This window comes from Sprattus sprattus (genome assembly GCF_963457725.1).
Source record: "Sprattus sprattus genome assembly, chromosome: 11".
Classification (NCBI taxonomy): Eukaryota; Metazoa; Chordata; class Actinopteri; order Clupeiformes; family Clupeidae; genus Sprattus; species Sprattus sprattus.
The window spans coordinates 26621115-26693203 of record NC_137909.1 but is presented as its reverse complement, the minus strand read 5'-3'; the positions used below and the strand labels follow the sequence as shown (position 1 = coordinate 26693203).

Sequence of the window (72089 nt, the reverse complement as noted above, 5' to 3'; positions counted from 1 at the left end):
TGAGCACCTTTGGGCAACTCTTCAGCGCATGCCAGGTATGCCAGGGTCCATCTCTCCCAACATCAAATACGACATGTCGGACATGAACTCCATACCCCGTCTGGTGAAGTGGATTGAAAATGAAGGAAATGTAAGGAGGGGGGCATCGTATCCCCCATGCACTGGAATATACCAAAGAGATGTGTGTGTGTTTGGTGCCGGTGATCTCAACTGGATTCTCAGGCATCAGCATCTTTTTGCCAACAAATTTGACACGGAAGTCGATGAAATTGCAATTAAGTGCCTGGAACATTACTTACGCTATAAAACTTTAACTGGTCAATCGCTTCAGTTTGCTGAAAAATCACACAATGAAAAGGCCTGATTCCTTTGCGAAGTTTTGATTTACCTGATTTATCAGGAACCATGTTATGGTACTGTTTCTCAGTTTGTGACAGCCAGCCTTCTCAAGAAAAGGGCACAAAGGTATGAATAATGTTCCATAAGAGGCTTAACCCTCCTATTATGTTTGGGTTCAATTTGACCCCATTCAATGTTTGACCTCTCTAAATAAATGATTGACAATTGACAATTTGTTTTGCTTCATATTTATTGACTTTTTCTAATTTAATGGGGACAACTGGGTAAATAAAAAAATTAACATGATGATATGTTTTCAAAGTCCTGTATGTACGCATAGGTGTTGTTTGGGGTCAATTTGACCCCAGGCTGTTTTAATTGTGTAAAATATATCAGGCTCTAGGCTCTGTAAAGTTCCTTGAGACAATTGTATTGTTATGGTGCTATATACTGTAAATAAAATTGAATTGAATTGAATAAGAAATATCAACTTTTTATCACATTGTAATTATTCCTGATAACAGAAATAGTTGTTTTATTCCAAATGTTACAGATATCAATAATATGTACTTAGAAATCATATAAAGCCATAAAACACCAGAAGGATACAGTATCTCTTTCCAATTTTAGGTCAATCTGTGAGATTTTGTGGTGATCTGCATATTTCTCCATAGTCGTGTAACATGTATTCTGGATGTATAAGGGGGGTGAGTGGGGGTATTGTTTTATTTAAAGGGCTATTTAGGTAGTCAACAAACAAACCTAAAGTACTTGCCACATAAACTTGGGTAAAAAAAAAAATCATAATAATGTCAATTCATTTCAATTGCTGCGGTCAAATTGACCCCAAGGATAAAAGATGTTAGTAAATTTGAAGGTAATAGGAGGGTTAAGGCAGCAACACGAGAGAAGGGCAGCTAGAAGCGTGGAGTCGAGCCCATGATACCATGCAATGGAGAAGCACTATTTCTGTTGCTAGGCATCCTAAACTAATTCTACCTGTCTGTTGAAACGTGAAACATGACCTGTTGTACTTCATTTGAAATCTCACTGATTCTTGAGATAGGGGACAAAACATGTCCTCAACTGAAATGCAAAGCTTGGCTTAAAAATCCAGATATCAATTGATTGAAAGAGACTTTAAAAGTTCAATATGCAAGACTTAACTGCACTAATGTACTTAGTTTTGCTATATTTATATATGTTCATAGCAATTTGACCAAGTGCAAGCATTGCCCTAGAAAGTACATGCAAATTAACATGTCCTCTGCAAGAGGTCACAGGTTCTAACTGCAAACAAAAGTCATTTAAAATGTAATAAATACATGAATATGATTATGAAATGAATTGCATGCATGGCTTTATAAAATGTAATGGACAGTGTTGTGCAAGTTCACACCTCTCATTAACTATTTCAAAGTTCAGTTCATACAAGTAAACATGAATAGTTCACATTCATAGTTCACCATTTAAATTCTGAACTAGTTCATAGTTTAGTTCATTTCATAGTTTTAAGGTGGGAAATGAGAATGAGAGACTGAACTCTTCATATGTATCATTTCCTAAAAGATTTATTTTTAAATATTTTTTTTTAATTATTGAAAATTTTTCAGGAGGACATCTATTGCACAGAAAGGTGAGATTTCTACTGTCGGAAACTTTACAGACAGGTTGTAAAAATCCTGCATATCATAAGGTTAATTGGATGTACTCACTGAGTCTGCGTCTCTGTTTTCGCTTTCACTTGCCATTTTTATGTGAGACCGAGAGCTGTTGCTTGGAATATGTTGCTTATTTTTTTTTAAATTAACATAAAGTAAAAGAATGTATCAGAGAATAATTTAAAAGAACAGCATTGAGGCACATCCTAAGCATCTGAAAGGCTCTTGGCTGACAGACAAATACTTGGTTAGTTTCAAATCCACTTGAACAGTGTTCCATTTATGGGAAGCAAAGAACTTAAAAGCTATTTTACCTATATTAGTTTTTGTAAGGGGGATTTCAAGGGAAATTAGGCTTTGTGACCGTGTGTTATGACAGATGGATGGATAATTAGGCAGATTTCCCACTTAGGCTTATAAACAAATAAAAGACAGTGTTTTCCCTCCTGTCTGCTAGAGGGGACCAACCAACATTCTTGTATAAGTTACAGTGATGGGTCCTGAAAGCGGCTCCTGTAACAAAGCGAATAGCACTATGGTTAACAGAGTCCAGGAGTTTTAAGGTAGACAGTGCAGCATACATGTAAACAACGTCACCATAGTCAAGATAATTTGAACGTGTTCACCGTTTAAATTCATTATTTGACATAAAGTTGCGTTCAGTATCGTTCTTATAAAAATGAACGTGTTCAATGAACAACACTGGTAACAAATAACATAGAGCTAAATACCCATCGAATTATTCATTAAAAATTGCCGCTCAAAGTAGTGTCCTCAGTTCATGTCAACCCTGGAATTTTTCGAAATAAGGAAAATCAGGCATATTAAAGTCCAGCTAATAACCCTGAGGACCCCTTTTTCATCCTTCTTCTCTTGATGGATGCAGCAGCACAGCACACGCAAACTGTCAGTGGAGGAGCAAAGAAAAATAAATAGGGAGTATCAAAGAAAAAGAAGACAGAGAATGGACAGTGATCCAGACAACAGAAGGGACAATCTAGAGAAGGAGAGACAAAGTTGGAAGAGCAGGGTCCAAAACAAAAAAGACAGAAAAATAGGGGAATTAGGACCAAGCAAACAGAAGCATCGCAGGAAGTATTGGAGGAAATCTCAGAAAAGGTAAAGAAGGTCCAGAGCAGTGCCGAATGCAATGCAGGAAGTAGAAACCACTCCAGATAGTCCACTAGAGCAGAGTTTGGAGGAGCCAACTACCAGTAGACGTGCTATTGCTAAAGAGAGGCAGAGAAGAAGAGCTAGGAAATATCATTCTAGGGAAATAAAAGTTATGAAGGAAAAAATTGAGAAATTACAAAAAGAGAGAAACAGGCTAAGAAAGTACAATTGGCAACAAAACAAGGCTCAAATGACTTCCAAATCAAGTGACAACTACAAAGGAGTAAAACAACAGTACACTCTCCAAGAACAGAAACAGAGAAGATGGTATATCAGGAAGTCTGAGAATGAACTGCCTAAGAATGAACAATGAAACTCCTGTATCACAGAGACGAGCCAATGACAAATCATGCCACTATGATTGGCATTGCCTGGCAAGGTTCTAGGGAAAGTATCGGCTTCTTCAAGGCATGGTTTCAATGAGTGAAAGACAGACAACAGAGAAAAAGAAAACATATCTTTAGCGTATCAGCCAGACTATTCAAGAATTCTTTGTGAACTCAATTGCATGACAACTGATAAAACTGACACCATCTTCAGAAAGAAGATAAAGCATCGAAGAATCATTCTGACTGACTCCATGCTGAACCTCCACATTAAGTTCCTTCACAAAAATCAAAATCTGAAGCTTAGCTATTCTTCCCTCTGTACTCTGCGGCCTTTCTATGTAACAGCACCAAAGGCATATGACAGAAGTACATGTCTCTGTCATTATCAGGCTAATGCAAACTTAATGCGTCAAGCTCCAGTGTTGCGTCTTGCATTTGAGTGAACGTGAGTTGAATGTACTGTTCATTTGGGAGACCCAGAGGTGAACTGTCCCCCGCGCCCCCCTTCTCACACAGGGGATCTGTGACACCTTCTTAGCGAGCAGGGGCGCCGCCAATTTGCCAATTCCCCAATTCCCCAATTCCCCACACAGTGATATGATAGATATTATAAAATCGCTTCGCGGCCCAGATGATTTTTTTTTTTTTTTTTTTAAAGTTCTCGTGCCCATGACAAGGGTGCAGTAAAGAGAACAGCAGACTCAATGTGATTCTGCAGGGAAATCATATTGTGAATGGAAATGTCTTCTTTGAAAAGACAATTATTCTGCTTTGCAGTGAGCCACTGAATTGTCTGTGCTTTGCCCCAGCTACCTCCTGTTTGCAAGGATGCTTGGAAGAGCAGCACACTGAAGCAAGGACCAGGAAGAAACCGGTGTCGATGGAGGAGATTGAAAATGAGGTAGGCGAAGAAGAAGATACACAAACATGTTCACCGCTTATTGTCCAATGTCTTAGTCAAACAGGTTAGATACAGTTTTGAATTATTGAGATACAGTTATTTAAGAAATGTAGACACATACAAATCAGAGAGGTTCAAAGCAAATCCCAGAACTTACCAGTCTAAGGCCATTGATATAGAGCTATATCAATGTTCAGAGAGGGTATGAGGTGGTCAAAAATAATAGAAATACTTGGCAGCATCACAATGCATAACAATTCAACAGCACTACAAACTGAAACCACCATAATGAACACACAGTTTAACCAAATCTCTAATAAGTTTAAACTAATAGTACTAAACCAGAATATAAGAACCTAAATAAAGCAAAGATTTGGTCATGTTATATCCTGCCATTTCTTCCATTTTATTTTCATGGTTTTTGAAACAAAGACTTTTGAAACAAGTCCTTGGTTTGTTTTTGTCTGTTTTCACAGGTCTACAGAATTTAACAGATCAGGCCTCAATGAATGACTTCAGCATACATAAATCATCCACGTGAAGACTGGCACCTTTCTTCCTGAAATCGACACAGTAAAAATAAACGTATACACTGTCATAATTCCCAATGTTCTCTATGGAATATAAATGTTTTATAAATTCATATGTTGTTTGTCAGGTATATTACTCAGTGTTACTCAGGTGATGTCAGCCAAGTTAGATGTAAATAGAGGTGGTAACATCAGTTTGATTACCAAAGAAAACATGAATTTATACTTTAGAAAGTTTTTATGGCATACGTGTTGGAAATAAACCAAGTGTTTCGACGTTCAAAACTAATTGTTGGCCAAGCGATGTGTATTCAGACTGTCGTAAAAACATGTCAGTAACATTTTCTTAATCTACCGACCAATGTATTTATCAGGTGAATATCCGCAGCAGTGGGAAAACACAGGGAGAAAACTAGAGACAGGTGGTAGAGATAAGACACCAGCAGGGCTGTGGCAATGTGGCTTTATCACTTTTGCAATGAAGTGCAAGTTCTCCACAACAAAGTTGTTGTCGAGGAAACATTTATATTACTATGTATTATAACACACAACAAACACAAGGAAAATATAACCTTTTTAAAAGCTTTTATTTAATTGGCTTTTAAAGCATTTGAGTCATATACTTGTACATTTTGTGGATGACTATATCTTCATATTAAATATTCCAAGAAAACTATTGAAAGGCTTGTGTATGAATGACACACACAGTGAGACTGTTATGAAAACAATATATTACTGGCACAGAGACCAACTCTAACTGACATTGTGATGGCAAACCCTTGCAATTTCCTCCTTCCTCATTCTTCGCAAGGGAGGCAGGTGACATCTTTCCTCCAGTTTGACTCAACACAATGGCTCTGGTCAGAAAACATTTTAGACAAGAGACACTGAAAACTATGTGTATGATATTGATGTGCATGTGTCTGACTTGGATTTTTCATATTGAAAACCTCAAAACAGAGAAACAGAGAAAAATAAAATAAAGAAAGTACAATTCAGGGGCTCCATTGGGGCTATTGAAACCACTTGTTTCAGCACTATTCCCCTCTTTGTTAACATCTCCTTTATGGCCAGTTAGGTGTACTCTCCTCTTGTACTGGTCTGAAGGTATGTAACACCTAACAAGTCTTCACAGAACTCTTTATTCTCCTTGTTGAAAAACCTTACATAAACTAACAGCTGAGCATTGTCAAACACATTTAATTAAGTAATTGAAAGACATGTAGACCAAACCAAACACAAATGCTTTTAGGACACAATATCAACAAAATAAGAAACAATATTATTGATCAAACGTTGTGGTTGTGATATTTGCTACACTGCTGCCACCTACTGGAACTTGGATCTCATTTAAAGCATTACTACGGGTAACTATTTAATTAAAATCAAATTAAAGAAAGATAGAAATAGGCTCACACTGTGCTAGGATCGATCATCATAGAGAATATGCAAAGCAACATTATGCAGGCTTTTACCATAGTGAAGTTGTGATTTTGTTGGTGAGAAGTTTTTCTGACATCCTCAAATTGATTTTGATGGTATTGTCATGTGATGGAGAGATGCATCTTAGTTCTCCCACTAATCACCCAAGCCAGTCACCATGTAGATTTGTGCTCCAAAGTTCCATAAAACGGCTTTCATTAACATTTTCAGTTTGTTATAAGATGAGGAAAACTCTTCAGTTTTACATTCCAGAGAGAGAGGTAATTCAAACTTCGGATCATTTACAGCTGTGCAGTTCTGTGCAACTAAGCCTGAACACTGATGTGAGCTTTACAGTAACACAGAATCATAAAGAGGATCATTCACCTATCACCTGAAGGCAGCTGTGTGATGCACTGAGAACAACATTGTCAGTGCTGGCATCTGGGAGAGGGCGTGGCTCCTGTTGATTGACAGGTGTGCTAATGAATCAGAGGTGGTTCTGTGTGGCTCTAAACAGGGCTTCATTTCATGTCACTGAGCATTTATCCTCAAACACCTGGTTCAGCTGAGGATGTCACAGTCCATCATGCCAAATGTTTCTGTGAACTGAGACAACAGCACAGTATAGTGCAATATTGATATTACTTACCAGAAAGTATTCAATTCACACTTTGCTCTTAAGTATCAAAAAGTTTAGTCAATGAACTTGAAAACACTTTTTGACACTTTATTATTATCGTTCAAAACATATGTTCTGACAGAAAGAAGAGTTTCCTAAATAACTTGAGAGTGGAACTTAAATGCACAAGCTGTTGTTGTATCCCTCACAGTCAGTAGGAGTTACAATAAAAAGCTTGTGCAATTTAGGGACACATTTAAGTCTTTTTCTCATGAATTATGGCCAGATACGCATAAGGACCAGTGAAAGGCTCTGGATGTGAATCGTCTGATGTACTTCTTGATGATGTCGCTCCTCTTCAGCTTAGCTTGACCCAACAACTGGCTATAGGTGGTCGGACTTATATATGTTTGATGAGGGACACCTGGAAAGCGGCTTGGGGCTAGAAACTGCCAGTATTTTTCCCCTGTGTATGCGTTCCCATGGAACTCTGGGACTACCCGATTGGGTGACCTCTTTCTGGTCCCCAAGTCTCGTGAGTGGCCTGCACAACAAGGTGCCCGGCTCGATGCCGCTGGTAGAGGCAGCCTTTTGAACAATATCCTCTTTTTTTTTTGGTTCCCCAAACTTTCCTTTCATCGTTTTTTAGAAGTAGTGAGACCCGTCTTAAGCTTTGTGGATCCTTAAGGCTTTTTTATGGTACACCGTACGACACGTTTTTGGGCACATAGGAACGCCTTCAGGTAGCTGGAACGCCTTCTCAGGTAGCTGAAACGCCCTCTCCGTGCTCTCCAGAGCCGTCGGACAGCTCTCCGTGTCCCCGCAAAAATTTCTGTCGGCCCGCTCATGGCGACGGATACTCCTTGGCCGTGATTGGCCCACTAGCGGGGATACTGTAGTGTCATGCTTTGCATGGGTGATTGATGGGTGTTTCTAGACTTGTCAGTGAGAGGTCACATCTGAGACTAAAGTTACTCATTGCAAACTGTTTTTTTTTTTTTTAATTCAAAGAAAACTGTGTGCCTTACATTTCTGTAGCTGTTTGCCTTTTGTGCATGAAGATGGTGCTGGTTAGGGATGAGAATCGAGAACAGGTTCTTGTTGAGAGCCAGTTCCCAGTGGATCGATTCCTTGGATTCAACGTCACAGGCACGCAGCCTTGTTTTGTTTAGACCGCAGCCAACATGGTGTCTAGACTCTAGAGGCAGACGTGTTTATAAGTGTGGTTATATTCCACGCAAAAATATGACCACAGGGCCACTTGAATTGCTTGCAAAACGTCTATTTCATCAACGGGAGGGAATAGTACCAATATGCAGAAACATTTGTCCACACAGCATGCAATAACTTTTCAGGAATGTAACCTTTTTGATGCGATACGGAGTGACGATTACGTTAATGAATGTCATGTGCTATAGGCTATAGTATTTTATTAGGCTAATAAAACTCTCCCTCCTGACTATAATGTAATTAAATGATAAAGAAGCAAACACAGCACCATCATTTGGTCTTAGCAGTTGTCTAGTCCTGGTATCACATCATGTCATTGGGCTTGCATTCAAACGTCAGACGTGGGGAGAAAAAACAAGGCACTTGACAGGTATGAGGCCGTGTGAAGTATGTTCATTTAAAAGGGAAGATATACAACATGACAATTGTTTGAAAAGGTCTTAAGTAGCCTAGAGTAAAATAACATCCCAGAGGATGTTAGGCCTGTTGCATATTGCTCACTTGCGCAGACAAAGTTTGTATCAGGCTACGAATTTAGCCTTATAAAATTAGCCAAATTAGGCCAATCTGATTTGTCATGAGGGATCCAGTTAAAAACAAGTTATGGGTGGTTGCCATTTTGAAAGTCAAACATGGCCACAACAGAGACTTTGAAAAAAAAAATGAACGAAGATTGCAATCTGAACATACTCTATGGTATGCAATCTGAACATACTCTATGGTATGCAATCTGAACATACTCTATGGTATGCAATCTGAACATACTCTATGGTATGCAATCTGAACATACTCTACGGTATGCAATTAGTTTGTATTAGGCTACGAATTTGTGGTCTCAGTTATCAGTCTTATTTTTCTTTCATAAGGCCTACTATAGTGGTTCAGAATTGCATTATTTATTAGCTCAGAGTGCCATCTATTGGTTCAAACATGCAACAGCATAGTTATTAATAAAATGAAGGCCACAAAACAGGACAACAGAAAAATCAGGGGGGCATACTAAATTTACAACAGTTCTCTCTATGAATGTCTCTATTCATAATGGTTACCTCCATTCTCAGTTAGACACATTTCTGTTCTGAAAATAAATGTATTGTCTTTTCAAAATATATAATGTGTATTGTGTTATGTGGGCACTTTCATGATCTGACACACTGAACAACAACCACGCTGCATTTTGAGTTAAGATGACTTATTACAAAAAATGTATGTAATTATGGTCAACACTAATTATGTTTTTCTTTCTGGGGACCCCATGGCACCCCATCAAGGAAAAGGATCCCTAGGCGATGGGTCTCTGGAACCCACTTTGAGAGTTTGTTGACCTATTAGGTTGGGTTTTGATTATTTAAAATATGTACATTTACATACATATTGTATGCTGTTCATCATCTATTCACAGAATATTATTGTAAGGCTTTCTGACAGTAAGGACCCAATCGCAGACCAGGTTGCAAAAAAAACACATCTATTTCCTTCAAAACAGAACACGCAAAAATTCCAGACAGGAAAAAACACAATTCCAAATGGGAAAAACACAGTAGAGCAAAAATCAGAAATTCTTATACGATACCAGGTACTTATACGATACCAGGTATTACAATCCGACAGGGGAATACAGAAAGACAGAACTATATATAGAGGGGGGAACAGAGACAGGATTATACCATTATACCACTCTAGCGCCACCAACGGGTCAAAGTTGGACTTGTGTTAACACACACAAAACTTTTGAACCGTAAGCTGATTTTCAAAAATGAGGTACCATTGGATTCCATGGATCAAGACGAATTACATACACCCTATGGCGTCAATTTCAGTTTATATAGATTATCTGCAATTTCCGGTTTTATCAAAAACCTTTGGAAGCCTACTCCTCCTACAATTCTTTTCAAATCTTCTTCAAAATCACCAGAGATGATCTTCACACCTAGCCTCAAAAAAGTTATGGAAAATAATTTTGATCCTCACAACCGTTTGTCCAGTACAGCCACTCAAATTCAGCAGAAAAGGCGCCAAACAGGAAGTGAAGTCATATGTCAGCAAATATTTGAGTGAAATTGACGTCAGAGTGTGTTTAATTCGTCTTGATCCAGGGAATCCAATGGTACCTCATTTTTGAAAATCGGTCATACGGTTCAAAAGTTGCGTGTGTTAACACAAGTCCAACTTTGACCCATTGGTGGCGCTAGAGTGGTCTAATGAGAGACATGAAACTTGGTGTGATGAGTAATGAGTGTGCCAAATTTCACAGCCTTCTAGCACAGTATTGCATTTGAAATGTAAAGCAGCAATACGGAGTTCTGTTCCAAAACTAGTAGGCTAACTACCTAAAAGACATGCAAAAACCTTGCAAACACCACCAACACCCGTTGACACTGATAGAAGCTTGCCAACACACTAACTGGCGTCTTTTGGCTGTATAGCTGCGAATTTCATGCGTGTGAAAGCTTTTCTTCCATTTTTGCAGGGGGTTCCAGCTCGTTACACAGAACTACATAAGGCATATTATAAAATAGGGGATGTAGTTGAATCCCCGGAAAGGACTGTATAGCTGATTGAATGAATTGGTTACAATCGCCACAGGTCTGTCCGGTCAGAACAAGAATGGATGATGCCAAATGTTAACTGATTTATTGCACACACACATGAAGTGAAGATATGAAGTGATAGAATCCGTGACTATGATGATGAACAGTGAATATAATTGCCGTTGTAAATGACTTATATCCACCCTTGAATCCGTGAACTGAACTGTGGTTTCTATGAAAAGATAAATAATAAGACATACAGATATTTACCATTATGCACAACAAGAATGAATATGATGAAGGTTACCATGAATGAAATGAGGATCTGTCCCTTAACCGTGCCGTGTAACGGTGAACATTCCATAGCAACAGTTACTGGATACAAATGATACAGATCAACTGATACATGTAAATAACAGATACTATATACAATGACATGAACGGACATGAATGACACATATAGCAAACACTCACTATCTCAATGACGCACGGCAAGTGAATGTCTCTGAATGATGAAATGAATAGTCCAACAAGCTCCTTGATGCTCCTCTCTCCAGCTCTGCTCCCACACACTGGCCAGAGAGAAGGTCGGGCTTATATAGGGGGTGAGGGGCTGAGAGACATGTCAGGACATGCCTCAGGGGGAGTCTTGAAACTGTCCACTGAGTTGGGTTTGATGTGGGGTTTCCTTTGAAACTGTCTTGGTGGTGGCCAAATAGACAGTGGCACTCTACTGTTTACGACCCCCACAGAACCTAGGGATCAGCTGATAGGCTGACCTCTGCCTGGACCCCAGGTCCTGTGACTGGCCCAAACAGCGGGGTGCCTCAGCTAGATACAGCTGGGGGAGAAGCCTTTTTTACACATATCTTGGGTGGCTAGTGGGGAAGTCAGAGGTGTTTATCTGTCCTTCACATAACCATATGCTATCAAAGTGAATTTGAGGATGGTATCAAAACCAGTTGCCTATAAAACCATACCTTAAAAAGTGTCAAATTGTTGCATAGTGTTACTTTAATATCCCATTGGTAAGACTGCAACATGAATTTTTCTATACAGTGACAAATTGTCACAGAAATACATTTTTCCCTGGTTCGCAATGTTTGGAGGAAACCGCCATCGCTGCTTGCAGCTATATTTAGGGTTCATGCAGCGAAGCTGCAGGAAACCTATTGTGTTTCTATTTGTTCTTATTATTATGATTCTGTGCTGGGATCCTATGGCAGCCCATAGAACCGTCTGGTAAAAAGTTGTGAAATTTGGCACACTGATTGGGGACAGTCCCATGATTCATTTCACCAAGTTTCATGTAGGCAGATGTAGCGCTCTAGCGCCACCAACAGGTCAAAGTTGGACGTACGTTCACACACGTTACTTTTGACCCGTTGGCCCGATTTTCAAAAATGAGGCATCCTTGGAATCCTTGGACCAGCACGAGTTCAACGCACCCTATGACGTCATTTTGCGCCGTGATGGATTTTCCGCCATTTTGGATTTTATCAAAAACCTTCAAAAAGTTTCACGGGTCACAATTTTTGTCCGATCAACACCAAACTTGACACAAATCATCTTCAGACCAAGGCTCACAAAGGATACTATATTACATCTTCGCAACTAAAACCGTTCGCCCGTGACAGCCAATCAAAGTTTGCGACGAAGTCGCCAGACAGGACGTGGGCTCATATCTCAGCAACGATTTCATGTATCAAGACCAAACTTACTACATGGACCGCTTACCTCATCAGGAAGACGCTTAAGAAATTTGGTGACCTTTGACCTCTAGGTGGCGCTGTAATTAGCAAAAATGCATTTTGGCCTGTAGCTGTTGACGTGTTTGGAATTTCAACTTACTAGTGGCATCTATACATGCTCTTGGAGGTCTTTAGATTTACACATGCAAATATGTGACATTATCATAATTGATCAGGGCGCCATATTGAATTTAGTCAAAAAACACTAAAAAGCAAACACAGGTCACAAATTTGATCTGATCTTCACCAAAATTGGCGCAGACCATCATTAGACCATGCATTATAACCGTATTAGTTTATGGAACAATTGATGAAAGCGTTCGCCAGTAGCAGCCAATCGAATTAGGCGGCGAAGCCGCCAAACAGGAAGTGAGCTCATATCTCGGCAACCCTGTAATGTATCAAATCCAAACTTGGTACATGGACTGCTGACCCCATCTGGGGGACAGTCAATACATTTGGTGACCTTTGACCTTAATTTAATCCAAAACACTAAAAAGTTTGCACAGGTCGCAAATTTGATCCGATCTTCACCAAAATTGGCACGGCCTTTCTAAAGACCAAGCCTTATCACTGCATTGCGTTCTGAAAGCATTCGCCTTCAACAGCCAATCGAATTTGACCGATTCGCTGCATGAACCCTCCATCGCTGCTTGCAGCTATATTTTCATTTTGTTTTTACATTTTTCTATTTTGTAAGTGTTGAGATATTCACACACACAAAAAATGAATAATCTGGGTACTTTAGCCTAACACCTAAAGGAGAATACTCTCATTTAATTCCGCTCACATGCACCCACACACACACACACACACACACACACACACACACACTCAGAGTTATGTATGACTCTAACCCTTGCCTCCTCCTTCATTCTTTGCAAGGGAGGCAGGTGACATCTTTCCTCAGGTGCATTTGCATTCAGCACTGTCTGAGGGGCACTTCCATTTCAGTTTGACTTTAAGCACAATGGCTCTGGTAGGAACATTTTTTAGACAAAAGACACTGAAAGCTATGTGTATGATATTGATGTGCATGTGTCTGACTTTGATTTTATTGAAGACCTCAAAACTGAAAAAAACTAAAGACAGGTCTTCAAACGAACAGAAGTTACAGACCAGGGAGCTGGGGGAAATACAGGCATGCTCAGCAATCGTTCGAGGAGATTTGGAAGGACTCGCTAAGGAGGACCTCAGCAGACTTCTGAAGAAGAGAAGACGTGTCGCTTTGCCAGAGTCTTTCTATCTCAATTCCACAAAGGATTGCAGTGCTTACATCAAAGACAGGGGGTTTCTAACCGTAACTCTCAGCGAAGAAGAGAGGGACTTTCCTATTGCCTATTCCATGGTGATCCATGAGAAGATCGAGATGTTTGAGAGGCTCCTCAGAGCTGTGTACACACCACAGAATGTGTACTGTGTGCATGTGGACAAGAAGTGTTCAGAAAACTTCATGAAGGCTGTGGAAGCCATTGTTTCTTGTTTTCCAAATGTGTTTGTGGCAAGCAAACTGGAGAGGGTTGTTTATGCCTCTTGGTCTCGAGTCCAAGCTGACCTGAACTGCATGAATGATCTGGTGGACTCGACTGTTGAGTGGAAGTACCTTATCAATACCTGTGGAACTGACTTCCCCATCAAAACCAACACAGAGATGGTGCGAGCACTAAAAGTGCTAAATGGACGGAACAGCTTAGAGTCTGAGGCAACTCCTGAGCACAAGAAAGCTCGCTGGGAATACCATCATAATGTCACTGAGTCTGATGTCATCCGGACTGGCATTAAGAAGAGCCCCCCTCCCATCAGTACTCCAATATTCTCTGGAAATGCTTACTTTGTGCTGTCTAGACAGTTTGTGGAGCACTTGTTTAAAAACCCAGAGGCTAAAGCTTTGATGGAGTGGGAGAAGGACACATACAGTCCAGATGAGAACTTTTGGGCAACTCTTCAGCGCATGCCAGGTATGCCAGGGTCCAGCCCTTCCAACAACAAATACGACATGACAGACCTGAACTCCATAGTCCGTCTGGTGAAGTGGATTTCTCTGGAAGGAGACATAAGGAAAGGGGCACCCTATCCTCCGTGTAATGGTATGTATAGAAGACAGGTATGTGTGTATGGTGCTGGGGATCTGAAGTGGATACTAAGCCAGCACCACCTGCTCGCCAACAAATTTGACCCCGAAGTTGATGATGTTGTACTTACATGCCTGGAACATTATTTGCGCATGAAGACACCAATTGGACAATCACTACAGTGACTTGCTGAGGAACTCTACAAAATAAAATGGTAATTGTTCATTCATATGATTACGTTTTACTGGAACTGTGCACATCTTACTACCAGTGAATCAGTCATTCTGATACCTGATATGACTATGTCTTTATTAGATATTACATTGTTGTTAAACATTCTATAATAGAATTTGTACAGTAAGGATTTTGGATGCAGAGTATTGTGTATAAGTTCTGACTGCACTGAGCTAGTCATACATCAGAAGGACAGAAGTAACAATTATGCATCAAGATCACACATGATTTTTGGGTGGTTGCCAAGTTGATAATTATCTTTTAAAAACATGCTATTGTGCTGATTATGTGTTTATTATGTATCTTTATTTTCTTTCATTTGGTATACTTATATTTGTACTGTAACTGTGTCATGCATTGGCCTCTGTGTGACGTACTGACATTTGATGTCTTTGGAACAAGTATTACAGGCTAGGCAAAAATCAAGCAAAGGAAAGGTTAGCATAACAGTACTACAGCCACACTTAATTGAGCTAGTTGAGCTTGTACACTTAAGATGTGCAGGTATTTGTTCCAGCAGGTATTTCCGTTGAAACCGGCAGCTGTTTCCTTTGTCCTTGTCACTTTGTCACTGTGAGAAGACTTTGCAACCCACATGAGAAAGACATGCGTATTCCAGCACAAGATGACTGGTTTCTTCTACCACACCCAACTACAAATCAGATGGTCAGAGCGCTTCTGTAGAGACAGTTTTATCTTTTTTTTCTTTTAGGTTCTTCTTCGGTGCTTTTTGCCTTTATTAAGACAGGCAAGTGCAGAGCAACAGTAAGTTAACTTCCATTACCATCTCCAAGGTAACAAGTTCAAATCTAGCCTCGAGCAATTGGAATGTACATACCATAGAGTATGTTCAGATTGCATACCATAGAGTATGTTCAGATTGCAATCTTCGTTCATTTTTTTTTTTTTCAAAGTCTCTGTTGTGGCCATGTTTGACTTTCAAAATGGCAACCACCCATAACTTGTTTTTAACTGGATCCCTCATGACAAATCAGATTGGCCTAATTTGGTGAACAAGGTTTGTGGTCAAATCCAAAATGGCATCCACATAAATGTGTTCAACATGATAGGTTGTCATGACCCCTCTCTGGGATCTCCTAAGACGTCATCAGACATAATAAACTAATTTTATAAGGCTGACACATCAAAAGCTTGGAAGAAAAACACACTTTGGTTGATACAGCACCCCAAAATGACCGTGCAACGCAGACCAATAGTTTATCATAAGGTTTTTTTTTTTTCTTAAAGGTCATATTTGACTTGACAGATTCCGTTCCTTATGTAGTTACAATTACTTGCTCTTACTCCTCTGTCAAATTACAGTAAAACACATTTACACAACAAATACATTTGGCATTTTACATTTGGCAACCAAATTAGAAACACATTTCAGAGCAATCGAGCTGTGCGTTACTCCCACGATAGGCTCCAAATTCTGGTTAATCACATTTGTTCCTGCAGTGGCAATTTTAGCTTGAAATTTCTGGTGGGGCAAATTTGTATGACGTCATGTCATGCAGGCACGTGCACAGACATTTTGGGGGGCAGGTGCTCAAAAAAAAAAAAAGGGCGTCCATCACCAAAATTATTAATGAAATTAAATCTCTCTCGCTCTCTGGCTTCCACTCCCTTAACGTCTGATACATCAAATTATGTCTGGGGTGCCTTTTTTCTGTAATTGGTCCACCTCACCATGCTTGTGCATCAAATCTGAACTTGGGGAATACTCCAGCCACCCATTTTTAGAAAACCAATGCTTTTGGAATGACCGCCCTTCATAATTTTTTGGGAGGAAAAATTCTGGTTGTCGTTGTAAAACAGGCAAAACGAAGAGATACATAAATATCACGTTAAACAATGTGGGACAAGGATAGCATGACCCCGAGAGCTAGCATAGTTTAACTGCTATTTTCTAGCTGTGAATTCTCGTGACATTTATACAGGCACGTGCACAGACATTTTGGGGGGCAGGTGCTCAAAAAAAAAAAAAGGGCGTCCATCACCAAAATTATTAATGAAATTAAATCTCTCTCGCTCTCTGGCTTCCACTCCCTTAACGTCTGATACATCAAATTATGTCTGGGGTGCCTTTTTTCTGTAATTGGTCCACCTCACCATGCTTGTGCATCAAATCTGAACTTGGGGAATACTCCAGCCACCCATTTTTAGAAAACCAATGCTTTTGGAATGACCGCCCTTCATAATTTTTTGGGAGGAAAAATTCTGGTTGTCGTTGTAAAACAGGCAAAACGAAGAGATACATAAATATCACGTTAAACAATGTGGGACAAGGATAGCATGACCCCGAGAGCTAGCATAGTTTACCTGCTATTTTCTAGCTGTGAATTCTCGTGACATTTATAGACAAACATTCAACATACTTTCGAAATTGTTTAAACGGCATTTATACAACACAAAATATGCACTTTCAGACAAATAATGTCATTAAACCTGACAAACGTCAGTTAACAGCTGGACAATGCTTTGAAATCAAGTTAGTTGTCTGTTTATTTTTTTAGGAAACGTCGGACCAGACCGGTTTTTTAGACGTATTGTTTTCAACGGCACTAATGTTGTTAATTTATACAACGTCGGGGGATTGCACAAACACCGTCATTACCTGTTTGTCTGATGCAGGTCAGTGAAGAAGTAGGCTGCACCTGTTGGCCTGCCGCTCAACACTGATGTGGGGGATGAGGAGGGAGGGGCGCGGAGGGGGCTTGTGAGCACCACAGATCATAGGCAAAGAATACTTATTCTATGACAATTGTCGCTGCCAAATGTGAGGACCCGCCTGATGTGAGACCGCATGCGCAAACTTTGCGACACTATTGTAGTACAACGAGCCAGGTAATGCTGGTGGTGTAGGCTACAGCAGTGTTTTTCAACCGGTGTGCGAGGCTGTCCGGTGTGCCGTGAAAAATATTCATTTTGTCACTTCATTGGTGAGAAAAATCACTATGTGCGCGAAGAGCCAACGTGTGTGTTTGTGTGTGTGTGTGTGTGTGACATCGCGCTGTTGGTGGTATGAAGGCTCAATATTCCCCTATTGGTGGCGGTACGCAGCGTAAATACAGTAATAGGCAGATTTACTGAGGCGACAATTAAAAAAAGTGTTGTGCGTTGAGTTTTGTGGAAAGCTGGCTAACAGTGCCATGGTCCCTAGCAAGCTTAAACGCCACTTGCAAACTCAACACCCTGCGCTGCAAGACAAGGACTTTAACTATTTTGTTTGCATGTGTGACAACACTGTCAAACAGGCTACTATGATGACATAGGTCACAAAGGTGTCCGAGAGAGCCCTGGAAGCTAGCTATTTAGACGCGGAACTTATAGCTTAGTCAAAAAAGCCACACACTGAATCATTGATATAACCCGCCTGCAAAGCCATTGTCAATTTCATGCTAGGCCCAGATGCAGTGAAGGAGATTGCTAAAGTTCCCCTCTCAGATAACACCATCACCATAGTATCAGGGCTCTCAAGTTTTGAAGATGGGCAAGAGTGACATCCCCCATGCCTACGGCCGCCCCACCCCGCCCCCATGCTTTCTCTTCCACCTGCACTGTCTCTTCCACCATCTCCTCCTTGAATCTCTCTCCTCCTCTAACTCAAATGTATTATAGCCTATAAACGAAGTTCGGAGTCAAAGCTATAGTGTAAAAGGTAGGTTGTAGCCTAAAACTGTGTTGGCTACAAACACTCATAAAAAACTGATGCTAATTTTTTAGGAAATATTCTCTAACTGCAGTCAAGTTGTCATTGCTTGTGACAAACCATTGTGAATTTGTTCTGACATTAAAACAGGAGACGACTTACTCGATGCTCGGAGCTCCTTAAGGGGGGGGGGTTGTGAGTGTGGTATTATGGAATAATAGTGTAAGGGATGCTTTTATTTTGTAGGAACAGGATGTGAAGGGAGACCTGAGTAAGTACTGATCAGGAGGCCTGTAACATGCACACTGGTGTACTGCTGTTGTAGTTGCATAGTTGTTTAATAAAGACAGACTTCGATTACCTCATTGTACGAACCTCTTCATAACAATAACTTGACGTTGAGAACATAGTGTCCTGGAACAAAGAAAGGGCTCAATCAAAATGAATTGCTTTCAGTCACGTTATACCACCCCTGCACATTTAATTATATGGTGTGTGGCGGGGAAATGAGTGGCTGGCACGCTCAATGTGTGACACTTGAGAGCCCTGTATCCCTTATCCCCCCTAAAGGCAGGCTTGAAGCACGTAGTCAAAACCCATTTTTTGAACTTGAGCCAGGAACATGATAATACACTAAATAAAAGGATGGTACGTTTGCTGGAAGCCAGTAGGGTTTTTGGAATGTCGGAACTTGTCTCACTGGTCCGACTAGAAGGTTTTTGTTGTCACGTTATACCACCCCACTCGTAGACGTTGTGTCACTTCGTGTTCTCTTTATCTCAGTAACTATGCAGGAAGATAGGTGCCAATAATGAGGTGAGACATCTCTGATGCTGAGGTCATTCATTGTGGCATTGTGCTAAATGTCTTAATGTCTGAAAAAGACAAAAATAACTGAAAAGCATTTTGTTTTAGAAGACTTTGATTATTTGAAGGCCATGGGGTGCAAGTAAGACAGGACAAGACATAATACAAGCAAAACAAACCTATATTTATTTAATTTTTGCAAAGTTTCAGACAAAGGCATACAAGCCAGTGAGGTGCTGTGAGGTTCGTAGCTGGTGAGGCACAGAAACCGGAAGGGATTACGTCATTCCGATCTCTAGTTGTTTAAAAAAAAAAATGAAATGTATACATTTCATACATGTATATATATGCCTATGGTTTAAAAATTGTCATCTGACCAGAACTGAAAAAAACCTTATGTTTTATTGTCTAATACTATTACTTTTAAACGTTTTTTTTTTATTATTATTATAAGAAGTTAAGCGGTTCAATACTCAACAGACTTTTAAGAGGCTATAGGCCTACAGCTAAACGTACAACCAGTGTGCTAATTTAACTTTTACACCGTGTCAAATAAGATATTAATAGTTACAAGGTAGCGTATGTAGCCCTCCCACCAATGATATGGACCCATTTCATTTTGTCTAGGGAAAATATAACTACCGTGGTGGGATGCTAATTCAAATTACCTTTTACCCAACTCTGACACAGTTTTGAATTTGCAGTTTAGAAATATATAGGCACTGCCTCACTTGCCCATAGACACTAATGCTTCTGCTTCACCTGACCGCACGTCCCTGTTTTGTGGAAATGCGCAAATTCAGCGATTTTGATAATAAAAATGCTCGAAATAATCGGAATGATGCAGAAATTACACCCATACCACAGATTAGTAGAGAAATATGAATATATGATCTGCCTCCTCTGACCGCACGTCCCTGCTACAAACGTCGTAAACACAAACATAGGCAAAAAGGACAGTCTAGTGTTTGGGTGAACTGGTGACATGGATCACTTCAAGCTCAATCGCGCGCAATTCCAGGATGCTTTATTTTCATTGGTTGCTGGATTAAATCTTACCCAGATACAAAATATACGTTTTTTTCTGATTGGCTATTGTGTAGCCCATTTCTTTTTTTGATTGGCTGATAAGTGGCACCTTACGAAGAACTGCAGGGGATTCGCTGAGACGTGCTTGCCTTGATTCCTCCATGGTGAGGGCAGCGCCACCAGGTCATGTTTGCGCGCTGCGGCACATTAAATAGCCGAGGGTTTTTTTTCAGCGTGAGAAATACGATGTGTGGCGGGAGTGCGTGACAAAAGACCGAAATGAGTGACTGTCACGCTCAATGCGTGACACTTGAGAGCCCTGCCATAGCGAGACGTGATGACATGTCTGCTGTGATGACATCGAGAGTGTTGTTTTCGAGAAGATACGCTGCAGCGGGAAATTTGCTTTGCAACTCTATGAGTCGGCAGATATAAGTGGCCATGCCCAACTCCTGGCTAACGTACGCTTTTTTCGGATGGAGCTTCTATACGCGAGGCACTTGGTTGTCACGGGGAAAAGTTCTAGTACATACTTGGCTTTACAAGTTAAACAGCGAGCAAAACTAAACATAAAGAACGTCTGCGATCCCTTGATGAGGAATTACGTGTGTGCCTCTCACCAATTCCTGCCCGGATACAACGTTTGTGTGCATCTAAACAGGCCCAGATTTCGCAATAAGTGAGTACTATGTAATTTCATAATAAATGTAATGTCACGTCGTGGCGGCATATTAATTCAATGTTCTGTTTGGAAAGTATTAGCGCTTAACGATGCTCATATACCATGACAGTTGTCGTTCTAATTGCCTGCATTTAGTTCTGTATATGGCGGTAATGCAGCCGGTCTAAAATGATATCTTGGCATTAGGATGACGTTAGGTTTAATGAAATACAAAAAATAGAACACGCGTTTCCCTTATTTCTTAGAGTATATTATGCTCAGGCTGAAACGATCAAGGGGGTGCAACGGCAGTCTCTTGAACGTCCGCACAGGAGGCCATTTTGAGGACAGTATACTTCCGGTAGGGATCAGTGGTACGTTAGGTAACGTCAGTGATCTTCACAATCGTTTACACTCTTATCTCGCGGACATTTTTGACGGATTTACAAATGACTTGATTTACAATCGTCATTACCTTGGTAATAATTCTGGATGCTTGAACATGTTGAAATGTGCAGCTTAATTGTGTATCACGGCTATTGTGTATCAGTCATTTTACATCAATTGGCGAGGCATAATTGTTCTTTCTTTTCAATATAACTTAAGTTGCACATAATTAAACTGAAGTTGCACATGATTTCCAATCGGGTTGGTTTGTTAAACATCTTACATTATGATTTCGACAGGAAATTGCGGACTTTATTGCCAATGAAGATGCCAGAATTTTGTGCAACCTGCTCTATTGAACACTCCCTTGAAACGAGACCTGTCAGAGACCTGTCAATGTTATTTTCATATGAAAACCCATGTTTATAATTCTTCATAAGTATGTAGTGCCATAAGAAATATCTTACGTTTATAACAAACCAACCCGTTTGAAAATCGGTTGAAAATTGAGCAAGTTCTGGTTACTTAAAAAGTACCACTTCCAACACAATGTTAAGGGGGAGTGAGCTATACTGTCCTCAAAATGGCCGAAATGTGCGGACATTCGGCTCCGTCGGCCAGAAACGCAGGCAGGATATCTAGCCTTTATTATAGATATGGAAACGATGATTGGGTTTGATATTCATATCATTTCCGGTTGTTGGTGTGCCGCAAGATTTTTTCTGTGTCTTAAGTGTGCCTTGATGCAAAAAAGGTTGAAAAACACTGGGCTACAGCATGAAGTGGAATGACAAGCGCATTTGTTTACGTTTGAAATCCACCAAGGTTTATGATGTTAAGCTTCATGTTTATTGAATTATTAGTTAAGCAGTGCATTCATTAGCCTACTAGTAACAGTAATACAACATAGCCCCATATATTGACACTTGAGCCTTATGCTGTACACCGTTGACAAAATTATAAAACACTACGTTAAATAAACCTACATTATGCGTTAAGAGAAGATACGTTGATATTAAACCATGTATGAGCATGCACGTCTTGAATAGTTTGCTCCTGAGCCTTCTGCCGTAAACCGTTTGTGTTTGCGCATGCGGACTCACATCAGGCAGCGGCGGACTCACATCAGGCAGCGGACTCACATTTGGCAGCGACAATGTCTATGCCGCGGAGCATGTCGGGGCGAAATTCTCACAAGAACTCCAAATAAATGCCCCCTCAGATATCAAAACACATTTGGGGAAATTGATGACGAGAGACTAATTTGTATTCTAGAAATATTGATGATTGAAAAAAAAAATTGGTCTCCAGAAAAAAAGGGCACTTTTTCTCAACCAGGGCACAAGGGCTGGTGCTTGAGCACCAGATGGGGTCTATCTGTGCACGTGCCTGATGTCATGTCACAAAAATAGAGCAGCGTTCTGTGAGCAACTATAGTCAAATGAGCTTGAGCAACTTCCGGTTACGATTTTTCAAAATAAAAGCGCTTTATTTACCCCCTGTTTCTTTAACTGTCAGAAATATTAATTTCATAGGAACATCAAAATTGGTTAAAAACGATTCACTGATGTTAAAAAATTATGATTTTCTTGTTTAAATATAAGGAACACTGACTAAACAGGACATTTTGCAATTATTATTGTAAGAAACAGTAAAACACACCACAATCTGCTGATAAAAGGATTATACCACCATTAAAGTTGGTTGAACATGTTCAGTACACTGTAAAGAAAGGGTAAAATATGTTTAACAGTAATTATTCTGGTCTTTCACTGTGAAAGAACACTTGACACACAGATCACACAGGTGAAAAAGGAGTATCTCCAATGCCAGGGTATTGCCATGTGACACATGTCACACTATGCTGAAGAAACTTAAGATTGTGTCTCAATGAAAGGGGGGTGGAATATGTTCAGGACACTCCAAACATTAAATAAAATGTGCGATGAAGATGTAAATTGCGTCATTGAATGCTCCAGAATACTTTAAACATAGGCCTACACACAGGCGAAAATGCAGTATTTTCAATTGCAGAACCATACGACACATATCACACTATGCTGATGAAACTAGAGATTGTGTCTCAATGAAAGTGGGGTGGAATATGTTCAGGACACACCAAACATTAAATAAAATGTGCGATGAAGATGTGAATTGCGTCATTGAATGCTCCAGAATACTTTAAACATAGGCATACACACAGGCGAAAATGCAGTATTTTCGATTGCAGGACCATATGACACATTTCACACTATGCTGATGAAACTAGAGATTGTGTCTCAATGAAAGTGGGGTGGAATATGTTCAGGACACTCCAAACATTAAATAAAATGTGTGATGAAGATGTGAATTGCGTCATTGAATGCTCCAGAATACTTTAAGCATAGGCCTACACACAGGCGAAAATGCAGTATTTTTAATTGCAGGACCATATGACACATATCACACGCTATGCTGATGAAACTAAAGATTGTGTCTCAATGAAAGGGGGGTGGAATATGTTCAGGACACTCCAAACATTAAATAAAATGTGCGATGAAGATGTGAATTGCGTCATTGAATGCTCCAGAATACTTTAAACATAGGCCTACACACAGGCGAAAATGCAGTATTTTCAATTGCAGAACCATACGACACATATCACACTATGCTGATGAAACTAGAGATTGTGTCTCAATGAAAGTGGGGTGGAATATGTTCAGGACACACCAAACATTAAATAAAATGTGCGATGAAGATGTGAATTGTGTCATTGAATGCTCCAGAATACTTTAAACATAGGCATACACACAGGCGAAAATGCAGTATTTTCGATTGCAGGACCATATGACACATATCACACTATGCTGATGAAACTAGAGATTGTGTCTCAATGAAAGGGGGGTGGAATATGTTCAGGATACTCCAAACATTAAATAAAATGTGTGATGAAGATGTGAATTGCGTCATTGAATGCTCCAGAATACTTTAAACATAGGCCTACACACAGGCGAAAATGCAGTATTTTTAATTGCAGGACCATAAGACACATATCACACTATGCTGATGAAACTAAAGATTGTGTCTCAATGAAAGGGGGGTGGAATATGTTCAGGACACTCCAAACATTAAATAAAATGTGTGATGAAGATGTGAATTGCGTCATTGAATGCTCCAGAATACTTTAAACATAGGCCTACACACAGGCGAAAATGCAGTATTTTCGATTGCAGGACCATATGACACATATCACACTATGCTGATGAAACTAGAGATTGTGTCTCAATGAAAGTGGGGTGGAATATGTTCAGGACACTCCAAACATTAAATAAAATGTGTGATGAAGATGTGAATTGCGTCATTGAATGCTCCAGAATACTTTAAACATAGGCGATCACACAGGCGAAAATGCAGTATTTTCGATTGCAGGACCATATGACACATATCACACTATGCTGATGAAACTAAAGATTGTGTCTCAATGAAAGGGGGTTGGAATATGTTCAGGACACTCCAAACATTAAATAAAATGTGCGATGAAGATGTGAATTGCGTCATTGACTGCTCCAGAATACTTTAAACATAGGCCTACACACAGGCGAAAATGCAGTATTTTCAATTGCAGAACCATACGACACATATCACACTATGCTGATGAAACTAGAGATTGTGTCTCAATGAAAGGGGGGTGGAATATGTTCAGGACACACCAAACATTAAATAAAATGTGCGATGAAGATGTGAATTGCGTCATTGAATGCTCCAGAATACTTTAAACATAGGCATACACACAGGCGAAAATGCAGTATTTTCGATTGCAGGACCATATGACACATATCACACTATGCTGATGAAACTAGAGATTGTGTCTCAATGAAAGGGGGGTGGAATATGTTCAGGACACTCCAAACATTAAATAAAATGTGTGATGAAGATGTGAATTGCGTCATTGAATGCTCCAGAATACTTTAAACATAGGCCTACACACAGGCGAAAATGCAGTATTTTCGATTGCAGGACCATATGACACATATCACACTATGCTGATGAAACTAGAGATTGTGTCTCAATGAAAGTGGGGTGGAATATGTTCAGGACACTCCAAACATTAAATAAAATGTGCGATGAAGATGTGAATTGCGTCATTGAATGCTCCAGAATACTTTAAACATAGGCGATCACACAGGCGAAAATGCAGTATTTTCGATTGCAGGACCATATGACACATATCACACTATGCTGATGAAACTAGAGATTGTGTCTCAATGAAAGTGGGGTGGAATATGTTCAGGACACTCCAAACATTAAATAAAATGTGTGATGAAGATGTGAATTGCGTCATTGAATGCTCCAGAATACTTTAAACATAGGCCTACACACAGGCGAAAATGCAGTATTTTCGATTGCAGGACCATATGACACATATCACACTATGCTGATGAAACTAAAGATTGTGTCTCAATGAAAGGGGGGTGGAATATGTTCAGGACACTCCAAACATTAAATAAAATGTGCGATGAAGATGTGAATTGCGTCATTGAATGCTCCAGAATACTTTAAACAGAGGCGATCACACAGGCGAAAATGCATTACTTTCAATTGCAGGACCATATGACACATTTCACACTATGCTGATGAAACTAGAGATTGTGTCTCAATGAAAGTGGGGTGGAATATGTTCAGGACACTCCAAACATTAAATAAAATGTGTGATGAAGATGTGAATTGCGTCCCTGAATGCTCCAGAATACTTTAAACATAGGCGATCAGACAGGCGAAAATGCACTATCTTTAATGGCAGGGCCATATGACACATATCACACTTTGCTGAAGAAACTAAAGATTGTGTCTCAATAAAAGTGGGGTGGAATATGTTTAGGACACTCCAAACATTAAATAAAATGTGTGAAGTAGTTGAGATTTACGTCCCTGAATGCTCCACAAAACTTTAACATAGGCCTACACACAGGCGAAAATGCATTATTTTCAATGGTAGGGCCATACGACACGTTTCATACTTTGCTGATGAAACTAAAGATTGTGTCTCAATAAAAGGGGGGTGGAATATGTTCAGGACACTCCAAACATTAAATAAAATGTGTGAAGTAGTTGAGATTTACGTCCCTGAATGCTCCACAATAATTTGCTGATGAAACTAAAGATTGTGAGGAGAGAGGTGTGTAAAGATGTGGACAAGGGGAAAGGTGCTGTGAGAATCATGTTCTTTGATATATCCAGTGCCTTAAACACCATCCAGCCCCTCCGACTGAGAGTGACAAGCTGGTGCAGACTGGTGTGAACTACCACCTGGTATCCTGGATCACTGACTACCTGACGGAGAGGCCACAGTTTATGAGACTGTGCTGTGCAGCACCGGCGCTCCGCAGGGGACTGTGCTCTCACCGCTCCTGTTCACCCTGTACACATCGGACTTCACCTACAACACAGAGTCATGCCACATCCAGAAGTTCTCTGATGACTATGCTGTTGTGGGATGTATCAGGGATGGACAGGAGGGTGAGTACAGGAGCCTGGTGGACAACTTTATGCAGTGGTGTGCAGGCACTAAACACCACTAAGACCAAGGAGATGGTGGTGGACTGTAGGAGGTCTCAGCCTCCTCTGCTACCAGTCTCCATCGAGGGGGTCAGTGTGGAGGTGGCTAACACCTACAAATACTTAGGAGTGTATCTGGACAATAAACTGGACTGGTCAGCCAACGCTGATGCAATCTACAAGAAGGGTCAGAGTCGGCTCTGCTTCCTGTGGAGGTTGAGGTCCTTCAATGTCTGCAACAAACTCCTGCGCATGTTTTACCAGCCTGTTGTTGCCAGCGTCCTTTTTTATGCTGTGGTGTGCTAGGGTGGCAGCATAAAGAAGAGGGATGCAGGGCGACTGAACAGGCTGGTGAGGAAGGCGGTAGCTGTTGTTGGCACTGAACTGGACTGCCTCACAACAGTGTCGGAGAGAAGGACCCTGAGTAGGTTGCTGACCATCTTGGACAATGTCCACCAACCACTACACAGTACTCTCAACAGACAGAGGAGCATATTCAGTGGCAGACTCCTGTCAATGTCATTCTCATCGGACAGGCTGAGGAAGTCCTTTGTCATCAGGGCCATTCAGCTTTATAACGCCACGCATAAGGGGAGGAGGAGGGAATTTGTGTATAAGCTACTGGATGACCTAAATTTCCCTCGGGATTAATAAAGTATCCATCTATCTAAACTGTATGGCAGAGGGGAGCGTAATGTACTTAATGTTACACCTTTCAAGAACACTGAACATAAAAAGTTTAGAGGGAAAAAAACAGTTCCTCACTTGCAATAGGATAGCACTGCTTATCTACTACTTAGAAGCTACTTAGAACAATTTGGAGATGTAATAGGGGTGATATACAACAGTTAGTGAAGAGTATACATATACTCAAAAAGAAAATAACACTAAGATTGATTTAACCACCACACATCAGGTATATAATCTGAGGCTGGTCAAAAGAAGACATGGAACCACTATTAATCCATAATTTCCTCTTGAATTTCAACAGAGACTTCATAATAGGTATAATTAGGCATAATTTGACTACATTGGACCTATACTGAATCCAAAATAGGAGAATATAAAAAATATAAGCCTACACTGTTAATACAAATAGCACCAATACAAATATAGACAGTTTGAGAGGGTGCATGTCTGCAGAAGATATGATTTAAAGTGAAGTAAAACCTGTGCTTTCATGATGTAGTCCTGGTTATTAAAGGTTAGTTTTTTTTTAATCTTAGGCCTGCCTAGTCAATGGTATCTTATAACCATTTTAAAGTAACTTCTAAACAGTACCAAATATGTATACTATATGCATTGTAATCCTGTTTTGCTCTTATAATGCAAGTGCACTGATCAAATACATTATTTTTAATATAGTTTTCAGCTACAAGTATCCTGTACGTTTAAAAGTAATTTAATATATCTCACCTTGATTTAAAACAAGTTAATATAATGCACAGATAACACAATACTATTATAAACAATGATCTAGCAAGTAGTCAGACTCAGACTTTATACTGACAATTAGTCTACAATAGCTTTCAAACACGCTTTCAACTATTTTTCCGATAATTACGACAAATGCAACAAAAACTCGTTCCATAAAAAAGGTTTTTATATAACCCAGTCGATTTACAGGGCTGTTTGTTGTAAAAACCTTTCATTTGATACAAAAAACGTATTTTACTTCCTCGTTTCCTTTTACTTCCTGGGGTTATTGTGGGTTATCGTTGCTGAAAGAACGGAACTCAAAAATAGAGGTAGCTGATTATTATAACAGTAGAACTACGTATATAGACCAGTCAGGTATACTATGGGCTGAATTTTGAGTGCCAGCAGGGAGCAGACATCCTATTTCAAATACATTTCACATGCTTTAGCGCTCAGCACGACACAAAGATGTTGCCTATAATAATAATAACATTGCATTTTATTTTAAACGCACTCTTCGTTACAAAGAATCTCAGAGCGCCAACATGGTACGCATTATAATATAGCATTAAAGTAAAAAGATTAGACAGACACATAGCTTCAATAACTTGCATCATTTATTAAACAAAACTTTGTAAAAACAAAAAGACAGTCTCCTTCAGCTCCAAAAAAAAAGTGTTGACTCACCAATGCCGATCACTTTAAAAGGAGGTTGGCGCGACGGTTCTTTTGCTTGACAAACCTCTCGATGACTTTGTTGTTAAAATCCAGCAGCCCATTAATGAACGAGTTTTCAATAGAAATCATGGAGAGGGCGTTCAGTCTCTTCTGTCCCATCCTGTTCCTTGTGAAAGTCTTAGTCTGTAAGTCTTAATCCTTTTCAATAATCAACGTTATTCATTGTATTAAAAAACTTCCAAAGTTGTCGAAATCTAGCGATAGCTAACTAACCTGTTACACTCACTGTAGCCTATTACAGGGTCCTGTGCAAAGTGTAAGATTGAGACACACTGAGTGTGTTCCGATCCGACCCCTTGAGCCCTTCGAGCCCCGACTTTCAGGGCTTAGGGGGCCACACTGACAAAATCAGCAGAATGCAGAGCACTGAAAATGCCCGTATCATCCCCAGAAAACGGTCGAATTATGTAGTGTGATTTGATGGTCACTACTCGCCCCAACGGCCATCATCTTGGCTACGTACGGAAGAGGAGGAGCCAAAGCTAGCTTTTCATTTTGTAACGAAAACAATGCCGGACATGATGGTTAACGGTGGCTAAGGTGGCAGAGGCTGTAGATCACCAGGCTACAGACCGTAAATGTAAATATCAGCAGTAATTAAACAACTGCACTGATATTAAATGTACTACTAACATGCCATTATCAAATTAAAGCCAGTGACATCAGTATTTTGGTTGATTTCACGATGTATAGGCTACCGACAGTTAGCATACCAAGCTAGGTAGCATTACCATTAGAATTGCATGGCAGATATGCTAAGCTATCGGGCTATTCCCCCACCCAGTGCCTGTGGCTATTCCGAAAAAGGTGCATCTAAATCGGGTAACTTCGCTTGGCGAGCGGGGGCATGTGGACTGCTCAAGGCACTCGTTAGAATGGGCCAGTTCAACGACAGATGGCTATGTCAGTTATTGGACAGTGTTAAACAACTGTACTGATATTAAATGTACTACTAACATTGAAGCCAGTGACATCAGTGTTTTGGTTGATTTCACGATGTATAGGCTACTGACAGTTAGCATACCAAGCTAGGTAGCATTACCATTAGAATTGCATGGCAGTTATGCTAGATAGCTGGCTATTTAGTTTTCCCGGGAATCGCGAGCAGATTTGCGTCCGTCACTTCCACTAGGTGCTTAACGTCAGTGTTCTATTTGATAAAGCACCCCCTGAGCAATGGGGAGTGCACTGTAGATGTCAGGACCCTGTATTACAGGGGTTAGTGCAAAGGGGTCGGATCGGAACAGACTCACTGTGTGTGTTTTTTTTTTTTAGTCTCGGGGGACAGTTCTCGCGGGTTTCGCATTATTGCAGTCTATATTAAGTAGAATACGTAGATTACGCAGTTTACGTCTAAGGGCAAATTTGAAATTGCCCCTCGTCTCAATGTTTACTTTGGCATGTGTGGTTCGCGCTCATTGGCGTGGTTCTTTGCCCTCCCAGAAACCGGAAACGTTGCACAAAGCAAGCAACATATAGACAGACGAATGGCTAATATCTGCTCCTTTAAAAGAGGAGGGTCTTAAATTATTTGATTTCAAGAGGATCTCTATACTCTTAAATGTAAGAGAGCTGTCTTACAACCTTGGTGTCTGGTCCAGACAGCTGTCTGGCACGAGGTCATTTTTAAGGGTGAGATTATTCAAAAAAACGTTGTTTACGAACGTTCTTTTATGGCGTTAGTATGCTGAAAGACCGTAGGTTACTTACGTAGCTTACGTAGCTAACTTACGTAGGCTAACGTACTGATGTTAGAAAGTTTGCTGAGTGACGCCTCGCAAATCACATCAACCATTATTGATGGTTACAATGATGGTGTTATCGGATAGTGCAGTGTCTATTTCTCGGTAACTTTTGAAAAATCTAAGCGCGAAAACGCTGAAAACATGTACATTTACATACAAAACACGACCGTCAGCGGAGTTGGTCCGCCATCTTTGTTTACATTTTTCAGTTGCCGGAGGGTCGTGGCGCAAAGGTTTGTGGGTAGTAGACAGCATCAAGGCTACACCGATGGTTCCTTGAAAAATGACCGTTATATGACGTATTCTAAGGTGTCTTGTTATGACCCCAAAGAAAAAAATTTAGCAGAATGGGACAGTACTTCCTTCTCTTCTTCTAAGACACCAGGGTGCTAAGACAGCATTTTAAGAGTATTGAGATCCACCCTATAAACGTTTATTCATGTCTATGGCAAGCACACAGGCAGAAAAACACACGAATCAAATTACTCCAAAACAAGACTATAATGCTTGTGAGTCAAGTTTATTCACACAAATATTTACGCTACTTTGCATATATATATATATATATATATGGCAAACTATATATATATACAGCCGCGGAAAAAATTAAGAGACCACTTCAAAATTATCAGTTTCTCTGGTTTTACTATTTATTGGTATGTGTTAAAGTAAAATGTACATTTTAGTTTTATTCTATAACCTACTGGCAACATTCCTACCAAATTTCAAATAAAAATATTGTCATTTAGATCATTTATTTGCAGAAAAATGACAATTGGTCAAAATAGCAAAAAAGATGCAGTGTCTTCAGATCTCGAATAATGCAAAGAAAACAAGCTCATATTCATTTTTAAACTACACAATACTAATGCTTTAACTTAGGAAGAGTTCAGAAATCAATATTTGGTGGAATAACCTTGATTTAAAATCACAACTTTCATGTGTCTTGGCATGCTCTCCACCAGTCTTTCACATTGCCGTTGGGTGACTTTATGCTACTCCTGGCGCAAGAATTCAAGCAGCTCGGCTTCTTTTCATGGCTTGTGACCATCCATCTTCCTCTTGATCACATTTCAGAGTTTTTTTTATGGGATTCAGGTCTCGAAATTGGGCTGGCCATGACAGGGTCCTGATCTGGTGATACTCCATCCACACCTTTACTGGCCTGGCTGTGTGGCATGGAGCATTGCCCTGCTGGAAAAAACACTTCTCAGAGTTGGGGAACATTGTCAGAGCAAAAGGAAGCAAGTTTTTCTTCCGGGACAACGTTGTACTTTGCCTGGCTGAGGTTTGTAAAGGACCATAAGGATTGAACCAAAGCCGACTGGAGGGTCTCCTAGTTCGTCTTCTCTGATGAGTCCAATTTCACAGTAGGTGCAAGACTCTGTGGCTTGTAGGCCTCTCCAGGTCTCCGTCTAACCATCAGACGACCATGTGTTGGGCAAAGCTGAAAATTGGACTCATCAGAGAAGACGAACTAGGAGACCCTCCAGTCGGCTTTGGTTCAATCCTTATGGTCTTTTACAAACCTCAGCCAGGCAAAGTACAACGTTGTCCCGGAAGAAAAACTTGCTTCCTTTTGCTCTGACAATGTTCCCCAACTCTGAGAAGTGTTTTTTCCAGCAGGGCAATGCTCCATGCCACACAGCCAGGCCAGTAAAGGTGTGGATGGAGTATCACCAGATCAGGACCCTGTCATGGCCAGCCCAATTTCGAGACCTGAATCCCATAAAAAAACTCTGAAATGTGATCAAGAGGAAGATGGATGGTCACAAGCCATGAAAAGAAGCCGAGCTGCTTGAATTCTTGCGCCAGGAGTAGCATAAAGTCACCCAACGGCAATGTGAAAGACTGGTGGAGAGCATGCCAAGACACATGAAAGTTGTGATTTTAAATCAAGGTTATTCCACCAAATATTGATTTCTGAACTCTTCCTAAGTTAAAGCATTAGTATTGTGTAGTTTAAAAATGAATATGAGCTTGTTTTCTTTGCATTATTCGAGATCTGAAGACACTGCATCTTTTTTGCTATTTTGACCAATTGTCATTTTTCTGCAAATAAATGATCTAAATGACAATATTTTTATTTGAAATTTGGTAGGAATGTTGCCAGTAGGTTATAGAATAAAACTAAAATGTACATTTTACTTTAACACATACCAATAAATAGTAAAACCAGAGAAACTGATAATTTTGAAGTGGTCTCTTAATTTTTTCCGCGGCTGTATATAGTTTGCCACGAAGTAGGAATGGATTGAGACTTCTGCACAGCAGCGACATCTGGTGGGTCTGGTGGGGCACTGTGGTGAAAAGACACACCACAGACCTCCTGTGTTGTTTTGTTTCATGCACCTCCGAGCTCCATTCAGCAGTAAAATAGCAACAGGTTGGTTTTCAGCTCAATGGTGAGCAAACTAAACATGTTGTTAAAATCAATAGCCGTAAAAATATATTAAAACTCTCTCCTTTTTCATCACTTTTTTTAAAATATAAATATATATTTGAACTGTAATGAGGAACATGCATCATCTATTTGGAAATGGAGTGCCTTAAATATACATCAGTACCTATGACAACGGCAACAGAAATATCTACGTTCGACTACATACGTTTGTAAAAAGGTTATAGAAATTGCTTGCTTGCAACAGAATTGAGATTTCAAAATATTGATTGGATGTTTGGCATTACTACGCACAGTACAGGAAACGTCCACAAACGTAACAGGCAGCGATGTATCAGAAGGCACATCTCCGAAGTCAACCAGTTGACAAAATCTCTATTCGATCTAGAAGAGCAGTATGTGTGTATGGTGCTGGGGACCTCAAGTGGATACTAAGCCAGCACCACCTGCTCGCCAACCAATTTGGCCCCAAAGTTGATGATGTTGTACTTACATGCCTGGAACATTATTTGCACATGAAGACGCCAGTTGGACAATCACTACAGTGACTTGCTGAGGAACTATACAAAATAAAATGGTAATTGTTCATTCTTATGATTACGTATTACTGGAACTGTGCACATCTTACTACAAGTGAATCAGTCACTCTGATACCTGATATGAATAACCTTTAAGAGAAATCCTTCCTTATGACTATTTCCTTGTTAGATATTACATTGTTGTTAAACATTCTTATATATAAAATTTGTACAGTAAGGATTTTGGATGCAGAGCCTTGTGTATAAGTTCTGACTGCACTGAGCTAGTCATACATCAGAAGGACAAAAGCAACAATTATGCACAGACACCTCACATAGACAAAGTTAGAGAGGTAACCCGAGGGAGGTGCACCTGTGTTGACAGGGCCATGGCTTATCTACACTGAGGCCTACATGAGGGGTGTGCATGAGGACCACCACATTTGTCTTCTCCTTCTCCATGTGGCCATGTGACTGCCTTTACAGCTTAGACACTGCCACTGCACACAGAACTAACCTGCTCCCCGACCTGCATACCTGCTAGGTGGGATTGGTTGGACTTTCTGAATGCATTCAAGCCAAACTAGCCAAGCCTGGTTCCGATTGTTAAGTAGAAAATCAAGATGCCTTGCTCGTTCCTCATTTGCTACAGTGCAAATGCTGATTGCCATTTTCAAAGTTATTCATAAAGTAAAGACTCATCTTTGCGGAGATCACCTTTTGATTTAGTACAATACCCCTGCCCTCCCTAGGGGAAACTATATAGTTATAACTACAACTTTTACTGTTGCTATTATTATTGCTTGTGTCATTATTATTGATCGTATTATTTCATTTTGTTTTTAAATGTTTCTATTTGGTAAGTGTTGAGATATGCACACACAAAACATTTGTTTTATAATCTGGGGCTTTAGCCTTACACCTGAAGGAGAAAACTCTCATTTAATTCCGTTCACATGCACCCATACACACACCCACACACATACACACAGAGTGATGTTTGTAATCTATGCAAATACCACATTCTGACTCTAACCCTTGCCATTTCCTCCTCCCTCATTCTTTGCAAGGGAGGCAGGTGACATCTTTCCTCAGGTGCATTGGCAGTCAGCACTGTCAGTAGGGCACTTCCATTTCAGTTTGACTTAGTTTAAGCACAATGGCTCTGGTCAGAAAACAGTTTAGACAAAAGACACTGAAAATTATGTGTATGATATTGATGTGCTTGTGTCTGACTTTGATTTTATTGAAGACCTCAAAACTGAAAAAAACTAAAGGCAGGTCTTCAAACGAACAGAAGTTACAGACCAGGGAGCTGGGGGAAATACAGGCATGCTCAGCAATCGTTCGAGGAGATCTGGAAGGACTCGCTAAGGAGGACCTCAGCAGACTTCTGAAGAAGAGAAGACGTGTCGCTTTACCAGAGTCTTTCTATCTCAATTCAACAAAGGATTGCAGTGCTTACATCAAAGACAGGGGGTTTCTAACCGTAACTCTCAGCGAAGAAGAGAGGGACTTTCCTATTGCCTATTCCATGGTGATCCATGAGAAGATCGAGATGTTTGAGAGGCTCCTCAGAGCTTTGTACACACCACAGAATGTGTACTGTGTGCATGTGGATAAGAAGTGTCCAGAAAACCTTATGAAGGCTGTGGAAGCCATTGTTTCTTGTTTTCCAAATGTGTTTGTGGCAAGCAAACTGGAGAGGGTTGTTTATGCCTCTTGGTCTCGAGTCCAAGCTGACCTGAACTGCATGAATGATCTGGTGGACTCGACTGTTGAGTGGAAGTACCTTATCAATACCTGTGGAACTGACTTCCCCATCAAAACCAACACAGAGATGGTGCAAGCACTAAAAGTGCTAAATGGACGGAACAGCTTAGAGTCTGATGCATCTCCTCAGTACAAGAAAGCTCGCTGGGAATACCACCATAATGTCACTGAGTCTGATGTCATCCGGACTGGCATTAAGAAGAGCCCCCCTCCCATCAGTACCCCAATATTCTCTGGAAATGCTTACTTTGTGCTGTCTAGACAGTTTGTGGAGCACTTGTTTAAAAACCCAGAGGCTAAAGCTTTGATGGAGTGGGAGAAGGACACATACAGTCCAGATGAGAACTTTTGGGCAACTCTTCAGCGCATGCCAGGTATGCCAGGGTCCAGCCCTTCCAACAACAAATACGACATGACAGACCTGAACTCCATAGTCCGTCTGGTGAAGTGGATTTCTCTGGAAGGAGACATAAGGAAAGGGGCACCCTATCCTCCGTGTGATGGTACGTATAGAAGACAGGTATGTGTGTATGGTGCCGGGGATCTGAAGTGGATACTAAGCCAGCACCACCTGCTCGCCAACAAATTTGACCCTGAAGTTGATGATGTTGTACTTACATGCCTGGAACATTATTTGCGCATGAAGACACCAGTTGGACAATCACTACAGTGACTTGCTGAGGAACTCTACAAAATAAAATGGTAATTGTTCATGCTTATGATTACGTATTACTGGAACTGTGCACATCTTACTACCAGTGAATCAGTCATTCTAATACCTGATATGAATAATATGACTATTTCCTTGTTAGATATTACATTGTTTGTACAGTAAGGATTTTGGATGCAGAGCCTTGTGTATACAATAAGTTCTGACTGCACTGAGCTAGTCATACATCAGAAGGACAGAAGTAACAATTATGCATCAAGATCACACATGATTTTTGGATGGTTGCCAAGTTGATATTTATCTTTTAAAAAGATGCTATTGTGCTGATTATGTGTTTATTATGTATCTTTATTTTCTTTCATTTGGTATACTTATATGTGTACTGTAACTGTGTCATGCATTGGCCTCTGCTTGGCATACTGACATTTGATGTCTTTGGAACACGTATTACAGGCTAGACAGAAAACAAGCAGAGGAAATGTTAGCATAGAAGTACTACAGTCACAGTTAATTGAGCTAGTTGAGCTTGTACACTAAAGATGTTCAGGTATTTCCTTTGAAACCGGCAGCTGTTTCCTTTGTCCTTGTCACTTTGTGTCTGTGAGAAGGCTTTCACATGAGAAAGGCACGCGTATTCCAGCACAAGAGAACTGGTTTCTTCTACCACACTTGGTAGAATGAAAACCGCACTCTCAAGCTTTTCTCTTTTAACAATAAGACCAGTTTATTTTGGTACAGACGCGTTTCGGCCTTACGCCATCGCCAAAATAAACTGGTCTTATTGTTAAAAGAGAAAAGCTTGAGAGTGCGGTTTTCATTCTACCAATAGTTTACATTCTTTTACTCGCACCCGAAAACGCATTTATATATTTGTTTTGAAGTAGAGCGCGCCTATCCCTACGAATTCTTCTACCACACCCAACTACAGTTTAGATGGTCAGAGCGCTTCTGTAGAGACAGTTTTATCTTTTAAGTTCTTCTTTGGTGCTTTTTGCCTTTATTAAGACAGGCAAGTGCAGAGAGACAGGAAGTTAACTTGTTACCTTGGAGATGGTAATGGAAGTTCAAATCTAGTGCTGTCAACACAGGTTACACAAACACAAGGCAATGCTCACTTTGAATAACCTGCAGGGGTTTGGGCTGCAATCTGCTAGAATCCAGTAGATGGACTTGCTTGTGTTAAAATCCCAGCCTACAAAGGGTTCAACATTTTCTAACGCTATGTATATCAACAAAACATACCGGCAAAAACTGAGATTGCCTGAATAACATATGCACAATAATAATTGTATTTGTTTTGAGCTGACAAAATTGCTCAAATAATGTTTCAGAGCAAAGCACACAGGCTATGTAGGAGATAGACACAAGGTCAAGTTTTCTTGTCAGACAAGTTATAAAAGTGTCACACCCTTAGAGCAGCCTCCTGATTAATTAATTAGACCTGACACAAAACACTTCACTTGGATGAGCCCCACATCGTAACCTGTGTTTCTGCAAGTAAGAGTGCACTTGTGTTGCAAAGTGAGAGTGGGAAAAGGGGTACCGAGCGCCTAAAGTCTTGAGATGGAGATATGTGTCATCATCATCTTGCGGGAACAAGTTACTATCTTGTCCAACAATAATAACTTTGCTCCCAAAACATAATAACTTGGCCACTCAAGATCAAAACAAATATCTCATTACGGGACTTTAAGGGCGGAGTTCGGAGAGTTTGTTAACTTAAATTTCTTAAGGGCCCTGTAGGGATGATCCAAGTCTAGATCAGGTTCCTCTCACGCGAACCTTCAATTGCCTCCAGCAATTGGAATGTACATACCATAGGGTTTGTTCAGATTGCATACCATAGAGTATGTTCAGATTGCAACTTTCGTTCATTTTTTTTTTTCAAAGTCTCTGTGGTGGCCATGTTTGACTATCAAAATGGCAACCACCCATAACTTGTTTTTAACTGGATCCCTCATGACAAATCAAATGGGCCTAATTTGGTGAAGATTCAACCAGGTTTGTGGTAAAATCCAAAATGGCATCCACATAAATGTGTTCAACATGATAGATCCCAGAGGGGTCATGACAACCTAAGACGTCATCAGACATATTTAACTAATTTTATAAGGCTGACACATCAAGAGCTCGAAAGAAAAACACACTTTTGCTTTATACAGCACCCCAAAATGACCGTGCAACGCAGACCAATAGTTTATCATACGTTTTTTTTTTTTTTTTTAAAGGCCATATTTGACTTGACAGATTCCGTTCCTTATGTAGTTACAATTACTTGCTCTTACTCCTCTGTCAAATTACAGTAAAACACATTTACACAACAAATACATTTGGCATTTTACATTTGGCAACCAATTTAGAAACACATTTCAGAGCAGTGCGTTACTCCCACGATAGGCTCCAAATTCTGGTTAATCACATTTGTTCCTGTATTATCTTCCTTTTAACTGTATCCTGGGCATGTGATGGTGAAAAGACACACCACAGACCTCCTGGGTTTTGTTTCATGCACCTCCGAGCTCCATTCAGCAGTAAAATAGCAACAGGTTTGTTTTCAGCTCAATGGTGAGCAAACTAAACATATTGTTAAAATCAATAGCCGTAAAAATATATTAAATCTCTCTCCTTTTTCATCACTTTTTTTGAAATATAAATATATATTTGAACTGTAATGAGGAACATGCATCATCTATTTGGAAATGGAGTGCCTTAAATATACATCAGTAACTATGACAACGGCAACAGAAATATCTACGTTCGACTACATACGTTTGTAAAAAGGTTATAAAAATTGCTTGCTTGCAACAGAATTGAGATTTCAAAATATCGATTGAATGTTTGGCATTACTACGCACAGTACAGGAAACGTCCACAAACGTAACAGGCAGCGATGTATCAGAAGGCACATCTCTGACAAAATCTCTATTCGATCTTCAAGAGTCTTAAAAAAAAAAGAAAACAAAAAAAAAACTAAAAACAAAACACAGAAACAGAAACAGGATGAGAACAAGCCTGAATGCCACTGGCTGTAGCGTTGCACATTCTTCTGTCTTTTTTTTTTTCTTTTATTTTCTTTTTAGTTGTTCTACGTGAGGAGCCCTGCACACACACACACCGTGTCTCACTCAGGCACCGCTGCCGCGGCCATCTCCACCTTGCCGTGCATATCCTGGTCAATCCTGCACAGAAAAAAGAAAGAACACTGTTTAACGATCAGACATGGGAAGGCCATGGAAAACCCAAAGTCCCCCAGTTCCTCTCTTCAGTGAACCCAAATATTAACAAAGATGCCCAACCCAAGGTCTGACAGATCACTGTGTGTCTGATTTTCCGGAATATCAGGTATATTGTGTATGTTTTAAAGCACTGCTGGACGTCTTTCACAGTGTTAAGACCAGATATGTTTTCATAATACCAGACCAGATACCTGTATGTATCAGGTTGAAGCTTTAAGACGCATAACATCAGAGAACTGGCATGGGCAACAGACAAAATCAAAACAGCATTACAGCTGAAGATCAACAATGAGGGTAAGACACAAAAAGAAAGTAAACCAATTTAATTTTAGAAAAGAAGATTTTCGGTAGTCAATGTTTTTTAGTCCAGATGATGTGGTATTGTTGTGAGGATACATACAAATATAAGTTAACCCAGTTAAGGTTCGACAGAATACCAATCCAATGTAAAGGGTGAATATGGTTACATGCATACGTGTGCCAACTGTTGAAAAGACTGAATGACCTGAATACTACTTTTTATGTCCAAACAGTTTGGCGGACCACTCCATTAGTGTATGTGTTCTTATTATCAGATGCTTTATGTTAAGTTTGTATAGTTCATACATCTATCCTCTTCTAAACATCAGCCTCTGCCTCTGCCTCAGCCAACCTACTTCGAGCACACAGATAAGAACTATCTTGAGAGAGAGAGAGAGCAGGAGAGAGAGAGAGAGAGAGCAGGAGAGAGAGAGAGAGCGAGAGAGAGCAGGACAGAGAGCGAGAGAGCAGGAGAAAGAGAGAGAGAGAGAGAGAGAGAGAGAGACTAAACTACAACAAACACATTAAAGAGGTAGTGCACACCTACAGACAAGCAAAAGTTTGGGCTTTTTAATACATTTTAAATGTTCCTTAAAGTTGACATTATACTGAGACATATTCAGGCCGTCAAGACTAAGGCCCAATCTCAATACTTCCCCTTACCCCTTACCCTTGAAATTGCGCGTTCATGTGAGAGCTAGTGGTGTCTCAATATCCAACTTGATCAAGATTAAGGGGTAAGCTTAAGTAGTGTATGGCCCTCGTTTTTAAGCTGATCGGAGAGCTACCTTGCTCCTCCAAGGGCTCTCCCAGAGCACACAGCGAAACCAGTTCGGGAATTTAAAAAAAAAAATGGCTGCTTGAAGCGAGGAATATTTTACATGAATAAAGCTATCTACACAACTTTTTATATGTTTATAATGACTCGGTTTGATCTGAAATGTACTACACGAGCGATGCATAGAATTGTCGGTCTTTACTGAAGCTTTCAAACGGTAGTTTTAGGATACAATTAGCGCGTATACCACCACTCCAATGGCTTATATGGTAGCTTGCCAGCTATCATGCTACATACACTACATGTAAGTATTTTTGGCTTATAATTAATTTAAAAATGACGACAGTCTTGTTTCGTGCTCTACACAGTTGTATACATATATATTTGCAACCATGTTCTTCATTAGACTTTTTTTTAAATCGCTAGTTTCATAGCTCATACAGTCACGCATGACGTACCCGAAACCTAGTGGCGTCTCATTTCATAGGGGAAAGATCTCAGCCCTTGGCCCTTACACAAGTGCTAGGGTTAAGACTAAGACAAGATTAAGCAAAAGGGGCAAGGAGAAGAATCGAGATTCGGCCTAAGTGTGTGTGACCCTGAATTTTGTAAGCTCTGGTGTAAGCCATTCATTCATTATTGAGAGATTGAAAGGTTAACTTATCTTTCCTTCAACCCTACAGTCACATGTAACCATGCAGGCACCCAAAGTCAAATGTTCTGTTACTGTGAATAGTTTAGTGAGCAGAAGATGAACTGATCTCCAAAAGGCAGGAAGTTAAAGATGAAACATTGTTTTCAAACATTTTAAGCAAGATTACTGTACAGTATACATACTGTTTCGGAGTGAAAAAAGGGAATGAGCAAAAGTTTGGGACCAGAAGAGACTTGAGCTCTCAGATAATTGTCTTCTCAGACCTGAATTGTCTTATTAGGACTTCAGTCAACAGCAACGGTGGAAGTTGACTGTTACGTCATTTTATTTATTCATTTATTTCTTACAAACAAACGCAACACAGAACTCTTGAACGGCTAACACAAGTAGAATGCTCTCTCGATAATCAGAACGTGAAGTGAGGCCACTCGGAAATGGCAGGATAATGCGCCCTCATCCACAGCTGGACACGGTTTATTACGGGAACGGCTCCACCCCTGAATTTGGGTCGCACTAGAAACCTATTAACGAAACAGAAAAGAGCAGGCACCAAGTAAAGAAAAGAACTACGCCACCTGGAGGGTTAAGAGAACCATAACATCGAAAGAAAACTTTGAGAGAACTGCTCGTAGGATTGCTAGAATGTCCAATAAAAACCCCCCGTTTGACTTCAGAACCTCACCACCAAACCCAGCATCAGAAAAACATTTAAACAAGCCTGATGCAGTCTGGGAAAAAGCCTGATGCACTCTGGAAACAAGCCTGATGCACTCTGGAAACAAGCCCCATGCATTCTGGGAAAATGCCTGGAAACAAGTCCTGCGGTCTGATGAGGTTAAAATTGAACTTTCTGTCCGTAATGAGTAAAGGTATGTTTGGAGAAAATAGGGAGCAGAAATTCATGAAAAGAAACCCTTTCCAACTGTTAAGCAGGGAGGTGGATGGATCATGCTTTGGGCTTATGTTGCAGCCAGTGGCACGGGGAACACCTCACTTGTATAGGGACGAACTAATTCAATTAAATACCAGGGAATTCTGGAAGCAGACATAACACCCACTAGCCTTTTTCCTTTTTTGTTATTTTAAACCTGTAAAAAAAAAATGCATCATCTTTAACTTCATGCCTTTTGGAAATCAGATCATCAGGAACAGAAAATTGGGACCAAGGCCACCCAAACCTGTGCATGTCACTGTTAATGCGTTTTTTGACCTGTAAACTAAATGCATTAATTAATGCACATGAATGCTGGTGGTAATATTGACCATAATTACCATTTTTTTTTTTAAATGTATGTATATATATATATATATATTTTACCAAAGCTGATGGCAGATGCGCTGTATTGCCACTGATGGACTTATCTTCGTCATGAAATGTATAAAAAAAGACTGTTAACGCCCCCCTTTGCTCAACCTTTAACATCACATGAACATGAACCGTGTGACACCCAAAAAATAAAAGAAAATATATCTGTCAACCAGTCACCCTGTGTACAAAAATAATGTGCTGCATTTGGCTTATTGGTTCACATGATGAGAGCTGAGGAGCGACGTGAGAGAAAGTTGTATGGTGCATGATTGGACCAGGCTGTGCTGCAGAATGAGGAGGTGCAACAGTGACACATGCAGGTAGCAGTGGGGTAGTGCAGCTGGAGCAACAGCAAACGGGTAGGCGTGCAGTTAATAACTGTAATCCATTACTTGGCAAGCTAACGTGGGTCACACTGCACCCTTGAAGCATTTGTAGTTAACATTTCACAATCACAACAAATCAAAACTATCTGACTGGGGTCACTAGGGTCACCTGGCGATGATTTAATGACTAATTCATCTACATATTTGCATATAACGTAGTTATGTCAATAGAGGGGTGGGGGGGGAGAGCAGAAGCATGTTGAATTTACAGAAACAGCAAAGGAATGTAAAACACAACATGCTCCACACATTGACCTTGTATTTGCACTGGTTCAGCCGCGGAGGTAGCTATAGTGTTGTGTGTGTAGGAAACGGGAAGGGGTTGTTGGTGGTGGTGGTGGAGGTGGAGGAGGAGGAGGAGGAGGAGGAGGAGGAGGAGGGGTGGGGGTCTCATGTGGGGCTTGGTTAGGGGCTAAAAGTAGGGGATTACCACTGTGAAGGACTGGATTGTTTCTGTGTGACGCTGTGGCGGGCTACTCCGTCTCCCTAAGATCCACACACATTGGTTAGCTTTGAGACTGGGGCCTTCACAGACCCTCAGCAAAACTCACAGGCAGCTGATGTTCGCCACTAAGCTGTGACCAGGCTCAACATGACTGTGATGATGTCCTCGCCATCATCTCCCATTTAATCCAACGCATAACTTTGTAGGAGTTGTCTACTACAGGTACAGGGCTGGACATTACATTCTGGACATTATAAAGGAGCTTTGTTAACTCCGATGTTATGTGGTCAAAAAGCTGTTCATGTTCATCGGACAACAGCCTTATTATGCATCCTGGTCAATCAAACCAAAGGAAATTGTGACTGCGTGTGATGGATGACCCATGTGTGGCTTAGCACCTGCTGGCCCGAAGTGAGAAGGTGGGAACAAGTGACCCCATTTGGAAACTGGTTATTTAACATGAGGGTGCAAATTAGTTTCCTTTTTTTTTTTTTTTTAAATGACTGTCCTCAAAGCCAACCAATGATTGAAGTGTTAGTTCCCGTGCGATGCAGAGAAAGACCTATAGGGGGACCAGGAACAAGCCCTGGAACGAGCAGACAAGTACCTTTTATGTCTTTTCCTATTTTTTTCGTCATCAAACCTTAGAGGAAGGGGCAGGAAGATGAGGTTAGGGAAAAAGAGATTCGTTGACAGTTCAACAGCCAATCAGCACACATCCACATAAGCACACTGTCAAAAGGGCTTTGACAGGGTCAAAAGAAAAGCTCTGAGATGCAATCAACAAGATAACAGGTTTAAAGACAGAAACCAATCAAATCGAATCTAATTAAACAGGCGTGGAAAAGGTCCCTATCTTAAAACATCATAAATAATTAATAATACAAATAAACTATTAGCATAAATAGTGCATCTGAGGGTTAACAGTAACGTTAACATAGGACATTTAGAGATATTTTAAACAAGAGGGTGAGAGTAGCACTCAGTGAGTGTAGTTGTGACGGTAGAGGCACTTACTGTTTAATGCACTCAGGTATTGACACGTATTCCATGGGAAGAAGCTCTCCCAGATCCGTGAGGCTGAACACATACTTGATTTTTTGGCTAAACTTTGTGCTGTGAAACCATACAAAAGAACAGTTTATGGTGTGAATGAAGATGTTAATGATGACAAAAGATTTGAATGATGTGACTTCATAAGTGAAATAATGTAAAATTCATTTAGCGGACTCATTGTAAATGATTGCTGTAACAGGATGGACAAAATGGCTGACCTTATGAATGGTCTGGTGAGGGCAAGAAGTGTGCGGATGAACCAGGAAGGATGGACGATTATCAAAGATTTCAAGTTCTTCCGTAACCTTTCATTTGAACAGGAGAGTAAAAAAAAGAGTTAGTCCGTACTCATTTCACTTAAATGACAACTGGCTCTTCATTGAATAACAACAAACAATTTGAAAAGAGTTTTCTGTTGAGAGTTTTACTTATACTGCAAATGAAGGTATTTGCTTCTATGCAGATGAAGCTGGTCACCATTTAACCAGTCAAGAGGTTCAGAAAAAATACTTTTTTATATTTAAGCTCAACAGCCAATCATGTTGCTCCCCTCCGTTCTGTGATCAGAGGCAACATGCTGATTGGCTGAAAAAATTGGCTGATGCCTGAGTTTTTTGGAGCGTGCACACAGAACAGACAACAAGAGGACCGCGAGGAGTAATCTGCTGAGTCTGACACAAGCTGTATTGGATTAGAATCATAGGCCGCACCTTTAACTGATCCTTCCTTATTTACTTACTTCATTTCCAATGTGGCTTAACTGGATAATACAATTGAATTTGATTGACAGAATTACACGCTGCTACGGCTGAATTTCCCAACAAACCTCCGGCTTTAGACCATTTCCTGTATCTCCATGGCTCCCTCCTTACAACTTACAAAGAGCAAGTCCCCCATAAGCAATTAAGATGGCCATGCAAGCTCTTGTGTACTATGACATATACTACGAAGCATTACTAATATGAAACTATTTAATAACTCATTTAGCCTTCTTTTCCTTTAAAAGCTGAGTACAGAGTGGTCTAGTCCAGCACAGAGAGAGAGAGAGAGAGAGAGAGAAAGAGAGAGAGAAAGAAAGAGGGAGAGAGAGTGAGAGAGAGGAGGAGAAAGAGAGAGGGGGGAGAGGAAGGAGGAGAAAGAGAGAGGGGGGAGAGGAAGGAAGAGAGAGAAAGAGGGCGAGAGAAAAGGAGAGAGAGAGGGAGAGTGAGAGGTCTAGTAAGGTAGGGAAGGCTCCTTCAAAGTCTCCTGCAAATCACTGCCAAAATATGTGAGAAGTACTTCAAGTTACCTTACCCCACCTATTCTAGCAAAATAATTATTAAAACAATTATTCACAGCTTCATTTTTTTTTTTTTATTAATCTCTTAACCCAATATAATGAATCAATAGATCATTGAAAACGGCCTAATTCTGAATTAAACATTTCTCTTAACATTAATCTGGCTGAGACTTGCCAAACCTCTGTTCTACTGCCCAGGCATAACGAAGCCTTTGGGCCTGCATGTAAACATTATTTGTTTTAAATTAAATGCACGACCTTTGAATGTCTAAGAGAGAAATAAAAAGAGAGAAAGAGACAGTGCTCAAATGTTTTCTGAACGTTTTCTGAAACCTAACACACTGACCTCCGGTCGATCTGCTGGTAACACTTCCTGAGCCAGCCCACACTGGGCATCTTGCGTCGAGACGTGGCTCCGTTCAAGTAAACGATCATGTAGTTCTCAGCCACCAGGAGCTCCAGAGTGCCGATCACATACCTGCACAGGGAGGACACACACAAAGGTTCAACTGGGCGACAGTGGTACAGGTGGTAAAGAAGTCGTTTAGTAATCAGAAGGTTGCTAGTTCGGTTCCCTGTCGAAGCGTCCTTGAGCAAGTCACTAAAGCCCTAAATGTTCCTGATGTGCAGGGTGCCATCAGTGTATAAAGGTTAAATTGTAAGTCGCTTTGGATAAAAGCGTCTGCTAAATGAATACATGTAAATGTAAACTGGGCTGATCCGACTACTGCTGAATCTGTTCTGTAGCCATTACATTTAGCAGAAAAAGGTCATTTCATTTGCTTTGAGCAAGTTCACGGAAGTTGTTTCATAGTACTTATGTAGTCAATCGACCGTCCAATGTCCAAATATCCACAAGTTTGTCAGTGTAAACAGCATTTTTCTTTGTTTAACCTCCATGACGTAGTTTGTTGGATGTACTAGGTGATTTAATGGAAACAGAAGGATGTGACGTATGCCAGTCTTACTTGAAGAGATTGTCCATGATGTATCGGTAATTTGGCTGATTGCTCTCAGGCATGTAGCAAACCGCGAAAACAATGATGGCATTCAACCCGTCACCATAGTAACCTACAACAAAATGGGAAGGGGAGACAAACAGAATATATGAGAAGCCATCATCTTGTTGTATGAACCTTTACGTCATTAAATAACATATGGATGACCAGTCAGACAGCAACCCCGGCTCTGTGAGTGTGCGTCAGGGACACACACCCTGTTAGGACCACAATACAATCCCTCCCCACATTAGCAGATAACAGGGAACAGCTGCTATTTAGGAGAGAGAGCCGTTAAACCAGTCAGACAGATGGACACATGCTACTTGGATAGAGGGGATAATGTGGTCAGCCTTAAACAGCTACTCAAGTTAACCATTAGTCCAACTCTGTGAAGCTTGGGTCAAGCCATGCTGAGAGAGTGAGGAAGAGGAGGAAGAGAGGGAGAGGAGGAGGTAAAGAGTGAGGGAGGAAAAGAGGAGGTAAAGAGTGAGGGAGGAAAGGAGGGAGAGGAGGAGGTAGAGGAGGAGGAACAGAGGGTGGGAGGAGGTAGAGAGGGAGGGAGGACAGGAGGGAGAAGAGGAGGTAAATAGTGAGGGAGGAAAGGAGGGAGAGGAGGAGGAACAGAGGGAGGGAGGAAAAGAGGAGGTAAATAGTGAGGGAGGAAAGGAGGGAGAGGAGGAGGTAGAGAGTGAAGGAGGAAAGGAGGGAGAGGAGGAGGAACAGAGGGAGGGAAGAAAGGAGGGAGAGGAGGAGGTAGAGAGGGAGGGAGGAAAGGAGGGAGAGGAGGAGGTAGAGAGGGAGGGAGGACAGGAGAAGGAGAATAATGGCATTGCTCTGTGGTGGGGAATTAGTGACTAAGACAGCTGTATTGTAGCTCTGTTCCAACCGTGAGCTGTTCCAGTCAAGTTAACTTCCAACAACACATATTCAATCCACCAAGCATTCAAACCTTAAAGCCCAGAAGAGTTCTGGACATTAAAGTGAGCCTGTCCAGCGAGATAGGCATACAGATGTAACGCAAAGGCTTTCATCTGGGTCCGTCAAGAGGAGTTCTTATCATGCGCCTAGGGAGGCTTTGAGCTTTGAGTGCCCAAATCTCTGCCCCTTCAGTCTAAACCCCCTGTGGCTTTCATTAGCAACTGGGCTTCAAACGATGGAAACGTTGACTGTTCAAACTATTCTGATTGCTGCCACGGAAACGTTGACTGTGGAAAACTTTTGTGATTACTGCCATGGAAACAACAAGGGGTGGTCCTTGCGTACCCCCGTGGCTGATGACCCTCTTGTAGGGCTCGATGGCCTTCATGTCGACGCGGTGCTCCTGATCCCCGATGCGGAAGACCCTCCAGCGTCGGCCCTCCTCCCGCTCCTCGAACACGGAGTACTCCTCCACCGACTCCACGCCCTTCCGCAGGAGGTCTGTGCTCTTCGGCTTAGGAAGGTCGTCTGACGAGAGAGGAATGAGAAAGCGAGGAGAGAGAGAGAGAGAGAGAGAGAGAGAGCAAGGGAGGGAAAGAGAAAGAGGGAGACAGGGAGAAGGACAGAGGAGTGAGAGATGAGGGAGAGAGAGAGAAAAAGAGAGAGGGAGAAAGAGAGGGCAAGGGAGAGCGAGAGCAGGAGGACAAGGGGATTGAGAGAGAACGAAGGAGGGATGAGAGAAAGAGAGAGAAACAAAGCGGGAGAGAGAAATTGAATAAGAGTCAGAGAGAAAATGAGAGAAAGAGAACAAAGAAAGGACAAGAGGGGAAGAGCGAGGGGAAACAAACAAGCCAGATCAAGAAAGCGAGACACAAAGAAAGAGAAAGAGACAGACAGAGAGACATTAGTTTTCAGTTCAAAGCATTTGTGCTTTTTGTGTGAACCATCAAGAAACCCCACCTCACTGAAGTGCCTTTAGAGCTGCTGTCCTGATAAACCCAGTCTAAGCAGCATATATTCCACTGTCACTGGCTTAATGTCACTAACAAACAGGTCAATCGCTGATGCAAGCTATTTTATGTTTTCAATGTCACCAACAGCATCAATACTAATCTTTTAAGTGTATTCTGAAACCATCTTAATAAAAGGCCTAACTTTATTACTGTTACAAAATTGAGAGTGTGAGAAATGTGATCCCTATAATAAGGCCAAATCGATCTAAACTCCTTCATTGCCACTCACAAACACTCACAGACTGTACCAGAGTATGCACATATCTCTCTCAGAACAGATTGAAGCCCAAATGCCCTTCTGATCAACTCCTCTCATCACATAACTGCCAAACTGATTGACTCGTGGCAGGAAACCCTCAGCATGCAGGACACGTTTATCTCCACCCAAAAGCACACAAAACATCACACATTTGATTCAGAATCAGAAAGTAATAATGTCGTCTGATTTCACAGGCAGATTAACCATAACGTCACGACCCAAACTGTAACACTATGGGGAGGAGTAGACTGGACTGCATTGGGGCTGATGTCATACTATGGAGGAGTCCACTGGACTGCACTGGGGCTGATGTCATACTATGGAATGGAGTATACTGGACTGCACTGGGCTGATGTCATACTATGGGGAGGAGTCCACTGGACTGCATTGGGGCTGATGTCATACTATGGAGAGGAGTACACTAGACTTCACTGGGGCTGGTGTAATACATGCTGTAAAACAAAACCTGTGTTGATATGCAAGCATACAGTATGTGATGTGGAAGACACCAATGCTGAACAAATCATTTACAAAGGAACATATTAGAATCTCATTTGGAATATTAGGACCAAACATTCTGGTGTATCAGTGATTTGAATAGGAGGTATGTGGAAACATGCAAAACCATCAGAGTCCCAAATGACCGTAACAGAGACGTAAACATGACAGAGAATAAAAACAAGCTGAAAGCATCACGAAATTTGAAACCACAGAGGAACACAAGACTTGATTTGTTTTGGCAGAGCCAAACCATACACAGGAGAAAAATAAATAATAAACAAATAAACAAATAAACAAATCAGGAGAAAAATAAATAAACAAATCTGAAATGAAGAACGGTGGAGGACGTCTTTGACGCGCGCGGGCGAAAGGAGAGGTGATGGCGAGGAGGGAGAGAAGAGAGACTGTCAGAGACCTTACCACGACACGCTGGAGGCACAGAGACTGTTCACAAGCACTGAGGAGGAGAAACAACCCTTCCCTTCCAGGCCACAGAGAGAGGGAAGCAGTGGAAGAGGAGAAACACAAAATAACACACACACACACACAAAGTCAGACAGACACACACGTGCTCGCACCGCACACACACACACAAACTGTTTTATTACTCCAGAGTGAGGTCACCAGTGCCCCTGGTGTGAGACAAAGGGAAACATAACGTGACGTTTAAAGACTGCACCAAATCTAAAAACCAGATTGACCTTGCGTCAACCAGTGGAAAAGGTATACTACCTCTAAGTGTTCTTTTGTCAGGTACTAAGGCAATGGCTGTATGGGGGCACTCTTTCATACGCTTCAAACTACTCTTTGGAGGGGGGGCGATGCCATTCATTTGTCATGGGAAAACATTAGCTTACATGAAGCATTTAACTTCATCACCAGTTAAGGGGAGAGCTGCCTATTGTGTCCTTTAGCTGACTTGGACATTATCCAAAATCAGTTTGTTTTGTTGTTGTCTCTTGAATTGTGTAGGCATAGACTGAAGCGCCCAGGATCCAAAGAAATACTGTAAATCCATTACACGAAAACAGTGAATGGCTGTGCTTTTGGGGTCCTTGATCATGGTCGGATCATGGTTGGACTCCAGAAAGCCATCTAAAAGACCTACAAAAGGAATCGCATTCGACTAACAACTATAAGCAGAAACTATAAGCAAAGATCTGTGTCTGTACCAAATGCATAACATGACTTTGCTAAAGTTTGCATAGCTGTATACATGTGCTTAGAGAAACATCCCGAAGCAAAGAAGTTGAAATTGCATAAATGCATACAATAACCCAATAGATGAACATTGTGTGCGCAGAAATGATCTTTTCTTATGCAGACTTTAAGTCCACCATCTGCAGGAGACTGGCACCGTGTGCCCACAACATCAAGCAGCCTGGCACTGTCATGGTTAAAAGTGACCGGGAGCGAAAAAGAGCCGGGTAGATGTAATATTGGCTTTCGAACGACTCTTGAGTGACAGTTGCTATTCCAACGATAACATTATGTAACCCGGACACCCAGGCACTTTTTGGCTATCAGTTAGAGAGTCTCAAGAGTCGTTCGAAAGCCATCAGCTACTTTTTAGTCGCTTAATATTGTGCCTAAACGGACACTACGTACCCGGACACTTTCTGCAGGAGACTGGCACCATGTGCGCACAACATCAAGCAGATCCTCTCTTACCTTCCCACTCGAACTCGTTGCTGTTGTCTGAGGGCGTGTCCAAGTCGTCCAGGTCCAGTTCGGTGCTGTCGTCCAGCTCGTCGGAGAGGACAGAGCCTTCGCTGCGGTCCAGGTTCAGGCTGATGTCAGGGGCCGGCAGCTTCTTCTTGGCCTTCTTGGTGCTGTAGGGTTGTGAGGCTGCAACAGCATGGAGGGATAGTTTGAATGCCGCTCCGTGAGTCAACACCAGGAAGAGTTATGTCCAGATGAATTATGTCAAAGCCTCAGTATGCAGCACTTTGCCACTTTTTGAGGTATGCTTTAATTGGCAACAACTTCAAAATCGGATGATGGTCATGTGAGGGACAGATAAACACACTTGCACACACTCATTCCCACTAGCCGCCCAGACTATGCGCTAAATAGTTCTGTGTTCTGGGAAGAATCACCCCACAACAATGTAAGAAAGGCTTTTACAGCACAACATCAGCAACTATGGTGCCAAAAAGGGCAGCCGTGGCCTACTGGTTAGGGTTTCAGGCCGGAAACCGTACGGTGGCCGGTTCAATCATACCCGACCAGTAGAAAAAATGTGGGCGAGGGAAGTGGTAGACCACTGCTCTCCCATGCCCACATCCACAGCTGAAGTGCCCTTGAGCAAGGCACCTAACCCCGATCACTGCTCCCCGGAAGCCGCCAAAGGCAGCTCACTGCTCTTGGTTAGTGTAACTTCACTTCACTGTGTGTGTGTCACTTCCCTGGATGGGTCAAATGCAGAGGTGGATTTCAGAGTGTGTGTGTCTACACCACCTCTGCCACAGAGTCACGTTCTCTTTTTAAGAACACATGTTAGCATGCTAGCAAGATTTTCTGAGTGCCAACTACAGTGTTAGTGTTTGCACATTTTCTGCATACTTGCCTGGCTAATTAGCTCCCTAGTTTTAGAGCACATCTCCTTACTGAATGTTAATGTTATATGTTATATGTTATATTGTTATAATGTCATAGTGTTACAGAGCTATATGTTGTTCTTTAAATTGTTGTATGTTAATGTTACATTTTATATGTTTTATTGTCATAGTGTTATAGAGTTTTATGTTATTTTTTTGGTATATGTTATATGTATGACGTCTACTGCGTAGATGAATGATGCTTGCCAAGTCGTAAGAATTTTGCTGTGCTGAAGCAATTTGGCACACGCAATAATAAACACACTTTGACTTTGACTTTACTGCTTTAAGTCTTCTTCAGTGTGACCTGGTGGGTGAATCTTACCAGGTTCTCCTTCTCCTGAGGCGCCAGTGAAGAGCTCGTCACTGAGCTCAATGTCCTCCTCCTCCTCCTCTTCTTCAGGGAGAGGTCTGCCAACACACAAACATTTCTTACAAAACCCGACAGTGGATGTGGGTGAGAGAAAGAGAGAAAGGGGAAAGGATAAAGAGAGAGAGAGAGAAAGACTACTCCTATGCTTTTATTTCTTCGCTAAGCCGGTGCTTTTCTCTTACCGCAAAAGTAAGGGTAAAGCTTCAGTTCAATTTTACCGAAAAAGCCTAGCAGGTGGATATACAACAGAATGACTGAATATAATATGTGTGTGATACATGAACATTCAGTAGTTTACATTCCAAATGTCTGGTGGTCAACAAAGTACGTTGAAAGACCCATGAACGGCAAACACCCAGGATGACCAAGATGAAGTCCACGCTAGCCTACACAGGGAACATATGTGGGCTAAACATATGTGGGCAAAACATATGTGGGCAAAACTAGGCTCACCTTTAATTTGGCCATTATACATGCTGAGTGAACGGGTGAGGCTCATTACCTGATTTTTTGCCTCTCCTTCTTTATGTTGGCGTGTGAGGTCTGAAGATATACTGAATAGTGTCTGTGTTTTATGTATAAAGAACCCCACATAATTTATTTTACAATAATTGAAAATCCTTAAATGATGTCAATTTGTCTGACATATTCTATTTATCGATTTCAGATTATTCTTTGTGGTTCTACCACCTTTAGACGTGTATGTCAACGCGCAAGTAAAATGTACACCGGACATGTGAACTGCCTAGCACTACCAGACCAGGGGCGTCCCTCTCTACCTTCAAGAAGCTCTTGAAGACCCAACTCTTCAAAGAGCACCTCCCTTCCTAACTGGCACCTTGGCTTAACTTGCACTTAAGCAGTGACAGTCCCGCACTTCTTTTTCTTTCTTTGTCATTTTCTATTTATTGAAAAAAAAAAAAAAAAAAAGCAGTAATCATTGTTACACCAGGTTTTATTGCTCTTAGCTTGACTGTTCTCTCCCTTGTACGTCGCTATGGACAAAAGCGTTTGCTAAATGACTAAATGTAATGTAGTTAGTTGTGAGTGAGTGAGTGAGTGAGTTGGCAGGGGGAAGGCTGAGTGAATGGGTAAGGCTCAGTACCTGGGAAAGTCCTCGTCCTGCCACTCTTCCTTCAGCTCCACCCCCTCCATCCTTAGCCGAGCCTCTGTGGTGGCAACAGACTCCTGGCGTTCCAGACTGCCAAGACATAGAGAGAGAGAGAGAGAGAGAGAGAGAGAGAGAGAGAGAGAGAGAGAGAGAGAGAGAGAGAGAGAGAGAGAGAGAGAGAGAGAGAGAGAGAGAGAGAGAGAGAGAGAGAGCAGGTTATCCATCTCAACTTACAGAACTAGAGGTCAGCGGTCAACATCATGACCATGTTATGGCAGCTTTTTGGTTCACATGCAAAGAAAAAAAATATAATACCCTCAAATCACCATGGCCTACTAGAGACAACATCCTCACATCATACAGCAGAGCCTGCAGTGATAACCGAGTACTAGACTTTTCGGATGATGACAGCATCTTTGAAGAGAAGCCGACCATGTGTAAAACCTTAATTTGTTCTGTCTTGTGCAGTCTGTGTTGGTCTAGCCTACTCAGAATCAGAATCAGAATCAGATTTTATTGGCCAAGTAGGTTTGAACAAACAAGGAATTTGACCTGGTGAACTGACTCTCAATGTGCTTACACATAGTCATAATATACATTACAACACAATACAAAACAAACACAATACTTGTGCAGTCTGTGTTGGTCTACTCATTGTGGGAGACTAAGGCTTGACTGGGGCTTGGTCGAACAACCACACTACTGCCTTAAGGAGCCCCAGATGCTAATACCGAACCACACTGAGGATTAGTTTGTAACCCATAACTCTGCTGGGAGTTGGAGACTACTGGGCTACACTCAGTATGTCTGGAATCTGAATGGTATAGAGGCCCTCTTTGATGCAGTAATCTCCAAATGCTAATGTAGCCTACTTGCACATCCAGATACAGAAAATTCACTGCATTCCTTTCACAAACAAATGCCATTATATACATCAGCTGAGCGGTACTGTTCTTTCAATCCACAACAACAACACACGGCTACGCAGACACATGACTGACAGAGAAATTCGCAGGTCTCCCGTGCTGGGGTAAAAATTGTGTCCAACAGGTTGACAAGTCCAGACCATGTTCAGTGCACGGCGATGTAAAGTGATGTGCCCAATTCTTTATGGAATTTTGGGGGAGGTGGAAGAAAAAGAGAAAGAAACGCTTTGTAAGAGTTGGCAAGGGGGACGGCAAATGAGCAAGCAAAGACAGATGGAGAGACTAGCCTCTTCCTTCGTTCTGTCTGATCATTAAAGAGACGAGTTTACCAACGGATTTCTTGCCTCTCCTTCTTTGTGTTGGTGTGTGAGGTCTGAAGATATACTGAACAGTGTCAGTGTTTTATGTATAAAAAAAAAAAACCACATAATTTCATTAACAATAATTGAAAATCCTTAAATGACGTCAATTTGGCTGACATATTCTATTTATCGCCATCATATTATTCTTTGTGGCTCTACCACCTTTAGACGTGTATGTCAAGGCGCAGAAAAATGTACACCGGACATGTGGTTAGGGGAAGGGGATCCCCTCCCTTCTTTCAAAACAAAAATAAACCACCCAAAGGGGCTTTTCTTCCACAGAGGCAGCTGTGTGCTCGTTTCAAAAGGGACGACTGACAACCTACCCCACGCAAGGGGAGACAGAGAGAGTCAGAGAGGAGCAGGACACTAGGTCACAGTTTAGGGATGAACAGAGCTCATTCTCATGCGAGTCATGACACGCTGGACACACTCCTTTGGATGTGACTGAGACAAGGGGATTAGCCTTATACCCTCTGCCGTTAACTGCCCAAGGCCATAGAGATACAGCTCACCAAAGTCAAGCAACGAAGCACAGTACACAGCTTCCGACGCTACAAGTCTCTGCTAGTAACCTGACTGATGTCCAGACACATTGCCAAGCAGTGTGTGAGCAGTGTGTGTTTCACTACGGCGTGTTCTCACAGGAGGGTTTCTGAAAGTGCCAAGCTTTCAGATGCAAACCTTTTTACAGAGAAGAGGAAGTTCAACCGCTGAACATGACCAACAATAATGCCTTTCACCTACAAACTCAACCAAGTTTCACACACCAGAGTCCTCTTGACTCAAGAGGAAGCTGTCTGTGTGGCACATGATGCTGAACAGAGGTTTGCAAACATGTGCTTTGGAAGCTTGTGAATATAACCTCAGTGCATGTAATAGGCTAAGACCTGTTATGTTATGTTAAGACTAGAAACAGACTGCTAGACTGCAAGACTCATCCCCACTCACTCAAACACATATTACTGTGGTCATCTTATTTGAATTCAAATGCATTTCAGACACGAGAAGGGCATGAGAAGACATTTCATACTCATTATCCCAAGGTATGCACAATTATTGCACTTCACAAACAGTGCTAACTTCTTAGTATGTGTCACTACAGAAAGAAAACATACTTGTTTGAAATCAAACGACACAGATTTGTGGGGTAATGCAGCACACTAATATAAAAACTGAATGTCATGGGCCAACTTGCTTGCTTTTGGATTCATTTTGAATAGTGAGCAAACCGATTTTGAACACAATTTTGGAAAAATAAGCACCAACGAGAAATCAGAGCAATGTAAGCATAGTTACCTTCCATTTAAATCAGACGAGGAGGATGTTTGTGGCAAATTAACTGGAGACGAAGTTCGCACCCAAGCCGATTCCTCCTGTTTTTGTCCATTGTCTAGAGTTACCGTTTCCTGTGGCGGAGCTCCTGGTGGGGTCGGGCTGTGTGGCGCAGCACAATTCCCGTTCTCCAACAAAACTGCGTCTTTTGAGGGAGAGTTTTCTGACTTTTCTTCTTCTTCATCATCCTCCTCTCCACATTCTGATGAATATGATGGACTCGTCGTCGCACTGTTTTCTAGCACCTCAAGAGTCCTGGGTGTGTCTGAGTCGGGGCTGCTTTTGTTCAGACCCATATCTTCTCCAGCTGTGTTCAGCCTCAAGTCCACTTCACTTTCTATCACATCTGAGGCCATGAGAGCTTATATCAGTCACGGCCTCTTTTACTTCTAACTAAGCTATGTGGCTCAAGCGTAAGTCAATCACCACAAACTCCCCTAATCTGTGTTTCCTTTCCTTCGCTAGCCAGCCAACACTCAAGTAGACGAACCTATCGCTAGCAGGCTAAAGTTAGGTAAGCGCAGACAGCTGGCTAGCTAAAAAGTTTGTTAGTTTACTTCAATGCAAGTGTCTTTCCTTCACTTACATAGTTCATCTGACAGATTTATGAAGTACAATTAAGTTTTTGATAACGTTTGTGCACCCCGACAACTTTTTGTAAAATTCCCTGGTAGGGATCTGCTTTTTGGTGGTAGAGTGCGCAGTCCTTATTTCCCTTTCCTTCCTTTCCACGGCTTGAATGCTTCGGCTCGGCTAGCTTGCTAATACAGTTAGCTTGCTATCAAGCTACCGTTAACAAACAACACTTTATCAATCTGTTGACTACTAAATGAGTCCGACCTTCCAATGGATCAAATATTTCTTCCACCATCTAATATAACGATCTATTTATTCCGTGGTATTAACTGGTCCTCCATTGTTTTGTTCGACTCGATGAGAGGGCCGGGTGACTTCCCAATCCCCTCCTGTAGAAGGGGGCTTCCAAAACTGTCACTGAGCTCTTCCCTTCTCCGTTATTCGGATAACACGTCGTCATCTCCTTTTTCACACTGTGCCAATACGATTTTTTTTTTCTATTGCCCTCTGTCGGCGTGGAAAATATTTGGGTGAAGGGAACGGAGGACAATGGTAAAGAGTTGGGTAGGCTACCCTAAATCGGTTTGACACTAGAATTAGTAGTACCCTAAAATACGAGAAACTGAGGGCGTATAGAAAAGGCCTTTACTTGCGTATTTGTAGCCTATGTGTACCTAGTCCTTTTTTTCGTGAGATTAATGATGACTTCCTAAAGAATATCAACATATAAAAGTTGTGCATGAATTTCTGAACCACCACCTCTCTAAACCTAAATCTTTTTATTCACTCCAGTGTTGGCAAGTTGCTGTGTGTTATGATGATATTGCAAAGACACTGTGTTCAGTTAAGCTTCGTAACTATACATTATAGTACAGATTTCTCCAATTGACCTTTGCTTGAACCACTACTGTCTGAAACCAGTCAACACACTATAAGGTCCAGGGGTCTGACTTACAGCTGTCCGGGGACATTTGCAACCTTAAGGCAGGGGAAATAATTGGTCACAATCACTCTCCAAATTTCTGCATTGCAAGGGGGGCAAGTTTTGGCCAGCGGCAACATTTTATAGACAATGATATCAGCAATTATGTAGGGGGCCAACCAAAGGTCATGTGGCCCCTTACCCCCTACTTTAATCCATTGGCTTTTGGGATTTACGCCTCTCTACTTCCCTCTTCCCTTCAAGGTTGTACCGCCGCCACCTGATCCTCAACTTCTTAAGAATGAAGAAAAACAACACACAGCAATGCACTGCACCAAAATATGTTGATCTGTGTGAGAGCAGACATACTGTATGTACATGTGTATAGCACCCTTGTATACTGTATGTGCACAGTCATAGCAACCAGTCAGTGTGCTTTGGTTGAATTAAAGGTTACCGTGGTATTAGCCATGGGTTTTCTGACTTATCATCTCTCCACAGTAAAGCTAAATTCTGAGCTTAATTTCTAATATTAAATTCTATATACACTTATTTATGCATTTATATACATATTCTTTTTTTTTTGTGTGACATTGTCTCAAGAATCACCTTGAGCAAGCACACAGGGGATAAAGAAAAACTCTCTTTCTACAGGAAGAAACTTTAGGCAGAACCCATCTAGAAAGGGTAGACCCATCTACTCATCTGTATCCCCAGACTTTGTTCATCTCATTAGTGAATCTTAAAGAGTTGCTTTCAGCCTTCTTAGACAGTTTGTACTTCTGTCCAGATGTGTTAGTGTAAACGCGTGTTTGCATGCCAGTTCACATGGTGACACTTCACAAAACTTTTTTTTTTTTACCTTTATTGACATATTACAACATTGTATATTTTTTAGATTAAACTGGCCCACAGACATACTGTCAATGCCAGTATAGAAGGTCTGATGAAAAGTAGAGGGGCTCTTAATCTGATCATCTTCAAAGATGTTCTCACAGCAGTAAAATACACTGCAGGCCCACTGTGCAGGTAGCCTAATTCCCTTTTAACTTACTGATCAAGCATTCACAGTCACAGTACTTAAGACATGTAATCATGTACTGATTACATGTCACATGATTGAGGATGTAATTATGGCCTTCATTAATGTAACTTAGTTTACCTACAAGTGTGAATGTATTATTGTGGGAGAGCATCTAATCTGACAAGGTTTAAATTAGTCTTCTATAGAATCAGTTAGAACTGTGAACTAACTGATTGGTTATATCTGTGTTGAGGAAAACACAGGGAGAAATAGGGTTAACAAAGCAGGACCTTACACAAGATGGTTATAACCGTGTCATGGGACTTACCTCAAAAGGGGGTTATAGCAATTAAATTGATTTGGATATGGAAATTATTTACACATTCCAGGTAAAATGTAATTTTCTTAATATCCACGTACAGCTACACTAAAGATGATTGTGGTCCGATAGTGGACCAGACATGGATTTGAGTTGGTGTGTGCCGACCAAAAGTCGATTGGTGGACTGATATGCTTGATATCTGGATGAAAAACGCATTGCAGATTGTAGACTAGCCCACCCATGATTTGGCCCTTAGATCACTGAGTAAATAGTCTACGTGTCAAATAGTGGGCAATTAAAGCATTCTATTTTGCTTCATACATTTTTTTAATTTTAAGAACAAATGTTGTGTTCTGACAGGCCATACAAACTGAATACATTTACACTACATCCAAAGTCTTAATTCTCTCCACTAGGTGGCAGTATTTCGTGTATTACAGTAAATGGCTTTCAAATAATTTATAGTAGATGGCAGTGGCACTCTTTCTTAGCGTCAGAAATATAGATAATGTTATGACTTGTTTTATATATAAAATCTGGACTGGAGACAATGTTTTAGATGTGTTTAAGTATATTAGAGAAAATGTCAAAGAGAGGTCAAACAGACGAGGCTTAATTTAAGTAAAAGAAGAAAAAAAAGACATAAAAGAAAGAAAAAATTCTTCCTTTTTCTCAGCCATGTCAGCCTCCCAAGGTTTCCAGGAGTCTTCCATGTCTTTCCGTTTTTTCTCTACCTCTAAAAGTCTCTCCCTGTTTTGCTGCTCTCTCCATCATCATCATTGGTGATTAAAAATACCCTAAACAAAGAAAATAAGGTTATTAGTTATGCAAAACAACAGTGATTCTTTCTAGAGATATTCCATTCATATACAAACCAATTCATCAGGAACGCATGAAGGACACAACATAAACATGTTGGCTATCTTACATGGATGGTGAACGTCTTTCATCATGTCTTCGTGATTTTTCACGAACCCGCCCCAAAAATCCTCTTCCTTACACTCTTGTTCTTCACACCATCACTCTGCCATGTCTCATTGTGCTCATTGCCACCCTGTTACGCCCCTCTACACCCCTACTGGCTTTGCAGTGGCAGTGCAATAGCTTTTAGGTGGTGAATGGGCATAATTCCCCTGATTGTCCACACCTAAGACATACAGTTTGCCCTCAGAAGGAGGCCTTGCATTCACACCATGCCTTTGATGCTGGTGTGCACTCTGTTGGGTTTTGGTGCTTGACACTTACTATTTTACTCTGTGTTTGTGTGTTATAGAAATAAATACTATTTTTGTATAACTCTGTGGTCTGTCTCCAATTTATGTTGTGGCTCTCTCTTCCATGTCATCATCAGAGGGTAGTGAAGTGTTCTCAGCCTGTTCATCCATCTTCATTCATCCTTCTCACTCACATCTGATGCGAGACTCTGGGCCTGAGAGGGATTCCTGCTGCCCTAGGCTACTTGCCCTTCTGTGTTCCCCTGGGCAGCGGTGCAGATGGGATATTTAAACTGGGGGGGACGCTAACATCGCCTAATCAGCTGTGCAGAGTTATTAACTGATGATTGTCGCCTTACGTAGGTAGAGTGGGGGGGGGGGGGCGGATCGGGGTCACTATGAATATGGGGGGGTCCCCAGTGCTATCTGCGCCCCTGCCCCTGGGGTTCATCCTCCCTCTCAGATGGCACGTTGGCCGTGTTGTCTCTTTTAAGTTTTCTCACCAGTTTCACTCTGCCAGTTAACGTTTGCCTGCTGACCTGTATTTTCACTTGTTGTTGTGGTGTGGCCAGTGCTTTTACTTTCCATGGCGGGTGCATACAATTTCATGAATTACTCTGCAGAGTGTTTTCTCATTGCCTCTTCCACTTTCGCTCAATTTCTTCAAGCCAGTCATCCAGCAATTCATCTTTCTCCGTCTGTGTTGTTGCTTCTGTTTGCCTTTTCCTCACACTCCTCTGTCGATTTCGCCTTAGCTCACTCCACCTTTCTACACTTTTCTTTTCAAGTTTATTGTCTTGTACTGAAAGGGCAATTATCAATAATGAAATTCCTTGTGCTCAAGAATCTGCTCAACTTAAAAGAATAAATTAGGTACACAAATTTAAAAGCTAAAAAGACAGTAAGAAAGACAGGATGAAGAAGATATAAATTAAATTAAAATGGGAAGTGCACGCACACACACACACACAGAGGTCGCACTGAATTTTTCTTCCTTTTTTTCCATCCCGAACTCCAGGACCCCAGGAGCAGTGGGCCCGGGGACCAAGTCAAGTGATCCATCCGTCTTGGTCAGGGACGGACAGGAGGAAGTTAGGGTTCTTAGTGGAGGAAACCCCTTGTGAACACGGGAAGAACATGCAAACTCCACACAGAAAGGCCCGGGAGATAGCCCACCTGAGCACTGAAGGCCTGGGGAGGCTGTGAGGCAGCAGTGCAAGCTCTTTTGCTCCATCTCTCTCTCTTTTTCAAATGTTCTATCAGTATCTCCTAGCCAGTCAACCAGATGTCCACATCTCTCCACCTGCTGCCATTCCATTTCTCTTTCTCTAAATTTCTATGAAATGTAAACTTCTTTTGCATCAAGAAAAGGTGCCTTCAAATGAAAATGTTGATGAAATATGTAAACATACCATCTCATGTAGGCTATGAAGAAGTTTATTTGACTTTTATACTTATTTAAACTATATAATGTTATATAATCAAATACTTGTACGTACAGCCCTAATAAATATGCATTTTATGCAATTATTATCTGCATGGTAGAATGATTACCTTTTCATTAAGTGATCAGTTAAAGTTTTATAGTGCAAGTAATGTTCCAGGCACTTAAGTGCAATTTCATTGACTTCTGTGACAAATCTGTTTGGTGTATAGAACCTGATGCCTAAAAATCCAGTTGAGATTACTGGCACCATGTGTTGTAGCACATATATGCTTTGAGCTGCTCCATAAAAAAAGTAAAGTGTTACAGCCCGGTTTGTGAGCCTCAATATACATTGGAGACAGACCACAGAGTATCAAAAAATAGTTTAAAAAAAATAAATAACACTCAGGTGTGGAAATTCAAGCTAATTAAGCCCATTCACCACACAAAGGCTGTTGCACTGCCACTGCAAAGCCAGTGGGGGAGTAGAGGGGCGTACCACCTCCCCCTTAAAAGGGTTCCTCGAGGATATTCACATCTTGCTTGTGGACTCACAGACCAGGGTACTGTTCGGCGTAGCTCGCTAAGCGGTTTAGCGAGCTAGATTCCAGGCTAAAAAAAGAGAACGCCCCTTTATCGAGTTCGGCGAAGCAACTTCTGTAAAATGACCATAGTAACATATCTCTGAGCACTAACCTGCTCCAGGGCAGGCTAAAATAAGAGTACCTGGTTTTAAGTTTGCCACACCACCCGGCAAAAGGAGGGATCCCACAGTTCTTGTATGAGCGCTACCGGTTCAGCCGACAAGGAATAATTAATTTACAAGACCTTCTCGAGTCATTTATTGCAAACACCACAGACGACCATTAAATGTCTTGCGCTTTATTGCAAGTGTGCATAACGTCTTGTGCACAAATTTGAGCACATAACCCATCTCTCTTATGGAGATATCAGCGAAAGATGTTTTACCTACCTAAGATCTTGATTTTATCACGTCCCTTCTACAATGATGATGTTATTAACCATACGTCATCAACAAATGCAACTTACATCATTGCAAACGTCTAGTTTTGCAAACGTGTCTAGTTTTTGTGCAGTAGTGAATAAAGTACTCTATCTACCATAGCATATCATTCTTGTAGAAAATGATTAAGGTGGATGCATGATAAGAAGAGAGAAATACACACAATATATTTTCATTGCTTCAATTTATTGAATTTCTTATTAATACATTTACATTTAGTCATTTAGCAGACGGTTTTATTCAAATCGATTTACAAGGAGATGTAAAACTACAACTGGTACGGAGGCGAGGGGGGTCAAACCAGCGATCTGTTGCATGCAAACCATGGGCTCTAACCACTGCACCAAAGTCACTTATTCAACATTGGAAAAGATATCACGTCTTAGACAGCCTATAGACAGTTTCTTATATTGAATTCATCATAACGCGTTCATGGTCCTATCCTGCCTTAGCGGAGAAAAAAATGAGTCTTTTTCTTTGAGTTTAGACTATTGTACCGTTAAAAAAAATCATGGTTTTGGTGATCGACCTTTCCTGCCTTTTGAAGCACGACGTGCACGCACAATTTAGCTGACGATTTTAGCCTGGGACACATTAACTTGACGATTAAGTAATTAAGCACCCGTCGCCAGACCGGTATAGACTGTTCTCATTTAGCGAGCTAGATTATCTCATTTAGTGAGCTAGGCTGATTATCTTCAGCTTCAGTTCTACGTCGAACAGGGCCCAGAGCACTCTACAACCAGTTACACAACCACACCCAACAAAATGCTGTCATTAAATAGTTCAACTAGACTTGCCCAACAATCTTACATGAATGCCACTATACAAAAGCATGCACAATACATTTAAATGCAAAGTTGCTACACTTGAAATAATCAAATAATCCTAAACAAACGTGCACTGTTTTCACCACAAAAAAAGGTCATACACAGTGGTCTCATACCACAACAAGTTACTGGAGTCAACAAAGTTCAATGCAGCACCCACACAGAGACGTGACCAATCAAGAATGGAAACCCACACCAACACCATAATTACAACTAGAGTGGCTCACTAGCACACAAACAAAGTTATTGCCTTCTCATGGCTAATAACAGTGACCTGTGACTCACAAAAAGTGGGCAGACATCTCCATAACACTTAAATGTCACCGAACACACAAAACTTACCTCATGAACATTCACGTCATCAAGGCGAATATGAATAAATCTTTTAGCACCTTTAGTGGTAAGAAGCAAACCTTCCAGAGAGGCATCTTGCTTAGTGTCTCCTTGACTTGGTTTGAAACTAATGTGATGACAGTGCTGAATGCAGACACTCTTCAGATCTTTGAGGTTACCTTTAAGAGGAAATTGGCCAACCTTGAACTGTAAATGTACCCAAGGAGAGTCTAATATTTTGGATTCAAGATCAGTGACACTGAACAGGGGATATTTCAAGAATGTGGAATACGGGCAAACCTGGAAAATTAATTCAGAGTAAGTGGTAAACCACCTAATACAAGAACCCTATGGCTTTGTTTTGCTAGGAGAATGAAGCTGGCACAGAATGATCTTTGCATGTATAACAGTCTAAGGCAGGGGTCTTCAACGTTTTTCAGGCCAGGGACCCCCAAACTGATGGCGAGATGAGCAGGGACCCCCTACTATATAAATTAAATACAATTTTGCCGTGCCACTGCCATTTATAAACATACATCTTGCAAACAACTCTGAGCTAACAATTAATAACAACTTATTAGAATAATTCACAGATATATGTTTTTATTTCATCATACATAAAAAAGGGACAGTGAATCCTCAAGCATCTGTTGATGGCACACATCCTCCCACATTAGTGAGATGTATCTTCTTTTCAATAACTCCTGACTGACACGATCCAACGGATGACGGAGGAGGAGTCTGGCGCATGGAGTTGTGTTGACAACATAGATGTTATAGTGAGATTGACAGGTCAACAAACCAATCACACCGCTAGCAAGTTGTTAAGATTGTAGGTGGTAGCATACTCAATCAATCAATCAATCAATCAATCAATCAATCATCAATTTTGTATAGCGCTTCTCTAGATACCCATAGACGCTTTACAGAGGAGTCCAGTCCATTCAGACACAGTCATTAGCTAACATTAGCTAGGGGGCTCATACACCTCGCAAATCCTCTCAGACTTATTTTTCAGTTACAATTAAAAAATTTTGACCTTGTACAGTGTCTATTTCTCTTTATTTATTTATTTTAAATCTAAGCCAAAAAATGTCAAACTAACAATTTAGAGGTACAAACAAGACCAGCTATGGAGTTTGGTCCACCATCTTTTATTTTTGATCTTTGCGCGCTTTAGACTTGAGCAGAAACGTGATCTGATTTGCTACTGCCTGTGCTGTCGTATTTGCATGAAAGGTGCTGTGAGTGAACCGGTGCCCAGCTTGAGAGAGCTCCTGTGGGTAGCTGAATGTGTCGATTGGACTGAAAGATAACGTCTTCTCGGTCAATTTATACGTTCGCTACAATATGTTGGATTTATGTTAATGTAAATTTAAAGGGAATAAATACAATTCTGATTCGGAAGACATTTAAATTTGTGGAAAAAAAAATTGGTTGAATATAAAAAAATAAAAAAATTCTTATCAACCAAAGATTTCGCGACCCCCCTGCAGTACTTCCGCGGACCCCCTGGGGGTCGCGGACCCCCTGTTGAAGACCCCTGGTCTAAGGGGTTTGGGTTTAAGTGATCCACCTAAAGTATCAGTTTTATTTCATATCCAATTTAATTTCAAGTATGCCCCTTTTGTAATTGAGTCACTACATTGAGTTTCACCCTGCTTAAATTTACTTTGGGGTACTGATGGGAGGGGGGCTCTTCTTATTGCGAGTCCAAATGACTCAGTGACATTGTAGTGGTATTTCCAGTGAGCTTTCTTGTGCTCAGGAAGTGCCACAAACTATATGGAGTTCTTTCCATTAAGCACTTTCAGTAGTGAAACAATAGTCCAGAAAGAAAATGTTTTAAGATGTTGTTACACTGTAATGTACCTCCAATAATATGTTATCTTCTGTACTATTTAACTATTTAATCCTAACATTTTCATTTTTGTTTAGTTCATCTTAGAGTTTTCATTTGAGTCCTAAAGTTTTTCTTTGTTGTCACTGTTTAAATTTCCTTCCCCTGCTGTCTACAATGTACATGTAATTATCACTGCTGAGAGTACTATGCTACATTCATGAGACAGAGACAAGCCACTCCCATGAAAAAGTGAAAAATGTTCAAGACAAAAAGTCTTACCTGAAACCCGTGACGTGACCCCGTGACGTCAGCAGAGGAAGACTTAATTAATTCCCACGCCACACCCTGCAACTAGCGATGGAGGGTTAATATTGTTTTAAATAAAAATCAGTTCTTATTGAAACATTTTGAAAAAAAAAAACCTGAAACATTTTCCCAACTAGCGATGGAGGGTTAATATTGTTTTAAATAAAAATCAGTTCTTATTGAAATTTTTTCGCAGCCCATGGGTTGGGAAACCCTGTGTATCACTTTAGTATAAAGTACTAAGTACTAAGTATCACTATTATTTGATATACTATTTTTATATGTACAACAGGTTGTGCAAAGTATGCCCCATTTTGTAATTTATTCACTAATATTTGTTTCACCCTGCTTAAATGTCCTTGTATGGGCATTCATTGTTTTTTGTTATTGATATTTAATTTAGTAACAATATTTTACTTGGAAAGAGTCCTGTACAAACACTTCATTTGCGTTTGCCAGTTTTAGTTTGTATGGTTGAGTTGAGAAATATACATTTAAAACTATCAGTTATCTGCGCTGACAATCTGATAACCTTGTAAGTATACTCATGCTGTGATCTATTGTCAAGGAACTTCAGGATGCAGAGTTGTAAGGTGCAAACAGAGTATTTATTTTAAAACACATTCTTGAAACAGTCACTCATTTTCTCTAAACTCTAAACACAAAACCTCATCTTCAAGCACTATTTACAAAACCTCTGAATCATTGACTTTTGATGAATGAAAACATGTTCTCTCTCATAGTAGTTATACAAATGTATCAGAAATTACTACTTTGCTTTGCTCTAATTTGTGTTGGTTCTTTCTCCTTCTTGTACCCCTATAGTACTGTACCCTGCATCTTACTACTCACAACTCACTCTTGTTCTTCGTTGATATGAACCTGTAACCAGTCAAAATCTATTGAGCAATCAGTACTGTTACTGTACCAAATAGAAAGCACAATGTTCAGGACCATACAACTTGTTTACGTTTTGTCCTTATACAGCCTACAATGCACTGTAGGCCTACTACAATATACACTACCAGTAAAAGGGATACAAATCAAAGGATTCAACGTGGTGTTTACTTGTCCTCCTCCTCTAATATTGTTTCTTCTATTCATTCTCAGACTTTCTCCTTCCCACCTTCAACAACCTGTTTGCTCCCTAAACTGGCTCATATTGGTTGTGTCACATCATTTGATACAAGTTACAGTAAATCAATTTTGAGTGGTTGTGTTCAGTCAATGACATTTGTTCTCTATTTGTATTTGATTGTTGCCACTTGTGTTTACCAGTATGGATGACATGTGAATGAGAGTGCAGATTTAAAGACTAAAACCTAAATACACTGAGACAAAACCTAAATACACTAAGTCAAACTCAGCAAAACAGCACACTTCACACACGCACACACGCACGCACGCAAGCACGCACGCACGCACGCACGCACGCACGCACGCACGCACGCACGCATGCACGCACACACACACACACACACACACACACACACACACACACACACACATCTTCTCCCCAATAGTGCCCAAATTTACCTTACCACTGGGTATATCCCCCTTGAACCAATATCTCATCACCCAGCAGACTAGGTTACTGGTGTGCATGAAAGCAGAATGTAATATAAACAATAAGTTCTACATTACTTTGTTTATCTTCATTAACCCAAAGCTATAACATATAAGGTTACAATACAATTTGTTTTTAGTCTATATTGCAAATCGCAATATTGTCCATAATAATTGCATTATGATTTTTTCACCACATCATGCAGCCCTTATATATACACATACATTTTTTGGTAGAACTTTAAGGTGGGTACCTTTTCACGATGTGTGATTTTTCAGCAAAAACTGAAGTGATTGACCAGTTAAAGTTTTATAGCGCAAGTAATGTTCCAGGCACTTAATTGCAATTTCATCGACTTCTGTGTCAAATTTGTTGGCAAAAAAATGATGTTGCCTGAGAATCCAGCTGAGATCACCGGCACCATACACACACACTGATCTTCTGTATACTCCATGGCATCGAGGATACAGGGCCCCCTTCCTTACATCTCCCCCATGATAAACCCACTTCACCAGACGGGCATGGGAGTACATGTTCTTCGGCTTGTTGGATTTGTTAATGGGAGGGCTGGACCCTGGCATACCTGGCATGCGCTGAAGAGTTGCCCAAAGGTGCTCATCTGGACTGTATGTATCCTTCTCCCACTCCATCAAAGCTTTAGCCTCTGGGCTTTTAAACAAGTGCCCCACAAACTCTCTCGACAGCATTAAGTAAGCAAGTCCAGTGAACATTGGGGTACTGATGGGAGGGGGGCTCTTCTTAATGTGAGTCCGAATGACACCGGACTCACTGACATTGTAGTGGTACTCCCAGCGAGCTTTCTTGTGCTCAGGAGGTAACCCAGAATCTATGGCGCTCTTTCCATTTAGCACTTTTAGTGCTCGCACCATCTCTTTGTTGGTCTTCATGGGAAAGTCAGTTCCACAGGTATTGATAAGATACTTCCACTCAACATTCGAGTTCAACAGATCATTCATGCAGTTTAGGTCAGCTTGGACTCGAGACCAAGAGGCATAAACAACCCTCTCCAGTTTGCTTGCCACAAACACATTTGGAAAACAAGAAACAATGGCTTCCACAGCCTTCATGAAGTTTTCTGGAGACTTCTTGTCCACATGCACACAGTACACATTCTGTGGTGTGTACACAGCTCTGAGGAGCCTCTCAAACATCTCGATCTGATCATGGATCACCATGGAATAGGCAATAGGAAAGTTCCTCTCCTCTTCACTGAGAGCTACGGTTAGAAACCCCCTGTCTTTGATATAAGCACTGCAATCCTTTGTTGAATTGAGATAGAAAGACTCTGGCAAATTGACACGTCTTATATCCTTCAGAAGTCTGCTGAGGTCCTCCTTAGCGAGTCCTTCCAGATCTCCTCGAATGATTGCTGAGCATGCCTGTATTTCCCCCTGGTCCCCAGTCGGTAACTTCTGTTTGTCTGAAGACCTGTCATTAGTTTTTCTCTGTTTTGAGGTCTTCCATAAAATACAAGTCAGATACATGCAAAACAATATTATACACATTGTTGCCACTGTCTTTTTGAGTATTCCTACCAGAGCCATTTTTCTTGAACTAAGTCAAACTGAAATGGAAGTGCCCTACAGACAGTGCTGAACGCAAATGCACCTGAGGAAAGATGTCACCTGCCTCCCTTGCAAAGAATGAGGGAGGAGGAGTGGCAAGGGTTAGATCAGAAGGTGGAATCTGCATAAATAGCAATTTCATTATGAGGGTTGGTCTCTGTGCGAGTGACACAGTGACACAACAAGTCAAATATTGTCTTCAAAACAGTCTCACTGTGTGTGTGTGTGTGTGTGTGTGTGTGTGTGTGTGTGTGTGTGTGTGTGTGTGTGTGTGTGTGTGTGTGTGTGTGTGTGTGTGAAAAACCACTTCAATCAAAATACAATAAATAATAATGACACCAGAAATAATAGCAACAATAAAAGCTGTAGTTGTAAGTATACACTTCCCCCTACTCTAAGGAGGGCAGGGGTTTTATTCAATCAAATGGTGATCTCCACAAAGATGAGTCTTTACTGTTAGAACAACTTTGAAAATAGCAATGAGCATTTGCACTGTGGCGAATGAGCTAGGCATCTGGATTTTCAACAATTACTTAGCCCCACAGCCCTGTATCAAAAACCAGACAAGCCACCCCGGGAGGTTTTTTGTCCTAGTTGCTTGGGTGCGGCAGAAAACCTCCCGGGGTGGCTTGTCTGGTTTTTTATACAGGGCTGTGGGGCTCCCTCTTACATCTCCTGTTATTAATGCATATAGAAAATACCCAAGAGTATTGCTAACACGACCAGTAGATTTAGGATAAATCAGCTCATCAAACAAGTCAAAATGGCATCCCTGTCAAAAACTTGTCCCAGAGAGTGGGGGGAACTGGCATTCACAGCAGCAGAAAACTAGCTGGTCAAGTCTACACGCTATGCAAGAGGAATAGCTGGTTAGTGTTCTGTGCAGTGGCAGCTTCTAAGCTGTTATGAAATCTAAATGTCAAAACACCTCCCTCAGGCAGTGTTTAGATGTACACCCCCAAAAAATCTGGTGACTTTAGCCTAACACCTACTAGAGTATACGCTCAGTTCATTGCATTCACACGCACTCATTCAGAAACACACACACACACACACACACACACACACACACACACACACACACACACACTCTCACACACACACACACACACATTGTTCTTGGTTCAAGCACAATGTGTGTGTGTGTGTGTGTGTGTGTGTGTGTGTGTGTGTGTGTGTGTGTGTGTGTGTGTGTTGTGTGTGTGTGTGTGCTATAAAACACAGTCCAGCAGTCCCTCTGCTTTGGTGTTGGGCTCTGCCTCTATCTGTCTCACCAGCTCCTTTTATTAAGTCACCTGCATCTCTGTCTCTCTTGCTTTTGCTGTTGTCCCAGTTCTCTGGCCTATTCCTCACACTTCCTCTGACGATTTCGCCTAAGCTCACTCCACCTTTCTTCTCTTTTCAGTTTAAGTGCTGTGGGTGTGAGTTAATCACCTAAAGTATCGCTTTTGTTTGATATCCAATTTTTATTTGTAGAACAGGTTGCGCAAAGTATGCCCCATTTCGTAATTGAATCACTAATATTTTTTTCACCCTGCTTAAATGTCCTTGTATGGGCATTCATTGTTTTGTGTAATTGATATTTAATTTTGTAAAATAGAAGGTTTTTTTTGGAAAGAGTCCTGTACAAATACTTAATTTGTGTTTGCCAGTTTAAGTATGTATGTTTGAGTCGAGAATTACACATTTAAAATGATCAGTTATCTGCGCTGACAATCTGATAACCTTGTAAGTATACTCGTGATGCTGTGATCTATTGTCGAGGGACTTCAGGACGCAGAGATGTACCGTGCAAACAGAGTTTTTATTTTAAACTCATCCAGGGAAAGGGGAATAGAAAACAAATAGGGAAGACTAACAGAGTCACAAGGCGAACGCTCAGAAGTATAAATTAACAGATTAAAAGACTAGACGAGAAATGAGACAAAACCTAAATACACAGAGTCAAACTCAGCAAAACAGCACACTTCACACACTCACACACACACTTCGATTCTCACCAATAGTGCCCACATTTACCTTACCACTGGGTACATCCCCCTGGAACCAGTCTCTCATGACCCAGCAGACTAGGCTACTGGTGTGCATGAAAGCAAAATGTAATATAAACAATAAGTTATACATTACTTTGTTTATCTTCATGGACCAAAAGCCATTAAATATAAGGTAACAATACAATGAGTTTATTAATCTATATTGCAAATCGCAATATTGTTCATAATAATCACAGTATGACTTTTTCACAACATCATGCAGCCATTGATACACATAATAAGAATTGGTAGAACTTGAATGTAGTTTATTATGTGTGGTTTTTCAGCAAATTGAAGGGATTGACCAGTTAAAGTTTTATAGCGCAAGTAATGTTCCAGGCACTTAATTGCAATTTCATCGACTTCTGTGTCAAATTTGTTGGCAAAAAAATGTTGCTGCTTGAGAATCCAGTTGAGATCACCGGCACCATACACACACACTGATCTTCTGTATACTCCGTGGCATCGAGGATACCGGGCCCCCTTCCTTTTATCTCCCCCATGATAAATCCACTTCACCAGACGGGCATGGGAGTACATGTTTGTCTTGTATTTGTTAATGGCAGGGCTGGACCCTGGCATACCTGGCATGCGCTGAAGAGTTGCCCAAAGGTGCTCATCTGGACTGTATGTGTCCTTTGCCCACTCCATCAGAGCTTTAGCCTCTGGGCTTTTAAACAAGTGCCCCACAAACTCTCTCGACAGCACTAAGTAAGCAAGTCCAGTGAACATTGGGGTACTGATGGGAGAGGGGCTCTTCTTAATGCGAGTCCGAATGACACCGGACTCAGTGACATTGTAGTGGCACTCCCAGCGAGCTTTCTTGTGCTCTTGAGGTAACCCAGAATCTATGGCGTTCTTTCCATTTAGCACTTTTAGTGTTCGCACCATCTCTTTGTTGGTCTTCATTGGGAAGTCAGTTCCACAGGTATTGATAAGGTACTTCCACTCAACAGTCGAGTTCAACAGATCATTCATGCAGTTTAGGTCAGCTTGGACTCGAGACCAAGAGGCATAAACAACCCTCTCCAGTTTGCTTGCCACAAACACATTTGGAAAACAAGAAACAATGGCTTCCACAGCCTTCATGAAGTTTTCTGGAGACTT

At 41.0% G+C, this 72089-nt stretch overlaps 5 protein-coding genes and 1 pseudogene across 8 annotated transcripts in view; 3 read left to right on the top strand and 3 right to left on the bottom strand.

Annotated features, from left to right (window-relative positions):
- Positions 1–364, top strand: part of LOC308372399 (beta-1,3-galactosyl-O-glycosyl-glycoprotein beta-1,6-N-acetylglucosaminyltransferase 3-like) — a gene marked incomplete at its 3' end in the record, with an annotated part of 1368 nt that extends 1004 nt beyond the window's left edge. The window contains exon 1 of the mRNA XM_080847552.1: positions 1–364. This exon is cut by the window's left edge and continues 1004 nt beyond it. Coding sequence (XP_080703678.1) covers positions 1–364 — 364 coding nt within the window.
- Positions 365–13633: 13269 nt separating this feature from the next.
- On the top strand, positions 13634–14746 carry LOC308372628 (beta-1,3-galactosyl-O-glycosyl-glycoprotein beta-1,6-N-acetylglucosaminyltransferase 3-like; the record flags this gene model as incomplete). Its single annotated transcript, XM_080847848.1, has 1 exon — positions 13634–14746. The coding sequence occupies exon 1, from the start codon at positions 13835–13837 to the stop codon at positions 14744–14746; it is 912 nt and encodes a 303-aa protein (XP_080703974.1). The 5' UTR covers positions 13634–13834.
- Positions 14747–35125: 20379 nt separating this feature from the next.
- LOC308372627 (beta-1,3-galactosyl-O-glycosyl-glycoprotein beta-1,6-N-acetylglucosaminyltransferase 3-like) lies at positions 35126–36136 on the top strand (the record flags this gene model as incomplete). The annotated part of the gene is made up of 1 exon (XM_080847847.1): positions 35126–36136. Exon 1 carries the CDS (start codon positions 35225–35227, stop codon positions 36134–36136), a length of 912 nt encoding a protein of 303 aa, XP_080703973.1. The 5' UTR covers positions 35126–35224.
- A 1980-nt stretch (positions 36137–38116) lies between these two features.
- bnip2 (BCL2 interacting protein 2) lies at positions 38117–56946 on the bottom strand (the record flags this gene model as incomplete). 3 transcript variants are annotated; one of them, XM_080847844.1, is made up of 11 exons in its annotated part: positions 55941–56946; positions 53348–53443; positions 52195–52280; positions 50941–51117; positions 47842–48024; positions 46546–46648; positions 45924–46055; positions 44517–44603; positions 44260–44358; positions 43850–43885; positions 38117–39312 (listed from the first exon to the last, which is right to left on the bottom strand). In XM_080847844.1, exons 1-11 carry the CDS (start codon positions 56330–56332, stop codon positions 39255–39257), a joined length of 1449 nt encoding a protein of 482 aa, XP_080703970.1. In that variant the 5' UTR covers positions 56333–56946. The 3 variants fall into 3 exon arrangements, with proteins under 3 accessions (XP_080703970.1, XP_080703971.1, XP_080703972.1); XM_080847845.1 differs by lacking the exon at positions 43850–43885; XM_080847846.1 differs by lacking the exons at positions 38117–39312; positions 43850–43885 and having other exon boundaries at positions 44256–44358.
- A 10657-nt stretch (positions 56947–67603) lies between these two features.
- On the bottom strand, positions 67604–68868 carry LOC308372398 (beta-1,3-galactosyl-O-glycosyl-glycoprotein beta-1,6-N-acetylglucosaminyltransferase 3-like; annotated as a pseudogene). The gene has a single exon. The product of its transcript is annotated as a beta-1,3-galactosyl-O-glycosyl-glycoprotein beta-1,6-N-acetylglucosaminyltransferase 3-like (transcript).
- A 2321-nt stretch (positions 68869–71189) lies between these two features.
- LOC308372397 (beta-1,3-galactosyl-O-glycosyl-glycoprotein beta-1,6-N-acetylglucosaminyltransferase 3-like) overlaps positions 71190–72089 on the bottom strand; it is a gene marked incomplete at its 3' end in the record, with an annotated part of 1206 nt that continues 306 nt past the window's right edge. The window contains exon 1 of the mRNA XM_080847551.1: positions 71190–72089. This exon is cut by the window's right edge and continues 306 nt beyond it. Coding sequence (XP_080703677.1) covers positions 71190–72089 — 900 coding nt within the window.